Raw genomic sequence first — 71,864 nt, 5'->3', positions numbered from 1 at the left:
AAATTTGACATGCAAGCTCAAGAACAGGGTCACCTAAGCAAAAAAATTTTGCAATGAATAAAGCACTAGAACAAAAACTAATTGGACCAATGGAGGAGTCACATACCAAGGAACAATCTCCCCAAGCAGTTTTGTGAGAGGTGCTTTGAGCAAGGAGATCGAAAATGGCAGCAAAGAGGGCTGGAACTCGTGCTTGAGTTGGTTTTTCGTGTTTGTGGGAGGAAGAAGAAGAGGATGGGTGCAGGAATAAGTGGAGGAGGGCCACCGTGGGCCCACGAGGCAAGGGGGCGCGCCCTAGGGGGGTGGGCGCGCCCTCCACCCTCATGGCAAGGTGGTTGCCCCCCCTGGTGTGTTCTTTGTTCCATAAATCCTCAAATATTCTAGAAAAAAAATCATATTTAATTTTCAAGGCATTTGGAGAACTTTTATTTTCGAGGTATTTTTATATTGCACGGATAATCAGATAACAGACAAAAAATTATTTATTTTTACTTTATTTCAACTAAATAACAGAAAGTATAGAGAGGGCACAGAAGGTTGTGCTTCTAGTTTCATCCATCTCATGCTCATCAAAAGGAATCCACTAACAAGGTTGATGAAGTCTTGTTAACAAACTCATTCCGATTAACATGAAACCGAAGAAATTTTGAATAACACTAGGTTACCTCAACGGGGATATGCACATCCCCAATAATAAGTATATCATATTTCTTCTTGGCAGTAGGAAGAGGAAATTCAAAACCTCCAAATATAATCGATGGATTTTTTCTGATAGAATTGATACTATGAACTTGAGGTTGTTTCCTCGGAAAATGTACCGTATGCTCATTACCATTAACATGAAAAGTGACATTGCCTTTGTTGCAATCAATAACAGCCCCTGCAGTATTAAGAAAAGGTCTTCCAAGAATAATAGACATACTATCGTCCTCGGGAATATCAAGAATAACAAAGTCCGTTAAAATAGTAACGTTTGCAACCACAACAGGCACATCCTCACAAATACCGACATGTATAGCAGTTGATTTATCAGCCATTTGCAAAGATATTTCAGTAGGTGTCAACTTATTCAAGTCTAGTCTACGATATAAAGAGAGAGGCATAACACTAACACCGGCTCCAAGATCACATAAAGCAGTTTTAACATAGTTCCTTTTAATGGAGCATGGTATAGTGGGTACTCCTGGATCTCCAAGTTTCTTTGGTATTCCACCCTTAAAAGTATAATTAGCAAGCATGGTGGAAATTTCAGCTTCTGGTATCTTTCTTTTATTTGTAACAATATCTTTCATGTACTTAGCATAAGGATTCATTTTGAGCATATCAGTCAATCGCATACGCAAAAAGATAGGTCTAATCATTTCAGCAAAGCGCTCAAAATCTTCATCATCCTTTTTCTTGGATGGTTTGGGAGAAAAAGGCATGGGTTTCTGAACCCAAGGTTCTCTTTCTTTACCATGTTTCCTAGCAACAAAATCTTTCTTTTCATAACGTTGGTTCTTTGATTGTGGGTTATCAAGATCAACACCAGGTTCAATTTCTACATCATTATCATTACTAGGTTGAGCATCATTATGAACATCATCATTAACATTTTCATTAGGTTCATGTTCATTGCCAGATTGTGTTTCAGCATCAGACATAGAGATATCATTTGGATTATTAGGTGGTTCAGCAACAGGTTCACTAGAAGTTTGCACAGTTCTATCATTTTTCTTTTTCTTCCTATTAGAAGAACTAGGTGCATCAATATTATTTCTCTGATAATCTTGCTCAATTCTCTTTGGGTGGCCTTCAGGATACAAAGGTTCCTGAGTCATGCTACCAGTTCTAGTAGCCACTTTAACAACATAATCATTTTTCTTACTATTCATCTCATTGAGCAATTCCTTTTGAGCTTTAAGTACTTGTTCTACTTGAGTGGTAACCATAGAAGCATGTTTGCTAACAAGTTTAAGTTCACCTCTAATATTAGCCATATAATCACCCAAGTATTTAATCATATCAGCATCTTGTTTTAATTGTCTACCGAAATACGCATTGAAGTCTTCTTGCTTAAACATAAAATTATCAAACTCATCCAAGCATTGACTAGCAATTTTAGCAGGAGGGATTTCAGCTTTATCATATCTATAGAGAGAATTTACCTTTACTACATGTGTCGGTTTATCGAGGTCTAGAGGTTCTTCAATAAATAAAGGATTAAGATCATATGTTTCTTCAATAGGCGGTAAATTAAGAGCATGTATTTCTTCAATAGGAGGTAAATTCTTAACATCTTCAGCTTTAATACCTTTTTCTTTCACAGATTTCTTTGCCTCTTGCATATCTTCGGGACTGAGAAATAGAACACCTCTCTTCTTCGGAGTTGGTTTAGGAATAGGATCATTAATTGGAGCAGGAGCTGGCTCAGGAGGTGCCCAATTATTTTCATTTGTCAACATATTATTCAATAAGATTTCAGCTTCATCCGGTGTTCTTTCCCTGAAAAGAGAACCAGCACAACTATCCAGGTAATCTCTGAAAGCATCGGTTAGTCCATTGTAAAAAATATCAAGTATTTCATTTTTCTTAAGAGGATGATCAGGCAAAGCATTAAGTAACTTGAGAAGCCTCCCCCAAGCTTGTGGGAGACTCTCTTCTTTGATTTGCACAAAGTTGTATATTTCCTTTAAAGCAGCTTGTTTCTTATGAGCAGAGAAATATTTTGCAGAGAAGTAGTAAATCATATCCTGGGGACTACGCACACAACCAGGATCAAGAGAATTAAACCATATCTTAGCATCACCCTTTAATGAGAACGGAAATATTTGAAGGATATAAAAGTAGCAAGATCTCTCATCATTAGTGAACAGGGTGGCTATATCATTTAATTTAGTAAGATGTGCCATAATAGTTTCAGATTCATAGGCATGAAAAGGATCAGATTCAACCAAAGTAATCATATCAGGATCAATAGAGAATTCATAATCCTTATCAGTAACACATATAGGTGAAGTAGCAAAAGCAGGGTCAGGTTTCATCCTAGCATTTAGAGATTGCTTATTCCATTTAGCTAATAACCTTTTAAGTTCATATCTATCTTTGCAAGCTAAAATAGCTAAAGAAGCTTCTTGATCAAATAAATAACCCTCAGGAATAACAAGTGATTCTTCATCAGCACTTTCATCATCATAATCAGATTCAATATTTTCAATCTCTCTAGCCCTAGCAAGTCGTTTCTCGAGAAAATCACCAAGTGGCACAGTAGTATCAAGTATAGAAGTAGTTTCATCATAAGTATCATGTATAGAAGAAGTAGCATCATCAATAACATGCGACATATCAGAACGAATAGCAGAAGCAGGTTTAGGTGTCGCAAGCTTACTCATAACAGAAGGTGAATCAAGTGCAGAGCTAGATGACAGTTCCTTACCTCCCCTCGTAGTTGAGGGATAAATTGTTGTCTTAGCATCCTTCAAGTTCTTCATAGTGTCCAGCAGATATAAATCCCAAGTGACTCAAAGAATAGAGCTATGCTCCCCAGCAACGGCGCCAGAAATTAGTCTTGATAACCCACAAGTATAGGGGATCGCAACAACTTTCGAGGGTAGAGTATTCAACCCAAATTTATTGATTCGACACAAGGGGAGCCAAAGAATATTCTCAAGTATTAGCAGCTGAGTTGTCAATTCAACCACACCTGGAAACTTAGTATATGCAGCAAAGTGTTTAGTAGCAAAGTAATACGATAGTGGTGGTAACGGTAACAAAAGAGTAATGAAAGCAAAGTAATATTTGTGGTATTATGTAGTGATTGTAACAATAGCAACGGGAAAGTAAATAAGCGTAAACCAGTATATGGAAAGCTCATAGGCATCGGATCAGTGATGGATAATTATGCCGGATGTGGTTCATCATGTAACAGTCATAACATAGGGTGACACAGAACTAGCTCCAATTCATCAATGTAATGTAGGCATGTATTCCGAATATAGTCATACATGCTTATGGAAAAGAACTTGCATGACATCTTTTGTCCTACCCTCCCGTGGCAGCGGGGTCCTAATGAAAACTAAGGGATATTAAGGCCTCCTTTTAATAGAGAACCGGAACAAAGCATTAGCACATAGTGAATACATGAACTCCTCAAACTACGGTCATCACCGGTAAGTATCCCGATTATTGTCACTTCAGGGTTAACGGATCATAACACATAATATGTGACTATAGACTTGCAAGATAGGGTCAAGAACTCTCATATATTGATGAAAGCATAATAGGTTCAGATCTGAAATCATGGCACTCGCGCCCTAGTGACAAGCATTAAGCATAGCAAAGTCATAGCAACATCAATCTCAGAACATAGTGGATACTAGGGATCAAACCCTAACAAAACTAACTCGATTACATGATAAATCTCATCCGACCCATCACTGTCCAGCAAGCCTACGATGGAATTACTCACGCACGGCGGTGAGCATCATGAAATTGGTGATGGAGGATGGTTGATGATGACGATGGCGACGAATCCCCCTCTCTGGAGCCCCGAACGGACTCCAGATCAGCCCTTCCGAGAGGTTTTAGGGCTTGGCGGCGGCTCCATATCGTAAAACGCGATGATTTCTTCTCTCCTATTTTTTCTCCCCGAAAGCAGATATATAGAGTTGGAGTTGGAGTCGGGAGGTCTCCAGGGGGCCCACGAGGTTGGGGGGCGCGCCCTAGGGGGGAGGCGCCCTCCACCCTCATGGCAAGGGTGTGGGCCCCCTGGTCTTCATCTTTGGCGAGGATTTTTTATTATTTATTGTAAGATATTCCGTGGAGTTTCAGGTCATTCCGAGAACTTTTGTTTTCTGCACATAAACCAACATCATGGCAATTCTGCTAAAAACAATGTCAGTCCGGGTTAGTTCCATTCAAATCATAGAAGTTAGAGTCCAAAACAAGGGCAAAATTGTTTGGAAAAGTAGATACGACGGAGACGTATCAGCCGTCTGCTTAGCCCTCCAAGCCTTCCCATAAGGAATGACATAATTCCATCTGACCTTCACTGCTGTCTGGATGTGTTTTGCTTCCATATCTTTCTTCTCTACTATCTCAGTATACATGAGTTGCGCAATGAGAGTTGAAGTCAGGTTAGGATGATTCACCAACAAGTTTTTCCTCACACAATTATGTGGGACAACTTTGGTGACAACCCAATGGATGTCATACTTCGGCACGTGCCCGTGTACCTTCCCAGGACAACCTGTTTCAACACATTTAACGGTATAATTTGTTGGAGTTGACATGTGTGTGCGAAAAACCCTCTGTGTAGACATAGCCCACTTTATCATCGGATACTTCAATTTTTCTTTGTATCAAACATAGCCCCTATCTGGACTTGGTTCATATTATACTGCCATGGAGTCTCATGGCCATCGTTGACCGTAAGGCCGGTCGATATGTCCTGATCCCATGCAGAAGGAATCGGTACCTCCACTTCATCCTTCAAATTTCCTGAATCCAGATCCTCCGGCAATCCATCCTCGTCCTATTCCTCTATCACCCTCTGCATTTCATCCCCTTCCTCATCCCCATCAGCAAAACTAGAACCAGCTAATATATTGACTGGCTACTCTACCCAGTATTAGGACCACAAACATTGTGTGGCACGTAGTCTGACTCTTTCTCGGGTTGGCTAGCATCCACATCGGGTGGCTGTGACCCGGATAAATCAATCTCGTTAGCCACTTAACTGCCCTGGCCGGGTTCATTCCCCCTGTGGAGTTGTATGGTATTCTCCTCCTTCACCACATGTTGCATAAGGGCATATGGGTGGATTCTTCGGTCTCGGCAATGTCTTAACAGGGTCAACTAATGTTGGCTCCTATCTATCGGCATCAACTCCCACTTGAAATTTTTACAGGATTTGGTCCACAATGCATGAATACTGACGAAACATACTTAGGATCCAGCCCGAAACTAGTTGTCAACCAGTACTTCAACTGCCTAATGTCCAGTCTGTCCGGGTCTGCTAGTGTCATGACGCCATTTTTAAACTCGCTAAGATCAACCCCAACTCATTATATCAAACATTACCAGCGCCCTAGTAAATAGTCAAATTTACTGATTCAGACATTATCACCCGTCAGACATTGTCATCTTCTCATTAATCACAACGAACACTAATACTACCCGCTACACTAACTATGCGCTAAAATGCCTCCACAAATATATTAACACTACAATTCGCAATATGACTTATCTACACTAACTAAACTATACAATTCAGAGAAAATTTGTGAAGACATGGTTATACCTTCGAAGTGTGTGTCCCTAGCTTCTTGCTCCTCTCTTCTACTCAGTGGCACCGGCCACCTCACGGAGTACTTGCACCATCGGACAACGACAGCGCCGCCCCCTCGACAACCGGAGGTTCAACTCCGGTCACCTCCCAAGCCGCACCTCCTCCTCACCACCTCCTCCTCACAGCTGCTGCTCCTCCTCACCACCACCTCCTGCCCAGCCGCACACCCTCCTCACCACCATGTCTTCTCTTCCACACCATGGCTACTCCTCCCCAAACGCACCAAAAACTATCCCATAGCAAAAAAAACACCGTAGGCGGGCGGGGATTGCAATGATCTACCGATTCAGTGGCTTGGAAGTGAAAATGGGTGGCAAATGGAGGATATCAGCGCGGGGTGGCGAGGTACAGAGAAGAAAAGAAAGAGATAAAGGAAGAACCGAGGCGAGAGGAAGGAGACTGGTGCGTGGCTTATCCACAGCTTTTCGGTCACTGGGAGGCCGAAGAGGCTTTTCGGCCGCTGTGTGGCCGAAAACGGCCCACTTCGGTCGCCAGGTGGCCGAAGTTATGATTTTCGGCCAGCCCTCCCTCCCCACCGACGGCATGTCTTCAGTCAACCACGGGCCGAAAAGCCCTTTTCGGTCAAGGGGAGGCCGAAAACAACCTTTTCGGCCCACGCGTGGCCGACGGGGTGCTAGTTTTGATTTTTCTCCACTGCATGCTATAGTTTCCGAATTTGCTATAAAATACGTCATAGTTTTGAAAAAAATTCCTTTGCTCTTAGGATACCTTATCATTCCTCCTATGTATACTTTCCTACATGGCCATGTACATCCTTCCCTCAAGAAGAATGAAGAAGTACACATTCTATTTATTTTATTTATAAGTGTAAAATTGCTTGGTTACTTTTAGTTGGTTGGATTGAGTCGGTTTTCTGCTATCTTCGATTGATTCAACTCATATGGTCCTTTGTTACAAACATTCATGCACATGTAAATTTCTATGATTTTCTGCATGCAGTGATGTTGAGCGAGTTGCAAGTGTTTTTTGCGGGGGAAAGCATTTCATTACTTAATTGATCATAGTGTTACAATCATTCATATCGACAATGCTAATCTCCCGAGGAACATTTGCGAGCCAACAAGCCGTCCTTTGTTGTCCACGCCCTATCGCTGCCATAGCGTGTCCAACCTTGTTCTGCGCACGAGTGATCTTCCGAACTTGGGAGTGTCGCTCCTTTAGCATCTCCGTGATTTCTGAAATAAGGTACATGCTACTAGATTGATCCGCCGGTCCAGTCTTGATCATCATGGACACAAGTTCAGCACAGCCTGTTTCCACCAAGATGGGTTTCTGGGACCAATGCAGAGCTAAGTTAAGCCCTTCAACACATGCAGCAATCTCAGCCTCCAGTGGTCCAGGGCAATCATACAACCATCTATATGCCGCAAAAATTACTTGGCCCAAGTGATCCCGCAGTACCATGCCCGCTCCCGCAGACCCATCAGCGACAACGAACGAGCCATCAAAAGTCAGTTTGACATGTCCGTCCGATGGGGGTTCCCAAGCAACAAGACTGGCCAAACATTTTGTACTGCTAGTGATAGGAACAAAATTGCTTAACTCTGTCAGGACCGACAGTTTCCCTTTGATAGTATCCGCACGCTTGATTGTCAACAGGGATTGCGCATAATCACAAAGGAACCACTTGGACACCTCTACTGGAATCAATGGCTTGTCATGAGTCAACTCATTGTGTATATGCCAAGCACACCATAACACCATGAGCACAAGCATCCATTGGGTCTCAGATAATTCGTGTAAGAGCAGCAGCAACCAATCTGGTTCTCTTCTACTAATAACCTCCTCCGATGGCAGGTCCCAAACTAGCCTCATAACATTCCACAAGTTCTGAGCATGGGGGCAGCGTACGAGTGCATGATGAACTGATTCATCTTCCTGTCCACAAATGGTGCACACTCCATCAACCTCCATATGGCGTTTCATCTTGTTCAACCTAGTGGCCAGTGCTTCCCTAGCAGCTTTCCAAGCAAACACACAAACTTTGGGTGGCGCTCCACAACTCCATAGCATTTTCCACCCCGGCCTTGAGCCATCAGGCCGAGTACTACACACAGCAGTCCCCTTTCGAGCCAAGATATCATCCCTTGCAAAATTGTACGCCGACTTCACAGAGAAACGACCATGCTTGTCCGGTTGCCAAGCAATAGAATCAGCCTCCCCTCGGTGAGAGGTTTTTATTTCAGAATCTCTATAACATCAGCCGGATAGAAGTGTTGTCTGAGGAGTGAAATGTTCCAAGACCCAGCAAAATTCAGAAGGCTAGCCACCCATTTCAGTCGGCACCGTCATTTCGGCGTGATTGGCTTAAAGGGAGGCCCTCTCGGCAACCACGGGTCACGCCAGATACGTATCTCAGTACCATTCCCCACCCGCCAAACGTACCCTACTTCACTAATTGCAGGCCATGCTCAATGGCGCTCCATGTTGACGATCCATTCCCGGTATAGACAGTGTCAAGAATGGACCCATCCGGATAGTACTTGGCCCGCAGAACCTGTGCACAGAGACTTTCCGGAAACTGAATAAGATGCCAGGTGAGGGAGTCCTGGATTAGGGGGTGTTCAGATAGCCGGACTATACCTTCAGCCGGACTCCTGGACTATGAAGATACAAGATTGAAGACTTCGTCCCGTGTCCGGATAGGACTTTCCTTGGCGTGGAAGGCAAGCTTGGCGATGCGATATTCAAGATCTCCTATCATTGTAACCGACTTTGTGTAACCCTAACCCTATCCGGTGTCTATATAAACCGGAGGGTTGTAATCCGTAGGATAGAATCAACTCCATACACAATCATACCATAGGCTAGCTTCTAGGGTTTAGCCTCCTTGATCTCGTGGTAGATCTACTCTTGTACTACCCATATCATCAATATTAATCAAGCAGGAGTAGGGTTTTACCTCCATCGAGAGGGCCCGAACCTGGGTAAAACAAAGTGTCCCATGTCTCCTGTTACCATCCGGCCTAGACACACAGTTCGGGACCCCCTACCCGAGATCCGCCGGTTTTGACACCGACACCAGGCTTGCCGTGCTAAGAGGGCTTGATTGAACGTCCGCCCCATTCCACCTTTTCCTTTAGGTCTCACCATAAAATCCCAGCTGACCCAATGTGTTTTTCGTTTACCTTTTTCTGCTTCCCACCAAAAGCGACGAGTCATTCTCATGAGTTCCTCACATAGCCCCGCTGGTACCTTGAACACGCTCATAATATAAACCGGGAGGACATGAGCGATCACCTTGATCTTTATTTCTTTTCCACCCATAGAGAGATAGTTGTCCTCCCATTCCATTAAGCATTTTGCCAACCTCTCTTGTAGGCCTTTTAATTTACCCTTACTCATTCTGCCATCTGGTGTCGGGAGGCCGAGGTATTTAGCTTCAAAGGTTGCTTGCGTAATTTGCAGTGTACCCTTAATGCTCTCTTGGGTACTAGTTAGGCAGATCGAAGAGAACAAGATAGAGCACTTGTTAGGGTTGATCGCCTGGCCTGTTCCTTTAGCATATATCTCAAGCACATGTTTAACACGTTCTGCTTGTTTGTTGTCTGCCTTGAAGAACAACAAGGTATCATCCGCAAAGAGCAAATGGAAAATACCCAGGGCACGACGGCAAACCTTGATCGGCGTGATAGAGTCCTGGGATGCTTCACGATGCAACAGAGCGGAAAGGCCATCATCAACAAACAAGAACAAAAAAGGGGAAAGCGGATCACCTTGGCGAAGACCTCTGGATGGGCAGAACAAATCAAGAAGGGTTCCATTAAATTTTACCGAATAGCTCATCAATGTCACACAGGACATAATCCAATCAACCCATCGGGGAGCGAAACCCAAACTCTGCATCATTCTTCTAAGAAATTCCTAGTCAACCCTGTCGTACGCCTTTGATAAATCCAACTTATAAGTGCAATAAGAATGTTGCTCCTTTTTACAGTGCCCAATGGCATGAAAACATTCAAACGCTACCAAGGCATTATCAGTAATCATACGGCCGGGGACGAAGGCACTCTGGTTCAAAGAGATGATATCCCCAAGGAATGGACGGAGTCTGTTTACCAAGCACTTAGCCACAATCTTGTACAGAACTGAACACAAACTGATAGGCCGAAACTCTCTAATTGTCTCAGGCTGATCTGTTTTCCGTTGAGTTTATCTCTGATGGCATGTGCCCTGTGGTAAAGAACAGCCGGACGGCCGCAACAATCGTGTCCTTTTAAACCGCCCAGTTTCTTTGATAAAACCTCGCTGGGAATCCATCTGGTCCAGGGGCTTTCAGGGGACCTATTTGAAACAACGCGTCGCATATTTCTTGTTCAGTAAAATCCCTACAAAGTGAGTCATTCATTTCATCCGTTAATTTTCTATCTATCAAGCCAATTATCTCATCAACATTCAAAGAAGGATCTCTGGTGAACAATTATTAAAGAAGGAAGTGGCCATTAACTCCATGACCGAGGGTGTAGTCTGCCATACACCATCATCATCTCTTAGTTTTTTAATCTTGTTCTTCCTGGCTCGCCAAACGGAACTACTGTGGAAAAACTTCGTGTTTCGATCGCCCTCTTTGAGCGAGCTAATACGAGAACGCTGCAGCCACAAGAGTTCTTCTTTATATAGCAGTTCATTCATACTATCAGACAGTCCTTCTTATCTCTCGTGGATCTCCATTGGTCTGCACTAGGCGATCAAGTTTTTTACCCGGAAGTTAAGCGTGCTCAGACTGAAGGGGGGGGCACGCTTAACTTCCGGGTTCTATTCCCCCTCGTTTCCAAGTCTGCACTTGTTGTTTCCCTGACAATAGTAAGCTGTCAATCCTATTAACCCTCAGGAGTTTAGCTTGAGCATGAAGTCACACGTTTCACTGTTTGAGTTTGAAACTATTATTCTAAAAAACAATAATTATTTAGTAACACTAATATTTCTTGAATAAATAGTTTGACCTGATTTAACCAAAATAAAAAAAAAATGAAATTTGAGCATATCTTTTTTTCCTTAAAGAATTTGAGGATTCTAAAAATTTGCAAACAAGCCGTAGGCAGTCAAAATCGGATGCGGATTTTCGTGCTGAAAATTTTGATATATTATACGTTTTTTTCGGACATCGTATGCAAAAGTTATAGCCGTTTTACTTTTTCATAACATTTTTTTGCAAAACATATTCAAATTTAAGTTTTTTAATTTTCCTAACTAGTAGATGTAGTAATATAACTACATCTCGAAGGATTTTATTTTTTGAAGTTTCTATCATTTCCTCTTTTTTTTTAAAACTAAAATGGCGATAAGGGGGGGGGGGGGGGGTTGTTGTAGAGTTTGAGAAATGGGCCTTTAGTCCCGGTTTGAGACATGAACTGGGACTAAAGGGCATCACACCCTTTAGTGCCGGTTTGAGACATGAACCAGGACTAAAGGGTGTGATGCCCTTTAGTCCCGGTTCGTGTCTCAAACCGGGACTAAATGATCCATTTGAACTGGGACTAATGCCTTTAGCCGCTCGAATCGGGACTAATGCTCACATTAGTCCCGGTTTATAATGCAACCAGAACTAATATGTATATTGTGCTGTGACCAAAGCCCTGTTTTCTACTAGTGGCGGTAGGTGGTCCGAACATGGAGAAACCAAATGGACCACACTAACATCTGAGAAAATGTCCCTCCACCAATTGTCAGCTAGAGCACGGTCCAACCTCACTTTCACGTTTGCTCTTCCCCTCCTTCTATTATCATATGTGAAAAGGAGCTCCGGCAAACCCAAGGTCATGGAACTCACAATCTTGTACAATTTCACGGAATGCTGCCATTTGGCTAGCCGGGCGTGGGGTGGCGAACATATGTTCGCACTGCCACGTAGTTTCAGGGCTGTTTGGTTCTAGGCCTAGGAGTGCCATACTTTGTCATACAATGTTTGCCAAACTTGGTTAAGGTTAGTTTTTCAAAATAAGAGCCACAAGTTGGCAAGCCTAAGGGAATCTTGCCACACTTTTTGTGTGTATGTGATGTGGGACCATAGTGTGGCTTGCCTAAGATGTGGTTTGAACCAAACACACATCTAAGTTGGTCAAACTTGCCTAACCTTAGATGTGGCAAACTTTGGCAAACTTAGTCTCAAACCAAACAGCCCCTTCATTACAATCCCCCATGAGCATCCATGGAAAGTCGCTCGACGCTCGGATGTCAGACAAGATGGTCCACATCCCATGATGGTTTCCAGTACACGGTTCATCATACACACAAGTTAAATGCCAAAAGGGATCAGTTGAGGAAGCACGAATATGAGCGAGTTGCAGGTTCTTAAGTATAGAAACATTTCGTACCATGCCGATAGGTGTTATTTTTCTACACATGTGAAATTGTTACACCATCACAAAAAAAAGCTACATCATGCTCTTTTATCTTTTATTCTACAGGAAAAAAACATTTCATCGAAGTTAAAAAGTCACTGCAGGGGTGTCTATAATACCTAAGTAGTTAATCCCTACTAACTTTAATTCTTTGAACATGCATCGCTCTATATTGTCAAATGTGCCATGTTATCATTCGCTGAACCTATTTTGTAGCACATGCATACCTCAATTTAATTATCCCATCTTGAATAATCCAGCGTACATGCATACTCTTTATTCACACATGACTATTTTGGAAAATAATAATTTTTGATTTGATCATTTCATTTGTACAAAATTATTCAAAATTAATCTTTAAAATCCGCAGCAGCACGCGGAAGTCACCTAGTTACTATAAATTTTCATAACAACATGTTAGATATATTTTTTGCGGAAAGGATTAGTCTATTATCAAAATTTATCGGGTGTACAAAATATCTCAATATAATAAAAATTATATAAAGATTCCCACCACTGGATGATCACTACCGCCGTCGGAGCGAGCCATCGACGCGTCGATGTCCCTGCTCCCCTACCGGAGCTGACTTGACCTTGTTGATGATAGCCGTGAAGTCTTGGTGCATGTTCCCCTAAGGACCATCACCCTGGATCCTTAGTCATCGTCGTTGAATCCATGCATAGATCTGAACCATCTGAGACCAAATCTCGTCACATAACGAGAAACGCAAACCTCACCGCCTCAAGAAGACGACATGAATCTACGTCGGAGCTCCGTCGACTATGTCCAAATGGACGAACTCGAGAAGGATCAAAATCCGAAAGACAAACTCAAAGAAGTGCCCTCATCTCACTTTCTTCTCGGTTCTTGGGTTCTATTTTATAGCAGATCTGGCATTGGCTTCTACTCCATCCGTTTTATAATGTAGACGTTTTTTTTGACACTACACGAATGTCAAAAAACATCGTAGATGGAGGGAGTATTCTAGAGCAGATCTGGACCACGAAACTTTGATCGGATGGTTCACAATCACTTCCTTCGCGGTTCGAACAGTTCGCCCGAGACGAGACGGGGATGCCTCCGCGGGCACCGCCGCCGGCGGCGTTCCCGTCCCTGGACGCTTACTACCTCCACCACCTTCGCTCCTGCTCGACGCCGCGCCACGCCGCCGCCGTCCACGCCCACATCGTCCGTGCCCACCCTTTCCCGTCCCTCTTCCTCCGCAACACGCTCCTCGCCGCGTACTGCCGCCTCGGCGGCCCCGCGCGCCGCCTGCTCGACGAAATGCCCCGCGCTAACGCCGTCTCCTTTAACCTCCTCATCGACGCCTACTCCCGCGCTGGACAGACTGAGGTCTCCCTGGCGACCTTCGCGCGCGCGCGCCGTGCCCCCGGCGTCAGGGCCGACCGGTTCACGTACGCGGCCGCGCTCGCCGCGTGCTCGCGGGCCGGGCGCCTGAGGGAGGGCAAGGCCGTGCACGCGCTGGCCGTCCTCGAGGGGCTCGCCGGGGGCGTGTTCGTCTCCAACTCGCTCGTCAGCATGTATGCCAGGTGCGGCGACATGGGACAGGCGAGGCGGGTGTTTGACGCCGCCGAGGAGCGGGACGACGTCTCGTGGAACGCGCTGGTCTCTGGCTATGTGCGCACTGGTGCGCACGATGAGATGTTGAGGGTGTTTGCTCTGATGCGCCGTTCTGGGATGGGCTTGAATTCTTTTGCTCTTGGCAGTGTCATCAAGTGTTGCGCTGGCAGCGATAACTCTGTGAGGGATATTGCCGCGGCGGTTCATGGATGCGTGGTGAAGGCTGGGTCGGACTCTGACGTGTTTCTTGCGAGCGCGATGGTTGACATGTATGCGAAGAAAGGTGCATTGAGTGAAGCTGTTGCGCTCTTCAAGTCAGTGCTTGATCCCAATGTGGTTGTGTTCAATGCCATGATTGCGGGGCTGTGTCGTGATGAGGCTGCTGTCGGTATGGATGTCCTTAGAGAAGCGTTAAGTCTGTATTCAGAGGTGCAGAGTCGAGGAATGGAGCCTACCGAGTTCACATTCTCCAGTGTCATACGAGCTTGTAACTTGGCAGGTGACATTGAATTCGGAAAACAGATACATGGACAAGTACTGAAGCATTGTTTCCAGGGAGATGACTTCATTGGGAGTGCACTGATTGACTTGTACTTCAACTCTGGCTATATCGAAGATGGGTTCAGGTGTTTCAGATCTGTTCCGAAACAAGATGTCGTCACGTGGACAGCGATGATTTCAGGGTGTGTTCAAAATGAGCTTTTCGAGAGGGCACTGACCTTGTTCCATGAATTATTGGCTGCTGGACTGAAACCTGACCCTTTCACTATATCGATAGTGATGAATGCTTGTGCCAGTTTGGCTGTTGCAAGGACTGGTGAGCAGATTCAGTGCTTTGCCACAAAATCTGGTTTTGGTCGGTTCACTGCCATGGGAAATTCCTGCATACATATGTATGCTAGATCAGGGGATGTGGATGCTGCAGTCCGGAGGTTTCAGGAGATGGAATTACACGACGTTGTGTCTTGGTCTGCTGTAATATCAAGCCATGCACAGCATGGCTGTGCTAGGGAGGCTTTACGTTTTTTCAGTGAAATGGTAGATGCAAAGGTGGTGCCAAATGAGATTACCTTTCTCGGTGTCCTTACTGCATGTAGCCATGGAGGATTGGTTGATGAGGGACTCAGGTATGTCAGATCATCAATTTTCAATTATTCATACATATATCTTTATCTGAAAAAAGAACTGTATATGGTCGGAACTTTGAGGTTTTTGTGTTGCTGGAGTGTGACTTACTGTCTTATACTAGAATTATACATGTTTCTCATTTGTCCATTCCTTTCATCGTATCATGCAGGTATTATGAAATCATGAAAAATGAGTATGCATTGAGTCCAACCATAAAGCATTGCACATGTGTTGTTGATCTCCTTGGCCGAGCTGGGAGACTAGCTGATGCTGAGGCTTTTATAAGGGATTCAATCTCCCATGATGAACCTGTCATCTGGCGGTCTTTGCTAGCATCATGTCGTATCCATCGAGACATGGAGAGAGGTCAACTTGTTGCAGATAGGATAATGGAACTACAACCCGGTTCCTCAGCATCCTATGTAAATCTCTACAACATTTACCTGGATGCTGGGGAGCTCTCGTTAGCTTCAAAAATTAGAGATGTGATGAAAGAGCGAGGTGTGAAGAAAGAACCTGGTCTGAGTTGGATTGAACTAAGGTCCGGGGTTCACTCTTTTGTTGCCGGTGACAAGTGCCATCCAGAGAGCAACACAATATATGCGAAACTGGCAGAGATGCTTTCCAAGATTGATAAACCGACAGCCACTGATGCTTCTGGCACAAAGTCAGATGACATCACTAGAAACAAGCAAAGTTGGATGAATTGGCACAGTGAGAAACTAGCTGTGGCATTAGGATTGATTCATTTACCACAGTCAGCACCTATACGAGTAATGAAGAACCTGAGAGTCTGCCGTGACTGCCATTTAGCTATGAAATTGATATCGAAGAGTGAAAAGAGGGAAATAATCTTGAGAGATGCTATTCGTTTCCATCACTTCAGAGATGGCTCATGTTCTTGTGCGGATTACTGGTAGTGGCTACTTACTAGTGCAGTGGTTCCAAAGTTGAATCCTTGAAGATAAATCTGACACGTTGGCATACCTATTTAGTTACCATAGTTAGGAGTGAAAATCATTTTTCAGCAGAGGCCTAGGGAACGTAAACTCCTGAAGCTTTATAGCCAATAAGTTATTCAGGGTGTACGGCACCAGTGTGGTGTTCTGATTCTTTAAAAGACAGTTCTCTGTATTGCTTTTCTCCCATTTAGGATTAAGATCTGTAGGGGCATATTGCAGCCTTGCGATGATTTAATCCTATTACATTTCTGCCAGCAGGAAGAAAGGCGCCTTAAACTCCTAAAAAGTGGCCTCCGCCAAACTGAATGGTTGAGTACACTGAATCACCTCCAAGGCATCGTGCTGATTCTCCTATTCGCCATTGACCAGATCCATCCCCTGTTAGGCATGGTGACAGAAGACCAGGATCTCCAATTAGAAAATATTCTCTCCTTCACCACCTGTAAGGCACACGTCGCCAATGCGGTGAGTTTTGGAAATTTCGTTCTTGTATCTAAGGTATTGTAATATACTGATGAATTGCTGACACTAGTCTTGCAACTGCCACCTAGGAGGGTTTGTGGCAGCTCATCACCTCGTAGATACTCACCCGGGCCTCCTAGAAGGCGGTAAGTCAATTCAAGCTTTGTTTATTGTTTGAGTTTCCTGTATAGATCGCTTATGTGCAATCTGTCTACCTTGTCCAGAAATACAGTATGTTATACATGGTTTGAGACCACTGTACAGCAGTATAATTTACACTGGCCTTATGTGTGCCATGTATCAGGAAGCATTACCTTCAGTTATGGACAGTGTTGTCTTGACATGTTTATACTTCACTATACAATTTTGGTCATGATCATGTCATTATTGTGTTAGAGCTTATTGATAATGCCTGGACATTTGGATGGGCAAGTCCATTACCATGTGCCAGTTATCTTGGTTTATTTATGAGATATCTTTGCTAATTGTTTCACAGTTTTTTTGTGTTGGCCTATTCGGTGCTGTACTTGTGTCAGAAAGTTGCAGTTAACTTATCTTGCTTTTATTAGCAGGTCACCACCCCCAAGGAGACTGAGCAGCCCTTCGAGAAGGTCACCACCACCACCACCTCCAAGTCGTCATAGTCGCTCCCCTCCTCTTCACTCTTGCTCCAGATCAATTTCTCCATATAGGTAATGAAATTGTTGCTGCCTCTCTTCCTCGTTTTTTTTTTTGTTTTTGAACCGACTCTGCCTTGTAAATCTTCCAACAGAGTCCATCTCCTTTTGTAAATGATATACCCAATTCTCTCTGTGGTAGCAGAACCAGAGGACCTCTTACATTGAGGCTGGCGTGGAAGGCGAGATTCATCCAACTCTGCATCACCCAGTCCTCTGAGGAAGGCGAGTGCAACATGTGTAGTGGTCTGTGTAGGAAACATGACTAGTTGAATGCTTGCTGCTTGCTTGTGTTTTGTTGGCCATGCGAGGCGACCTTAGAGAGATCAAGGAGCCGCAATCCTAGAAGGTCAGTGACTTTTTCTGGGTTTCTCGTGTTTTACAAGAATAAAATAAAACACACCAATGTACTCCCTCCGTCCGGGTTTATTGGGCCTCTTCGTATTTTGTGTCAGATGTTGACCATCTATAGACTACTAAAATGTAAAGTATATGCCATAAAAAATTATACTGTTGGATTTGTATTTGAAAGAGCTTTCCGACAATATAATTCTTGTGACATATAGTTTACATTTTGTTAGTTAATTTTTTAGGTCAAACTTTGGCCCAAAATAAGAGGGGGCTTAATAAATCCGGACGAAGGACGTATGTATCTACGGATCTTGAAAGAATTGTTTTTCTTCTGAAACTAGAAGGAGCATCTCGAGCGACAGTGGGAACAGCAGCACCCGCCTTCCCGGAGGCATAGGTACTAGAAGGAAACTCGGGGCAAACTGGGGATAACCCGGGCCGAAACAGGGCAAACCAAGGGGGCGAACGATCATGGATGTGGCTGGATATGCTTGGTGGAGTCCTGGATTTCGCACCGAGAGGCTTTGACTGTGCATTGATTGAAAATCTGGACATTATTCAGTCTGTCTCATTTGAAAATCGATGAGTTTTTTTTTACTAGTTGATCGTTCGATCTGCTCGTATGTGAAGTTGATATTTTTTTTGTTCATGGATTGTTGGTGTCACATTTGGAATGCGCTTGCCGCTTGGATCTTCATGTACCAGTGTTTACTAAGCTTTGCCCAGCCTGCTCGAGAAGAGATCCATTTCGGTACCTGGGTCGTTGCCGTTGGTATGTGCCTGCCGGGCTTGTCGTTCGACACCTCCAAGTCGGAGAGTTACTTGGTGGTGAATCAATGGATGAATACCAGACTTTGTTGGACACGTGACAGATAGCCCATAGAGTGATCAAGATCTTTGTGAACTCTTCATTAGACATAGTCTCGAGCCTACGATATGGAAGAGATGGCCATTCCTTCGCGTCTGGGCAGCAAGCCAGCAACTCAGTATCAACTAAAGCCTAGATCCCCCCTCGTAACCCCCTCGTCCGCCCCCGTTGGTGGCCAGGGGGAAACCCTAGCCGCCGCCGCCGCCGGGCATCTCTCCCCTACCTCCCTCACCCTCGCCGCCACCATCAGGGCCGTCGGGCGAAGCCTGGCCGGCAAGGGCGGCGGCGGGGTATCTCTCCCCTACGCGCGATCTGGCTGGCACGGGACGGCCTGTGCATGAAGTGGCACCGGACTACCGTGGGGTTCGGCGGCGCTGCGGGCGGATCCTGGCGGCGGCATGCACGACGCGCCGATGGCTGGAGTCCACGTTTGCAGCGCGGATTGGCGTCTGCGGGAGCGCCAGGATCTGGTGGCTGCGTGAGCCGTTGCGTCCGGTTCAGATCTTTCGCGATCTGGCGCTTGGACGCCGGCGGCCAGTGCGGGGTGGTGCTACTCGTCGTTGCCCAGGTTGGACTCTCTGGATCTAGAGCTCGGACGAATCTGCACTAGAGTCGCCCCATGGTGCTTTCTTCTCTGGATGGTTTTGTTTCTCGGTTTGTGGCCAGATCCGGAGCAGACAGAGGTTGGTGGTACAGGTTGGGGACCGGAGAAAACTTTGGTCAGCTAGCTCGACCCGACATCGGCGACGGCTTTGGCGTCGTTACCCTCCTTGGAGGCGAAGCCGAGGTCCCCTCCTATCCACCTCTGACCCACTCTTGGACGAAAGTCCAAAATCCGTCTTGGATTGGGCGGCGACGGCGCCCTTAGCGTCGTGTCCTCCATGGAGGCGCCGTCTTGGGAGGCTTGGGTGTTCGGGGGAGAGGTACTGTGGGTGGTGGGCTCTACATGGCAGCTCCTGCAGCGGCGACGGTGTGGAGGTCGGTAGGTGGAGCGGCGTTGGATCTACTGCGTCGACGACGACGAGTATTGGCGGCATGGTGTAGCTGATTCTCGACGACGGATGTGTCTAGATGGACGTGCGCAGGAGGAGGAAGCCGTCTGACGTCATGGTGGCGTTGACGGCAGACAGGCCTGGCAAGTTTGGTACATCATTTTTGCTCTGAGGATGGACCGAGGGATGATGGAGGTGACGGCCCTTGCAGCGTGCGGTGGTCACTGGGAGTGTGCCAGACCGGGGTGGGATCCAATCCAGGTAGTGGCTTGGATGGGACACCCGGCTTTAGATGTTAGGCTTTGGTGCGATGTCTGTTTGGTATTAGGTCCGGATATTCGGCACACCTTTATCAAGGGAATAGGAGTAGCAACAACGTTGCCAAGATGGTGGCTTCGGACTTATTGATGTATCACCTTGTATGATTTTTATGAATAATTAATAATATGACTGCATGCATCGTCCAAATGCAGAGGGCGGAGGTACATCCTCCTTTAAAATAAAATAAAGCCTAGATGCATACCATGGTGCATTCCAACAACGGGTGGCGCCATGAATCATTCGCCACGTTAAGGATCATTCGAGCAGTGTGCCGTCTTTGTCATACTCACTTTTGATGGAACCTTTGTGTTTCAAAGGTTTACTCCAAGTCTTCTCTGACGGATTAGAGCTGCTGTTCGGCCTTTCTTCTAGCCAGACCTGAACGTCCCCAACTTTCTTGGTAGTAACTAAAATTCTGTAAGCAAGCAGATGACTTATGTCTCATACGTGCCTTTCGTACACACTTTGAACACAAGCAATATGAAGAAGCCTCTTCGGGTATGAATGTATTAAATATCTATCTATCTACTCTACTTTATTTTTATTAATAAAGAAAATAGATATTCTTGGCCCGTCATTGCTATTGTATAGAAAAAACCCTGAAGTTTTCAATAATCAATCTATATCAATCTATAGGCCAGTTTGACCAGGAGGTGCTCGCGATCCGATCTAGAGCTGCCGCCGGACCCTTCCTCCCTACCCCCGCTCCCGTGCAGCGCCGCCGCGCTGCACCGGGGCGTCGGCGCCTCCCTCCTCCGCCCCCCTCCCCCCCCCGCCACCACTCTCCTCTCCGTCGCCGTCGGTGACGCCGCCAGTGCAAAGCCCGAGCGGCTCGGCGGCGGCGGTCTTCTGCTCGCGCGTGGCGCGTCAGCTGCTCAAGATCGACGCGGCGGCTCCGATCTTGATCTTCTTGGCGGTGATGGCGGACAACGGTGGCTGGAGTGTGGCAGCGGGTCTGTAGTCGCAGCGGGTGGCGGCGACGGCGGCCATGTTGTAGTCGCTCAACCTCCGGTTCGGCTTCGGATCACGGTGGCGCTCCTGGTCTTGATCTGCATCACGCGGGCACCCGGGACGGCGACCCTGGACTTGGCGGTTGTGTTCATCTCCTACGTCAGAAGTGGTCGGCCTGAGGCTGGGTGAGCAGATCTCGAGATCTGCAATCTAGTCCCGGCTGCGAGTCGGGCAGACATAGTTGCCGGTGAAAACCGAACCGACGGCGGACGATGGCAGCGGTCTGCGACGTTACCTTGATGAAGGCATTGTCCTGTAACTACTGTCCCCCCACTCGTGCTGCTCCTAGTAAAGTCCTCTAACATAGCAGTGTCTTTAACAAACTCAGCATTGACCTGTTCCACTCCCGAGAGCATCTTTTCACTGGTTAATTTTTTCTCAAGAAGTAGCTTCCTAGTTTCCCCCTCAGCAATTAAATTTTTTTCTAACTCATATTGGCTAGATACGACCTCTTTTGCATGTGAGCTACCGCCATTTTCAGCATCAGAAGCTGTGGGAGCACCATGTTTGGGAGATTTACCACTTCCAGCATCAATCCCGGATGATTTGTCCCGAGGTCGCTTCTCATTATTGCTTGATTTTTCTACAACAGCTCTAGGATGGCTCACTAAGATACCATCCTCCATTGGACCTCCTTCTTCCACAATGTCTTCTAGGTCAAAGAAAATGTTCTATATGTACCCATCCTCATGGAGAGGCGCACTGGGTGGAATTTTCCTCTGAGTATCTCACATTGTCTGTACAGCTCCATATCCAATTCAAACACATGCCCGATTAGCGACCCAACTTCATAAAAACCCTGGTAATGATGCAATGTTTTCGGCACTCCTGATATTGTGACCCAGCATACATACAACTTGTAAGAGGCCATAGAGGAGTTCGTCCATCTGTTCACCTTCACGTTAGCTTTGCCGCCAAACATACCAAAATATTTATATGCTTTCATTTCATCTATCTTTTGGACAGAAGGGAACTTCATTAGAAAACTATCTTTGAGGTACGGCTTTGCCTGCCACTGCCATCCCCACTGAAACATCATGCTAAACGAGTTCACCAATTGTTGTGCAGTGAGCACGTCATCTTTCACAGTAATAACAACAATCACCTGCTTGGCCTTATCTGCCTCCAGCTTTCTACTAGATCGTGCAGTAAACATCTGAAGTCCATCTGCCCCTATCCCGATCAGACCAGCCACTGCTTTGGGTTGCGTCAGTAGATTGCATTTGCGGGATATATGAGCGTCTCATTTAGTGCAATTAACACAGAACAACGAAGTCTTACAGTCCTTAACACCATGTCCTGGCTGTTCACATTTATAGCAGATGAAAGATGGTCTACTAGCATCAGTAGAAGCGTTGCTATTAGCTCCATCACTAACAAAACCAGACCCAACAATTTCTTTAGCATTGTTACCAAATCCAGCCCCACAAACCCAGTCTCAGATTTTCCATTAGGGTTGCTACTACTAGCACCTGCATTTATGAAACCAATGCCAAATTTTCCTTGTTCTGTCCCCTGACCAGTTCTCTGACCATTCATCCCTGCCTGCTGAAAATTACCAAGGCTCCCCCCATTTGTATATGTTGTTTAAACCCATATCCTGACTGGTTAGAGGCTGGGGGCATACCTGAATTGCCAAAATGATTGTATCCAGGACCAAAGAACTCTCCCGTTTGCATCAGCTGAGGAACTGGCTGTCCAGCAAAGGATCCAGATCCTGGCCCAAATCCACCACCGAAATATGGATTGACCAAAGAGGGCTGTTGCTGTGGTGGTCCGCGCCACCCTGGCCAGTCGTCGCCGGCCTGGCCAGCCTGCCGCCCACACCCACCTCCAGCACCGCCTTGCCTTCCCCTTCTCCAATCTCCCCGTCCAGCCATGACCAACCATGACCGCTTGGGCAAAGGTCAGGCCTTCCGCTAGACACAGGAAGGTGGAACCTCGATCCGCCGCCAACAACAGGCCACACCGCTGCCTCAACAGCCGCTCGCCGCCTAGGGTTTGCCTCACGGCCAGGAACCTCCAGCCACCACACACGAAATTGGGCTCAATTCGGAGCCGCACAGGTCCACAACGGTTGAAGGAGAGTGTCGGTGCAAAACCGGCGGATCTCGAGTAGGGGGTCCCGAACTGTGCGTCTAAGGCGGATGGTAACAGGAGGCAGGGGACATGATGTTTTACCCAAGTTCGGGCCCTCTTGATGGAGGTAAAACCCTACGTCTTGCTTGATTTATTCTTGATAATATGAGTAGTACAAGAGTTGATCTACCACGAGATCGGAGAGGCTAAACCCTAGAAGCTAGCCTATGGTATGATTGTATGTTGTCCTACGGACTAAAACCCTCCGGTTTATATAGACACCAGAGGGGGCTAGGGTTACACAAGGTCGGTTACAAAGGAGGAGATATACATATCCGTACTGCCTAGCTTGCTTTCCACGCCAAGTAGAGTCCCATCCGGACACGGGACGAAGTCTTCAATCTTGTGTCTTCGTGGTCCAACAGTCCGGCTAAAGGATATAGTCCGGCTGTCCGGAGACCCCTAATCCAGGACTCCCTCAGTAGCCCCTGAACCAGGCTTCAAAGACGATGAGTCCGGCGCGCAGTGTTGTCTTCGGCATTGCAAGGCGGGTTCCTCCTCCGAATACACCACAGAAGAATTTGAATATAAGGATAGTGTCCGACCCTGCAAAATAAGTTCCACATACCACCGTAGAGAGAATAATACTACCACAAATCTAATCTACTGACACGTTTTGGCAGCATGACATCACGCCACGGCCCGGTAATTATTTGAACCTTTTTTTCTTTAACCAGCCCCCGCACATAACGCGAGGCGGTTTCTTGACACGTCTTGTCAAAGCAGAGATTGTGTTCCCCTTATTACGGGATTCTCATCAATACGGACGTGGGTAACCCAACCATGCCTAGGACTCCTAGATTTTAGGCAAGTTCCAAACGGCCACGAGGAGGACGCTTGATATTCACCCTCTTTATAAAGGGACAAGGCTGCTACTTTTTCCCTCCCGTGCTCAATCGAATCCCTCCCCCGCCTCGAGTTCTAACACCCAAAGCCAAGGTCAAGTGCTTCGGACCTTCAATCATGCCCGGACCCAGCCTTCAAGGCCGGTGGATGTCTTCCTCCGCCACGGAGGAGGACATCAAGAAGTTGAGGGAGGCCAGATATCTGACCGCCGAAATTTCGCATAGGCTGCCCGCCCGAGGGCAGGTCGTCCCTACTCCCGAACCCAACGAGAGCATTGTGTTCGTCTCCCACTTCCTCTGAGGGCTAGACCTCGCTCTGGATCCCTTTGTCAGGGGTCTTATGTTCTATTACGGGCTGGATTTTCATGATCTGCCCCGGACTCCCGTCTTCACATCTCGTCATTTATTGTCGTCTGTGAGATCTTCCTCTGCATTACCCCTCACTTCGGCTTGTGGCTCAAGACCTTCGATGTGAAGCCGAAGATGGTCGAGGGACAGTATGCAGCGTGCGGAGGTGCTTTAATAAGCAAAATTGCTGATGCTCCATGGCCAAAGGGTTCCTTTCCAGAGGTGTCTGGATTGTGGCAACGGGAGTGGTTTTACGTCACAGCTCCCCGAAGTGCCAAGTGGGTAGCTGCCCCCACCTTTCGCTCGGGCCCTCCACCACAATTGATGTCATGGATCAGCAGGGGACTAAGCTGGGGTCCAGCCAAGGACGTGCCAATACTGCAGAGCCGTATCCGAGATCTCTTCGAGGGAGATTTCAGTCTGGTTATGGTAATGCAAGTCATGCTGGTTCGTCGAGTCCAGCCTTGCAAACGCCGGCCCTCCGCATGTGGGAGTTCAACCCAGAAGGACCGCGCACTATTCAGAATTTCCTTGGCATGACGCACGAGGAGATGTACAAATCGTTCTTCGGACCCCAAATAGAGTGTCCGGACACTACCAAGGACGTGGGCCTGAGCAGCAACCGCACCGCCGCCCAAGTAAGTAATCCCATGGCCGAACATACCGTCCTTTTATTTATCATGACATCATTCTGAAGAATCGCTCTTTGACCAGGACTGGATAACAAAGACGAAGATGATCCGATGTTCGGCCCCCCTTCCTGAAGGCTTGGACAATCCGGTGCTGGAAAAGATGCTTGAGCCAGCACCTTGTCCGGTGCCCTCAAAGGAAGACGAAGGGGGGAATAAAGAGGGCGAAAGCGGGCCTCCATCGCTACCTATTCCAACCGAGGGAATGAGCGCCTCCTCGAGGGAGGATAACCGAGGGGAAGAATCTAACATTCTCTCTCCCTGGGGAAGGAAGATGATTACCTCCGAAGATCCGGAAATCAAGGTTTCCAAACGGGAGAAGAAATCTCCGCCAGAGGGTCCTGCCTCGGAGGGTGTTCTTGCCACACAATGTCCGCGCGGGGATCAGCCCTCTAATGAGCTGTAAGTAATCAAAGGGTATTTAATGGTGAAGATATCCTACCTTACTTCTGAGGAAAATAACCGAAGTATTTATCTTGCAGTTCAGATCTTAGCCCTTCTCAGCTGAGCTCGTCTTCGGGGGATCTTCCGGAGATGATGGAGAGCGAAACGCCTCCCCCTGCCACGCCGCCTTACGAAGCGGGCGACCCTGAGGTGTCGTCGCGGAGGGCTTCTCCTGATCCGGCAAGGCCAGAAGGTAATCCTATGGCCACCCGAAGTCCTCAGTATCCGGCTCTCGAAGAGAGCAAAAAGAGTCTGGCATCGTCTGGTGCGCGGTCGGATGTATGGAGGGATCTGCTGTAGAAGGCGGCTATCTCAGAAGAGCACCGCACATTGATGGGTACGGTGATTGAAAGGATTTCGTCCGCCGAAAGCGGGCTGCATGAAGCCTTTATGAGTCTACTGACGGGTTTTGAGGTACGTGAAATGATGTATATTTTTGAAAGTACCGCACATTTTTAGATGTGCCTTGTGTAGATAGTAGCCCCTGAGACTCTGGTTGTCGTCAAAAACGGCGGCAAACAGAGGATCATAGTCCCAGGTAATAACCAGACTGCCTTTATGTGCAGGTGATGGAGGCTCTGGTGGCTAGCCGGATTGATGGGTATGCCGAACTAAAGTGGCAGCTGGATGCGGCAGATGCCGACATCGTGCTTGTCAACGAGCGGCTTGACGAGGCACAAGGTGAGTGACCTTTCTGGCAATCGTCACATAATAAGAGCAGCATGATGCCAGTATCTTTAATATGTTGTGACTGCAGATGGAGCGGCCATCGTGGAGACCCTTTGGGCGGAGCTTGCCCGAGCCAAGGAGCAAGTAAGGAGTAGCAATGCGGCTGCTTTGCAAGCAGCCGAAGAGTTAAGGGCCGGACAGGCCACACATTGCGAGAGTAAAGAGAAAATGGCCAAGATGGCTGTAAAGTTAAAAGATACTGCCGACCGTTGCTAGCTTCTTGAAGAATAAAACTGGGCGAAGGCGACGGACCTGGAAAAGGCCACGATGGCGACCAAAGATACCCGCTCTGCGATGAGAGCGAAAAAGGAGGAGCTGCGTCAAACCGGGGATATCGCGACTGGGAAACCCTTTATGCTGTGGAGGAAGTTTGGAGATCCTCAGTATGCCCCTCTGGACCGGCTGTGGAGTTCGGCAGACGCATATCTGGACTTGGCGGCGAGTGCTGTCGATGCGGCCGAATACTTCCGAGATTAAACAGATCGGGAAGTGGACAAGTTATTTTGGTCACAATTTATCATTCCAGAGCATCCGCTTCCATTGACTGATCGGCTTGCCGAATGGGCCGAGCTGAATAGATTGTCCGGACTAGCCATGAGGTCTGTTGTGGATCATCTGTGGCCGGAAAGGCCAAAGCCGAACAACTATTTTAGTTTGGTGCAGCAATTCCTTGGTGCGGTGCCGCGCATCAATGCGATGAAGAGGTCGGCGTGCATCGAAGGCTCGCGGATGGCCCTTGACCGTGTCAAGACATACTGCGCGGAGATGGATGCCACCACTGTTGCGGCGCAGGGTTCGGCCATAGGCCGAGTGGCTGCCGAGCACTATTTTAAAGAAGTTCTTGAAGGTGCTCGTTCGATAGAGGCCCAGTGCTCGAAGAATATTATGTTTGAGTGACATGTATTCCCATTGTAAAAACAATGTTTTATTAAGTTTATCAAGGCTGTATTTATACTTTTGCCCGAAAGTATTATGACGCCTCCTGTGCGGCCGTTTATGTATATATGTATATAACCTGAAAGATTGCAATCGTCGGCTTCAACCCCCACGCATATAATGCGGGGGTGTTCGCAGAAGACGCATGTTCACACTTGACCCAATGTCTTGGTCCATTAAGGAGGTGATAGCGCAGCGAACTAGGCAACCAGACTATAATGCTTTAACACTTTCACTTAGCCAGAGGAGTTTGACAGTGGGGCTACTATATAGCCCCTTGTGGCTCCGCACTTATCCACATTCGGGGTGCGTACATGCCTGGCCGGGAAACGGCCCTTCGTTAGGGCGGAGGAATCCCGAAGATTCCGATAGGTCATCGAGTGGTTGACAAGTCTCACGCTATATCATGACAGCCAGTTTTCGGCTTTCTCTACTGAGGTGCTCGTCCGGATGAACCAGGGCACAATCGCAGTAGTTCTCCTGGTGCCGCCTTAGTCGATAGAGCGGAACGTAAGACAGCAAAACACAGGAGCCGGGCAAACCCAACATTTGACCAAAGACATGATTCGGAGCTGATGCATATAAGGCCAAACTCGCGACGCCGAACACTCCCTAAGGTATTCGGTCTTTATGGTGTAAACCGGGCCTAAACAGTGCCCTTTGTAATAAGCCCCTAGTGTCCAGGTACGTGCAATATTCTGACGTGACCACATACCAATACGTTAGCATCCTTCTCAATTGTACTGAGAATCCGAGGAATGTGTATCAACAAGAGACAGTAAAAAAGGTTTACGCAGGGTCTTAATCTAAAAAGAATCCTTGGGACGGGTCCCTACTGCACGTCTGCGCCTGTGTCTCCGTTGTGCCGTATTCTGGACGGGTGTAGCACGATAGTCATCTGAAAAAGAGAGGAACTTAATTGAAAAGTTGCCGTGCAAAAGGTAAGTTATACTAAATAAACAATATGAGTAAAGTTGAGCCTGATTGTCACTTGTGCGCGCGCGTTGAGCCCCTTGTATTGTAATAGGGGTATAGCCATCAAACCTGTATCAATTACATATAGCAGTACCGGACTCGTCAAACCGTGTCCGTGGTCTTAACGACCTGTCAGATGCTTTAGTTGGTGAGACCGTTTAGTGTGCGGCTGCCAAGGTAGCCGCACGGTCTTCCGCACGCAAGGAGCGCTCAATATTTCCATTTACTGTAATGATGCCACGTGGATCGGGCATCTTAAGCATGAGGGAAGCGTAATGCGGTATTGCGTTAAAGTGAGCGAAAGCTTCGCGTCCGAGTAGTGCTTGATGACCACTTTGGAACAGAGCGATGTGGAATGTTAAGTTTTCGCTACGGAAGTTATCGAGAAAGCCGAATATAACCTCTAGTAGCAGGGAGCCCGTGCAATGGGCCTCTGGGCCCGGCGTTACTCCTTTAAAGGTAGTATTGCTGCGGCTAATTTTTGTTGGGTCTATCCCCATTTTACGGACTGTGTCCTGATATATCAGGTTTAGACTGCTGTCACCGTCCATCGGGACTCGTGTGAAGTGATATCCGTCAATCATTGGGTCTAATACCAAGGCAGCCCATCCTGCACGCCGGATACTTGCCGAGTAATCTCGATGGTCAAAGGGGACCGGTTGGAACGACCAGTGGCAGGACTCCGCGGTGATAGGCCCTGGGGCATGTGTCTCTAGGAGTGCCGCTTTGTTTCTCCCCTTTGTCACGTGTAATACGTTTACTGTTTTGACTTCTGGTGGGAACTTCTTTTGTTCCCCAGTTCTTTGCTTGCGAGGCTCGTCCTCGTCTTCGCTTGGTGTATCCTGCCCCTTGTGTTCGGTGTTGAGCTTGCCGGACTGCTTGAAGACCCAACACTCTCTATGGGTATGATTTGCAGGTTTATCGGGGGTGCTATGGATCTGACATATTTGGTCCAGAATCTTGTTTAGGTTGGACAGTTCGTCTCTGTTGCCTTTGGGGGGCAGCTTTTGCTGACCTAGCCGAGAGCTTTTGAATCCGGCGTTTACCGCTGTGCTCTTCGGGCTGTCTTCTTTATTCCGGCGCTTGTTTTTACTGCGTCGTGATTTCCCGTTTCCGTCCCTGACTTCGGATGTACTTGGGTCGTTGATGCTGCATCGGGCTAACCAGCTGTCCTCGCCCGCGCAAAAGCGGGTCATGAGGCTTGTTAACGCTGCCATTGTTCTCGGCTTTTCTTGGCCGAGGTGTCTGGCAAGCCATTCGTCTCGAACGCTATGCTTGAAAGCTGCTAAGGCTTCGGCGTCCGGACAGTCGAATATTTGGTTCTTTTTAGTGAGGAACCTGTTCCAAAGCTTTCGGGATGACTCCCTGGGCTGTTGAGTTATATGACTTAAATCGTCTACATCCGGTGGTCGGACATAGGTCCCATGAAAATTTGCCCGAAAGGCGTCTTCGAGCTCTTCCCGGCTTCCAATGGAGTTTTCGGGGAGGCTTTTAAGCCAGTGCCGAGCTGGCCCTTTGAGCTTGAGGGATAAGTACTTGATGGCGTGGAGATCGTCTCCTCAAGCCATATGGATATGGAGGATGTAGTCCTCAATCCAGACCCCAGAGTCTGTCGTTCCATCGTACGCCTCTATGTTTACGGGTTTGAATCCCTCTAGAAATTCATGGTCCAGCACCTCATTGGTGAAACATAGCGGGTGTGCGGCACCCCTATATTTGGGTGTACCATGGTATTGGGATGTTTGTTGTGTTGCATTGCGTGCTGGAGTGCGCTTGCGTGGCCCGTAGATGGATCTGGTTGCGCCGTACTTTTGATGCGAATCCTCACGTGGATCGCATACCGGCTTATGTGCGGCGTCGTTTGCCGTTCTATGTTGGCCACGAGGTCGTCTATTCGACTGGATGGCCGTTTTGTTTTTTGATTGCGGGGGATCTAAGGCCTCCTCATCGAATTCAGGTAGCAGATTTCGCTTTGGGTAGCTCTTGATGTGGCGATTACCGCCGTACTTCGCTGCAGTGTTGAGTACTTCACTCCATTTGATTCTGAGTGTGTCTTGTGCAGCCCTGAGCCTTTACTTCTGCGTTTTCAGACTCCTCGTAGTGGCAACCAGCCTTTGATGGGCATTCTGTTGCTCCGGGTGCTTGTCCGGTGTGATGTCGTCCGGACTGTTATCTTCGACGGGGTCGGGTTATTCTGTTTGATTCTTCGTATTGCCCTGGTCGGGCGATGGTTCACCCTGCTCTATCGCTGGGTCTATATGACCGCTGTTTCTGCCGAGGCGGGATTTGGAGCGGCGCTTACGCCGCCGCTTTGACTGCTTCTCGAGGGAACAACCCTTCGCTGCGTCCTTCCGTTCCTCGTCGTCGTTTTCTTTGGGTGTGTCCACCATGTATACGTCATATGATGAAGTGGGCGTCCAGTGCCCTATGGGCAGTGGTTTCTGTTCGTCTCCTGCATCGTCGTCCATACCGTCAATGTCTTCGGAGTCGAAGTCGAGCATGTCGGTCAAATCGTCGACAGTGGCTACTAAGTGGGTGGTGGGTGGACGGAAAATTTCTTCGTCATCCGCATCCCAATCCTGCCGGACATAGTTCGGTTAGGACTCTCCTGACAAGGAGAGAGACCTTAATGAGTTCAGTATGTCGCCGAAGGGCGAGTGCTGAAAGATATCCGCGGAGGTAAACTCCATGATCGGCGCCCAGTCGGATTTGATAGGCACGGGCGCAGGCGGTTCGGAGTCCGTGGCCGGAGAAGGATCCGGCAGTTTGGCATCACGGCTCTCGTGAAGGGTAAGGTCGATATTCGGCTCGATCACCGCTGAGGATACGACCTCCGTGGCGGGGTCTATCCACCAGTCCATGGATGGCGCAACTGGCTCCGAATTGAGGGTCAGAGCGATTGCCGGCGCGATCTCCTGGACGCTGTCCGATGGCAGAGCTAAATCATGCTCATCGTGACCGTGTGGCGCACTAAGCGGTGGCTCGAATCCGTCGAAGATCAAATCTCCGCGGATATCGGCCGTGTAGTTTAAGCTTCCAAACCTGACCTGGTGGCCAGGGGCGTAACTCTCGATCTGCTCCAGATGGCCAAGCGAGTTGACCCGCAGTGCGAAGCCGCCAAATACGAAGATCTGTCCGGGGAGAAATGTCTCACCCTGGACTGCATCGCTATCGATGATCGAAGGATCCATCAAGCCTAACGGCGACGACACAGAGGAACTCTCAATGAAAGCACCAATGTCGGTGTCAAAACCGGCGGATCTCGGGTAGGGGGTCCCGAACTGTGCGTCTAAGGTGAATGGTAACAGGAGGCACAGGACACGATGTTTTACCCAGGTTCGGGCCCTCTTGATGGAGGTAAAACCCTACGTCCTGCTTGATTTATTCTTGATAATATGAGTAGTACAAGAATTGATCTACCACGAGATCGGAGAGGCTAAACCCTAGAAGCTAGCCTATGGTATGATTGTATGTTGTCCTACGACTAAAACCCTCAGGTTTATATAGACAGCAGAGGGGGCTAGGGTTACACAAGGTCGGTTACAAAGGAGGAGATATACATATCCGTACTACCTAGCTTGCCTTCCACGCCAAGTAGAGTCCCATCCGGACACGGGACGAAGTCTTCAATCTTGTGTCTTCATGGTTCAATAGTCCGGCTAAAGGATATAGTCCGGCTGTCCGAAGACCCCTAATCCAGGACTCCCCCAGAGAGGAGTTAGCGAAGGCGTCTCCTGAAAATCCGCCATCGATGTCGATCCTTTGTGTGTTTGGATGGGCGCCACGTGGGTAGTCCATCCGCCATGGATTAGGTCAGCGCAGTCAACAGCTGGAAGCGCGTTGGGGCCGCCCATGCCTTCGCTCCGGTGCTCTCGTGAGAGCAATCGATCGCCGTCAATTGCCGCAACCCAATCTACCTCCGACGCCGCGGCTCGTCGGGAACCCTGTCGAGGACGCACCCACGCATCATTGGAAGGAATTGGTGGGGACTGAAGACAGGGACGATCACATACTCCCACCCGAGTCATCGCCGGCGAAGCGAGGTCACCCGGATGCACCGAAGACCATCCATCATCATCCTTGGCATAGGAGTCAGGGCCGCGCGAGCCTTCGGCCGATAGTCCGCCATCCGGCTGTACCCGCCCCCGCAGCCCTCGCTCGGGAGCGACATCCTCTTCCCCCGATTCCCTCCCTCGGCCGTCGGCTGGGGCGGGCGATGCGCGCCGCGGGAATCGGCGCTCCACTCCAGCTTCTCCGCCGCCCTCGCCAGCTGCTTCTGCAGCTCGGCCTGCCCTCCGCCGCGGCTCCCTGAACCACGTACGCGCTCACGCGGCGACTGCTCCGCCGGAAAGATGCGAGCTCTTGTCTGTATGACTAGGCCGTATGTTTTTTTTTCGAAATGACTATGTACGTAGTGTGTATTGACCTGGACGTGTTGTGTTCCTTGGCGAAGTATTCCCTCCGTTTGAAAATACTTGTCGAAAAAATGGGTAAAAATGGATGTATCTAGAACTAAAATGCGTTTAGATACATTCATTTCTCCGACAAGTATTTCCGGACGGAGAAAGCACTATTTTGTTCATGTCGATTAATTGGTTGCAATCAACAAAAATATTGCAATCATTGATTAATTGGTTGCAATGGACTTGGTTCATGTAGCCGGAGTGTGTTTCGCTGGCCTGTTTTGTTTGGTCCGGTATATGATCCGATCTCTGGGTTCCGTATACGAGAGAGAGAGAGAGAGAGAGAGAGAGAGAGAGAGAGAGAGAGAGAGAGAGAGATCCAGAAACGGAAAACCCCGATCCACGAGCGCATATATAGAATCCAATCGATTTCCTGCTGCTCGTGCACGACGCGGAACCATCAGTCCTCGATTCATCACCATGGAAGCCGGTGGCAACGGCGGCTGCTTCCCCTGCGACGTGCTCCTTGACATCCTCCGCCGCCTCCCCGCACACGCCCTCGCCCGGTGCAGGTGCGTCTGCCGCGCGTGGCGGGCCGTCATTGACGACGCTGCCCACGACATCCTCCTCCCGTGCTACTTCCCCCGGCGAGTCTTCCCCGGCATCTTTGTTACCAAGGTCGGATGCCGGTCTGACGCCGCCTTCTTCGCCCCGCCGCGGGCCACAGGAGGACGGTGCGCCGACGACGACCGGTCTGACTTCTGGCGTCCCGTCTCCTTGCACGGCGGTGCTTCCGTGCACCACTCGTGCAACGGTCTTCTCCTCCTCGAGGACGGGTGCGGAGACTACCACGTGTGCAACCCGGCCACCACGCGGTTTACTTGCCTGCCACTCCCAAATATGCCGCCGATGTGTGAAGTCGATGTAATGTTCCTCGCCTTTGACCCGGCCGTGTCGCTGCACTATGAGGTGTTCCTTTTTCAGAAGGAGGTTCCCCCACGAGTACCGGAACCACCTACGTGGGTAGACCTAGAGCAAACATACTTGCCCAGATTGTTTGGAGAAGAGCAATTGTCCGAAGAAGAAGAGGAGGAGGAAGAAGAGGAACAAGAAGAAGAGGAAGAAGAAGACAACTTGGATGTGAAGCACATCGAGGTTTCATCACTGGATCAACTACAAAAGGACGGGGTCAAGGACCCGAAAGAAAAGGTGGTGCCTTTGACAGTGTACTCCTCGCGCACAGGGAACTGGGAGAACCGGGAGTTCACACCTGGATGTTGTGCCCCAGGGCACCTCTACGATATGGTGATGACCAATTCTCTTGACGGCTATGTAAAGACGTGGTCATCCGAGTATTGGCACGCGTCGCTCTATGTGCATTGCCACAATTGTGTCCTCATGATCTTACGACTCTCAAAGTGCACTTATGATATGGTCCGGCTTCCTGGGGAACCCTACGGTAGAAAGGGAGTTTACTCGCTGCCAGAAAGTTCTATCTTAGCAAGCTATGAAAGAGGGATTCACTATGTGGCCGTTAACCAGTGGCAGCTCCAGGTATGGACACTGAATGAATCAGCATGTGGTCAACTAGGATGGACATTGGCACACATGGCCAGTCTCAACCTACACAGTCATATAATTGACGATCTTACAACACAGCCGAGGGTGAGATGGGGGGTGGCTGAAAGTAGCGACAAACTAGTGAGCTCTTTCAAAGATAGTTACTATGGAGAAAGCATATGCAGTGAAGATATTTTTCATAATAATATGACCGAGGACGACAACTTTGAAGGTGTGAAGGAGGAGAAAGAGAGGGACGACAACTATGAAGTTGTGGGAGAGGAGGAAGGAGACGAAGTAGAAGAGGAGATGTGTGGAGGTGGCTCTCAATATTCCTGGAACTCCGATGAGGATAACTTCATCCCCGTGGATGAAAGCGCCAACCACCTCGGTCCACCGGCATGGCGTTATTGCGCAATCATGGGATTCCATCCTCACAAGAATGCGCTCATCCTCCTACTTCAATCGTCAGTGGTAGTGTATCACCTCGATACGTTGAGGATACAGTATCTAGGTGATGACTACGAGCTCGTCAAAGACAACATGCAACAAGCTTGTTGCGCCTACCGTTTCTTTCCCTACCGACCTTGCTACGTGGATGTATTGCCGGCAGAAAAATTGTCCCGGTCACCTTTTTAGAGTGTCCTGTTATATATAGCTCTTTAAAATGCACAATTGCTTGGTTATGTCGTATGCTATTACATTTAGTCTGTCAGTTGGATTGAGTATATTTTGCTATCATTACCTATTGTTGTATGTACTCGGACCCAAACTAGTCCAACGTTGCTCAGCTCAGCTCAGCTCAGAACGTATGCACGTACCCAAACTCGCGCAGGAAAATTGCAGATCGGCCGGCCGGACGTCCTCAATCCATCGCTATATTCTTATGCCGTTGGGCTCTAACTAACCCCGACTGCATGCATCCACATTAATCAGCTTGATTATGGGAGGCAGCTAGCCAGCTAGGATATTTAGAGCATCTCCAACAGGCGCCTAAAAAGAGCTCCGCGCATTAAAATTTTGTTTTTTTGGCGCCGCACAGCTTCAGCAGATAATGTAGCGCTAAAAGTTTTTGGGCGCGCGCTGAAAAACGCTATCGCACGTAACATATTTTGGGCTCCGGATTGCGCGCGCTTCACAATTTGCACTGTGTGCTTTTTATGCGCGCGTTTTTGGGCGTCTACAAAAGCGATGTTGATCCCGACGCACTAAAAATGCTAAAGTGGTGCGCTATAATTTTTAGAGAAAAGTATACTTTTCGTCCCTCAACTTTCAGTGAAGTCTAGATTTGGTCCCTCAACTCCGAAACCGGACAACTTGCACCCTCAACTAACGAAACCGGACAAGGTTCGTCCCTAGTCTTGATTTTGACCGGTTTTGGTGCTAACTGACACCGGTTTTGACCGGTGCTGACTCAAATTCGCGTTTTTTTTCAAATCGGTGTTCCTTTTCCAATCCATGAACTTTATTTGAAATTCAGATACTTGTTTCAAATTGACATAATTTTTCAACTCCACAATTTTTTTTTCTAATTTGGGTTAAAGAAATTCAAATCCGCGTACGTTTTAAGTTCACACAAAATTTTCAAAAGCCAAAAATGTACACGAATATGAATAAGTACGTCAATTTTAAAAAAATTACATGAATTTGAAAAAAACACATGAACTTTAAAAAAGTATGGGGATTTAAAAAAAGTACGTGAACTTAAAGAAAGTACTCGGATTTGGAAAAAGTATACACATTTTTAAAAAGTTCACGTATTTGAAAAAACTACCCGAATTTGAAAACATTAAGCGGAATTGGAAAAGTACGCGAATTTGAGTCAGCAGGTCAAAACCGGGGTGGGACAGCACCAAAACCGGTCAAAACCATGACCAGGGATGAATCTTGTCCGGTTTCAGTAGTTAAGGGTGCAAGTTGTTCGGTTTTGGAGTTGAGGGACCAAATGTAGACTTCACGAAGAATTGAGGGATAAAAAGTATACTTTTCTTTAACTTTTATTGGGCGCCAAATTTTTGTGCGGCCATTGAAGATGGTCTTAGTTAGACCAACTTACACATTCATTAGCGTTGAAAAATTTGTGACCAGGAAGCTGCGACCGTCGAGTCCGGAAGCTGCTGACTGCGACGAAAAAAGCTATGACCGGTGAGCTCAGAAGCTGCGACCGACACGACAATGAGCCGGGGGTGCTGCAACCAGCATGACACTGAGTCACTGACACTGAACTACAACCGTCGAGTGATTTTGTCGCAGCTAGCCCAGGTCTGGTTCACGTGTCCGCGTGCGTCTGCTAGCTGCTTGCCTGCTCGCAAGTTGGCTATTGTAGATCACTTAAGCTGCTTGCCTGCCTGTTTGCAAGTTAATTTTGTACGTAGGCGTACACTCCGGCGATTTTTGATCTAGTGCTCTAAATCCAATATAGGCGAACGCGGGCAGCGCGAGGTACCTTTTATACGCAGAGGCCATCTTAAGGGTGTTTGGGGCCGTTTTCTAAAGTCTGTAGCAGAAAGAGTTGTCCGGAGTCCGGACTCGTGTCCAAATCGTCCGGGCTTAATCCGGATGATCTGGGTGGTATTCGGATGATCCGGCTTCAAGGGGCCTGAAATCTATGGTTCTGTTAAGTTAACCGGATGATATTCTGGACGTTCGGGTCATTCATCCGGCTTAGGCCGGATGATCCGGATCCCGGCCCTGATAATCCGGCCAAATACTCTGCAGCATACTGTTTTGCCTGTAAATTTTGCATACGATCTCGGATTAAGACAATGTTTATATCAGAATCATCCGTTTCGATGAGACGAAGAACTTTGTAGTTGTAACTTTTCCCATCCGATGTCATCTTGATAGGGTTTTGTGCCATGCAAAAATCTGGTGTCAACAGTCGGCGTACACTCCGGCGATTTTTGATCTAGTGTTCTAAATCCAACACGGGCGAACGCGGGCAGCGCCGGTGGCCGGCGAGCAGAACGAGGTACCTTTTATATGCGTGTCTTCAGATTGAAGGTTCAGACCAGGGCGTCTTAATCCAACGCACGCGCGCCGAATTTGGGCCGGTCGGAGCGCTCCTAGCGTTGGCCGAAACAAAAGTGGCTAGGGTTTCACGCCGCTGCCTCTGATCCACGTTGCCACTCCACTCCGCGGCCCCTACCACATCTTCTTGCGCTTCCCAGCAGATCAACGCCGCCCAGCTTGATCGATCTCCTACCCCGTCTCGTACGATCTAGATGGGCGATGATGGAGATGCAACAAACAAGGCGTGGACAGGGGAGAAGAGGCGCCGAAAGCACCTACCCGCATCATCTTCCGATGCTCCTGCCCAAGTGCCCAGCTCCATGGAGACATGGAGGACACCATCCAAGGGGGCCAATATCAGATTTCTCATGCGACAGGCATGGTGGACGCCGTCCAAGCGGGCCAAGATCATGATCTGCTGCTGAAAACAGAGCCGGCACAAGAAGAAAGCGAGGAGCGTTTCGGGCCGCACTTCCTTCTCAGCAAGGAAGACCAGGACAAGGATTCTCAACTTTTGCTTGCCAATATTCAGAAGGAGGCCGATTATCCTACTGACCTGCCACTTTATTTGACATGGGAGGAACACGGCAAGATGAAAGCGTGCCTTGCACGCTATCACATTGCTCATTACAAGGTACCTACATGTTGTATCGATCAGTCACCGTTCATTTTAATTCATGTATGTACTAAAGATTGTACTTGTGTGCCATAGCAGCAAATCCAGTCCTCTGGTTTGGTATGTGTGGATGATTTTTATCTCATGTTTTTATCCTCCATCTGTAGGCCGTGAGACCGGAGTGTGCACGTGAGCTTAAGGAACGACCAGAAGAATACACTGATGATGAACTATGAGGAGGTCTACTTTCAGCGGTTAGAGGATGATGAAAATTTTGAGTGGTACATCCATTGTGCTGACACCCACAACGTTGAGTTGGATGACTACCTGTTGGCTTTTGATCGCTAGATCAATTCACCGGAGAGCAGCAGCACACGTAAGGTGCAAAGCTAGCAGACAGACAGCTTGATTGATCCAGTAACTAGCTAGCAGTACGTGCACTGTGGTCCAATACGTACGTACTGGTCTGCGACTTGCAGTAGCTTCTAGCACCAACAGAATCGATTCGGTCTTAGCAGACGTAGCGATTTCTCTTTGACCAGACGAACACGACGCAAATAGATGGATTGCAACAGGCTCGTCTCGAGCCTGGTTCTTTATTGCTTTGATCTGAATCGGTTGTCTATTACAGGGGCTGGTACATGTATATATGGGAGACTAGGCTTGCTATCAGCGAGTGTTGAAGCATCTGTCGGTGCTGCAACTGGCTATGGCGACGACGAGTGAGGATGCTGAGACGACGGGGGTCGCGAATGCTACAACACTCGGCCATTTTGGGTTCTTTGAAACAGCAAAACACAACACTGGTAGGCATCTGAGACAAACAAAAATGTGATATGTTTTCTTTTTCCGAAAATTGGTAGTTTTACGCTATTCACTCGGGAAGAAGACAATGACTTGACCTATATCAATTGCTGGTAAGACAATGACTTGACCACTGAATTTGACCGTGACGTTGGACCTGGTAATATCACCATATTTGGCATGTACGTACCTCATCAAGTACAATGTGGAGCTACTCATGGTAAGGCATCGCCCATCTAGATGTGCGTGGGTCACTCTAAGCAGAATTTAGCAAAAACTCTTGGGTGCCACTAACCGGCCGGAGGGCTAGGGGGCGGTCAATCACTCTTCATTACCATGGACTTTTCCATGTCCGTCTCGGCACCTCGTGAAGAGATGGAGCAAGAGGTGATACGTGATAGCTTTGTTTGATCGTCTCTCTCCTGGACTCTCGATCGAAAACCAACGCGTTTACAAATGCATGCGTTTGACGAGGTAGTACGCACGTATAGTACTTAACTACTAATGCGCTCGACGGTCGACGACTTCATCACCATCATCACCAACAACAGAAAGCATCCGCTCATTGTGTTCCAACGAGGGAAGGGTGTGTGGTCACCGGGGCCATGGACAATTATGTATGCCTACATCACTGACATCGCGTTTCTTGATGACAAACTATATGCCATCACCATGTTCGAGGACCTCATCTCCCTTGATATCGCATTGGATCGAGACGGAAGGCCCATGGTTACAATGGGAACACGTGTCATCAAGGTAATGCTCCACGATGAGGAGCACGGCGAAGATGATGACAATGACAAGAATGAAGGTGAGAAAGATGAGGAAGAGGAAGAGGAGGAAGCACACAACTGTAGTGAAGAGGAGGAAGAAGACAACAGTGGTGAAGAGGATGACGAAGATGATGAAAATAATCATAATGAAGGTGGGGAAGAGGAGGAAGAAGACAACGGTGGTGAAGAGGAGGAAGAAGATAATGACTTGACCAATATCAACTGCTCAGCTCAATATATACCAGACGCCCAGCCTCATGGTGTCACCTTAATTAGTCGGCACCTCATCGAGTCGAATGGGAAGCTACTCATGGTAAAGCATCGTCGACGCTCTTCCATCCAGACACTTTTTCGGTCACTCTACGGGTGGATGTTTTTGAAGCAGACTTCAGCACACACGCTTGGATGCCATTGACCGGAGGGCTAGGTGGTGGTTGAGCACTCTTCGTTAGCATGAAATTCTCCAAAGCTGTCCCGGCGCCTTGTGGAGAGGTGGAGGAAGATGTGATTTATTTTATGGACACGGACGATGTGTTCAACATGAAGTCCGGTAATTCTAGCCCATCAAAGTTTAGTGGGTGTTCTATGGGGGCAACATGGCTATTCCCTCCAGAGTCGGGGCTTTGATATAAGAAAGTGTTCTGCTACAATGTTGCAACATATCTAAGATTAGATGCCGGAAACAATATGTTTTCAAGTATTTTCTCTCATAACCTATCACGTGCAAAAATTGTTTTTTACATATATGTAATCTTTGTTGGTCAGACTATGATTAAAATTTAGCGAGTTTCCCTAATAAAACATTTATAGCCACCAATAATATGTGCTCAATTGTAGGTGCATCTACATGGGGACACAACCGACTAACACTGGTCACCCTTTCCCCCTGTTCTGTCATTTTCTTATTTAGCTTTCTGTTTCCTATGTAATTAGTATTTTATTTTTACTTTTTGTTTATTGTATCATTAGAAAAATCCGCCCTGTTTAGTTTTTGTTATTTCTTCCGCTCCACTCTTGTTGGTAATGATTAGATCTAATCTCATCTGCATCTTCATAGTGATTTTGAGAACTTGATTCGTAGGGCGACATTATTTTTGTTTCAACTACGTTTCCTAACAAGTCTATGAGGCGTGCAACCGAGAAGCCCAGGAAAAGGCTTAGCCCAGAGGGATGTTTTTTTCAGCAATCCACTGCCCCAGGCTCCTCTAAGAAATTCTGCTTAAGGGGACTTGATTCGTAGGGCAAATGTCCAGACCAGCATGTTCGAACACATTTTGACATCCAATGGGGACATCAAATATCCATGGACAAGTCTAGACCACAATACCCTCCTAAACTAGAACCAAACACGGGGAGTTTTGGGGCAGTCTTAACCGTCCACTTGGCCCAGAGCCAATTAGATCACATATCCTTACAACCCATGTGTTTCTTTTTTAGGTCTGCCTAGCCCACTTCTGTTATCCAGATTTGATGACTACAATTGAATGATCGACTTCTCTAACGCTGTCCACGGATACGTCGGAAGGTGTCCGCGGACATTTTCTGTGTCCCTTTTTGTGAACTGTACTGGAGTTTCCCCAAGGAGAGCTGCTGCCGCTTCTGGACTCCACATTTCAGAACTGTTAATTCAATTTTTGGAAGATGGGCATTTCAATTCAAGTTCAAAATTTAAGCAAAGGACTTATGATTTTAACAATTGAGGTGTTGTGATACCCATTCTGCCCACTAAGGAATGAGTATTCATGCAATCAAATCACACACTGACCGTGGTAATTTTTAACTCAGCTAACAATATATTTAATGTTGTCGTTATTTACTCACCAACGAGACGAAAATATTTCATCGACAGAACAGTAGCTCCTGCCGACGTGGACTGTGCGAGGAGGCGCCATTTGCGCGACTGTGAATGGGTTTAATTGGTTCATTTCATGTTCATGGGAAAAAAAATCCTATGAGACGAGTCTGTGGGCTGTGGCTGATAATACACTTCATGTTTCCGGAGAAAAAGGTTTATTATTATTATTTTTATTTTTGACGTAGAGGAAGGGGAAAATGACATGAGGTTGGCGAACAGCAGAACAGGCGGCCTCACTCCTCCTCAGCCCGCTCAAGAAGCTCTCCACCGGCGCCGGCGCCTCACCGGCGGAGTCCCCGTGCATCTCCCGGCGCGGGCTGCTACTGCCAGCGGCCAGATCTCCTGACCGTCGTCGATTCCGAGGTGAGGTGATTCCGTGGCACTCCTCAAGTCAACCGGTTTCCACCTCTCCTGCGCCTCCGCTTGTCTCATCTCACTCATCATCCCCGTAAAACACACACATACCCCGCCCACTGCCTGTTCGACGGAATGTCGGAGACGACTGTGGTGGGCGGCGAGGATTGCATCAGCGCACTCCCCCTTGACGTCCGGCTGTGCGTGCTGTCATGTCTGCCGGCGGAAGAGGCCATGCGCACCATCTTGTTCTCACGCGAGTGGCGTAGCGTCTGGAGGAAAATGCCTAGCATGCGCCTTCAAATGTTTTCAAGAGCTCCGACCCCAAGGGTTTCAACAAGTTCGTGGACCATCTACTCCTCCTCCGCATCCACCTACCTCTCGAAAAGTGCGAGATCTCGGCCTACTGTAACGTCGATGAGGTTGACCCATACCCATACGTCAATTTGTGGATCCAGTATGCTCTCATCTGCAAGGTTCAGATACTCGATGTCATCATGCATGACAACATCCGTAGTTTAGACCTCACCGTGCCTCTCGCCTCCGAGCGCCTCACTACCCTAAAGCTTTACGATGTTGACTTAGAGCTGTGCTCTGCACTTGTTGACTCCCAACCGCACCTTGATTTCTCAAGCTGTCCATTCTTGGTGGATTTAAAGATGGTTTGTTGCAATGTTGAAGTGCACAAGATCTCCTCTGAATCGCTAAAGCGGCTGCGCGCCACCAGTTGTACCTTTGTTGGTTGTGGTGCTTCCCGCACTTGCATCTGTGCACCAAGTCTTGTTTCACTACAGCTTAGTGATTTCATTTTGGACACCCCGTTGCTTCAAAGCATGCCATTGCTAGAACCAGCATTCGTTAGGCTTAATGACGATTGTGGTGATACCTGTGGTGTTACTGACCCAGGGGTGCAGAATTGTGGTAATCAAAGCAGTCTAGGTTGTTATGGTTATCCTGTTGGTGATTACCAGAGTATGCTTCTCAATGGTTTGCCAGATGCTATCCATCTAGAGTTGATAGCTGGTTCTAAAGTGGTAAGCATACTGTTACCACCATCGATCTCAACTCTTATCGTTGTTTGCTAGCAAGTGCTTCTCTTTCAGTATCAGTACCCATTTCATAGATGTGCATAAACACTTACTTAAACAAGTTCCTTAATCTCAGTACCATGCTTTAGTGGTGGTTATGATGTATCATTCTTACTATGTGGTTAACAAAATTCGATCTTTAGACCTGGAATTTAGAAATTCAACATTGTGCTATTCATGTTAATATATTTGGGACTTGAACATGTATGATCTGTAATAGATGTCCAGCTTTAGATGCCGAGGGACTTAAACATACATCATGATGTATGAACAATTCTCTTTACTTTATTCTAAGTTGAACAAGCACTTCGTGCCAGTAAACTACTCCCTCTGTAAACTAATATAAGAGCATTTAGATCACTATTTTAGTATTCTAAACGCTCTTATATTAGTTTACGGAGGGAGTACTATACTTTGTTTGATAATGCCCTTGTTCTATCAGTTTGTTGATTTCTGCACTCAAATATTTGTTTTTGTATAAGTGGGCCCTTCGATTGCTAGAATTAATAATGTATGGGCTTGATTGGAAAAATTCGAATTGACTCAGGGCACTAGATGTACCTTTCCGTTTCCTTAATTATTTTTGAAGCTAAAATATGTCCCCAAAGTTCCTATTAACTTCAGTTCTTTCATCATATAAGCTCAGCTTGGAAACAAAATTTGTGACTTTTCTTCTTTATGCAATATGTCCAGTTTATCTACAGAAGGGATTTGGCATGGCTGCCCCATATTTGGCAAATTAAAAACTCTGCTACTCAACGAGTGGCGTGCAGCTATTGACCTACGTGCATTAGTTTGCATTCTCTAGCACTCGCCTATTCTTGAGAAGCTAACACTTCAGCTTCATAAGGATAAGGTATTTGTTCTATATATGTAATGCCACTCTATTGTTGAATGTATCACGTATATTCTATTGATCTCACTAAAATATTTTGTATCCTGTAGCGGCAGCACTTCAACGCTGCAGGGGCCGACAGAAACCATGATTTTACATGTGCTCACCTTAAGGCAATTATCATTGAACGTCCTCCCAAATGGAATATAGAGATCGATGAGAGGGCTTGGGAAATTTCAGAGATCTTAATTACATGCGGCATGCACCCTGAACAGGTTACCTTCAAGCCCGCACGATCAAAAGATTACCGTGAGTTAACTATTGTGATTCTTAATTTTTATTTCTGCAGTCTTCCTACTTGTTCTAATAATAAAATGAAAGAAGCACATATAAGATGTCTGCTGTAGATCTACACATCAGTTAGATTGTATCACTCCCTTTACAAATCTGTATCTGGAACTTAATATACTTTAGCGAGTGAACTGCAAGCTGACCATTGTCAGAATAACTATAAAGTTCACCTAAATTAGTTACTCTGTAACTGCTGCTGAAATTACAATTGCTTCCACACATCATCATGGTACAAAATAACGCTGTACCCATCCATGCCAAAATCTGGGAGGGTATGATTTTCTTCTCCTTTACTGATTAATTGCTGACGAAGACAGTACGTTCTCATCTTTTTTTTTTGGATGTAAGTACGTTCTCATCTTCAAACCAGTTTATCTCCGGCTCTCCACCCTTGTACTCCACTTGCTGGTTTGATATTTCCAAGAGTCTCCTGGTATGAGTTTTTGTTTTTACTTAACCCGTCACCATTTTGCTCACATGGCTATGTTCATATGCTGGCCTCAGAAGTCTATTTACTCTGATGGCTAATCAAAACTTATGGCTTAACCAAAAAATGCTAACCCAACAATCTGACCTTCCTGTCTATAAATCAGGGCATCTCAGAACCAAACTTATAGTGCGTTCCGATGTTTGTGCAGTATTCAGCTGGGAGAGGTCGTTAGACTTAGACACCACATATTCTTCCACTCATGATGGTCCTACCCTTACATCCACTGATGACAGTTAAGATCAATGCATGTTGGCTCAAGATGATGTTGTTCAAAGCATATGCAATGTTATATGGCTCAGTCTGGGTTATCTTGACTCTTTGAGTCTGTTGCTCGGCTGGAAATATGCCCTTGTTGATTGATCATCTAGTACAACCAAGTGAGACGGTTTACCAGTTGCGGTTATGACGTTGCCAAAACATTGTTACTTATAGTATTTTTCTTATCACTGGTAATGGAAATATCTTTGGACATTAATATTTTCTTAATCTCCTGTGTGTTGCTGTTAGGCCATCAGATTAATATTCCTTTTCTTGCAGCCTATGAGTCTATGAGTATGTTTGTTCCAAGGCTGCTCCCATCAAATCCGTGGAGGCTAAGCTGGCCCCGGCCATCACATCCCATATACGAGCGTCTGCCCGTGGAAACTAGCGTCCGAACAATCCAATCTGCTGCCGATCCACACGAGGATGGACCCAGCCGGCGACGGCGACGGCATGTGCTTCCCCTACGATGTGCTCCTTGACATCCTCCGCCGCCTGCCGGGGCGCGACGTTTGCGCGTCCCAGTGCGTGTGCCGCGCATGGCGCGACATCGTCAACGACGACCATTGGCTCCCCCTTGAGCGCTACTTCCCCCGGCGCGCCTTCCCCGGCCTCTTCGTCGACAAGATGGACTGCTGCTCCGATACGTCCTTCTTCGCGCCGCCGGCCGCGTGCGGCGCGCGGGGCCCCGTCTACCCGCACCAGGCGACATTATACCAATCCTGTAATGGCCTCCTCCTCCTTGAAGAGCGCGACCACTTATACTACGTGCTCAACCCGGCTACGGCGCGGTACGCTCGTCTGCCGCGGCCGTCGACCCCGTGGTACAGGAGCTATGGCGCATCCCTGGCTTTCGACCCTGCCATGTCGCTGCACTACCATGTTTTCCTCTTTCCGAAGGATGGCCTACTCAAGGAGCCATTGTCAGCCACTAGCACGCAAGGCCAAGTTCCGCCACTCGGGGAAGCACAAGAGGAGGTCGAGGAGCCCAAGAAAATTGTGTTGCCAATGTGAATGTACTCGTCATCCACAAGGGGGTGGGAGGACCGAGAGTTCACTCCTGGGCGTTGTGCCCCGGGGTACCTCTACGACATGGTTTGCAGAATGCCTGAGACCTACGACGGTGCATTTCATTCATCTAATTACTGGAGTGGGTCTGTCTACATACATTGCCACAACAGTGTCCTCGTGATCCTGCGCCCCTTCAAGGGAACTTATGATATGGTCCAGCTTCCCGCGGAACCCTGTGGTCCAAGAAGCTGGTACTCGATGCCCACAAATTCGGTCTTAGCAAGCTATGAGAGAGGGATACATTATGTGGCGACTAACAATTCGCAGCTTCGAGTTTGGATGCTAACCGAATTGACTGATGGACGGCTAGGTTGGACACTGTCGCACGAGACCAACCTCAACCTGCATGGCCATATTATTCGCACTCTTAAAATACAACCCAAGGTGACATGGAGGATTGTTGGAAGCAGAGGTGGACTATTCAGCTTGACCGACGAAGACGCCGAGGACGACTGGGCCAGATCATATGATTCTGAAACATTCCTGGAACTCGGACGAGGACAACTTCATCGACATGATTGGAGGCGCCAACCACGACCAGTCGGTAGAACGGGGTGCCTACTGTAGTATCATGGGATTTCATCCGCACAAAAATGCACTCATCCTCATTCTCAACAGCGCGGTGGTAGTGTACCATCTCGACACGTCAAGGATGCAATATCTAGGAGATGCGGATGAGCTCGATAAAGACCACACGCAAGCAGCTTGTTGTGTCGATGATTTGTTCATTTACCGACCTTGCTATAAGGATATGCTCCCAACAGGGAAATTATGCATGCCACCTTAAAATGATATACAATCCTGTTATACATAGTGCTTGAAACGCTCCTTGCTCTTAGGCTTACCTACCTGGCTATGTGTGTCCTTCCCTGGTGATGGAGTTCTATTTGCTAGAAGAGAAGAAAAAAATGCTTGGTTGCTTTTAGTTAGTCGGATTAAGTCAGTTTTGCTATCGATTGATTATTTTACATACGTATGCACCGCTAATTGTATATTGGTTATTTGTCCTGAGAGAAGCGTTAAGTCTGGATTCAGAGGTGCAGAGTCGAGGGAGCCTATTGTGTTCAATGGATTATTTGCTGGACTGAAACCTGACTCTTTCACTATATCAAGTATTCAAGTGTCATGAATGCTTGTGCCAGTTTGGCTATTGCAAGGACAGGTGAGCAGATTCTGTGCTTTGCCAAAAAATCTGGTTTTGGTCGGTTAACTGCCACAGGAAACTCTTGCATACGAAATTATGCAAGAGGAATATGCTCTGAGCCCAACAATCAAGCATTGCACATGTCATGTCGACCTTCTTGGTCGAGCTTGGAGACTATAGTTGATGCCGAGGCTTTTATAAGGGATTCAATCTTCCATGATGAAGCGGCCTTTGCTAGCGTCATGTCGTATCTGTCGAGACATGGAGAGAGGTCAACTTGTCGCAGACATGATAGTAGATCTATAGCCCAGTTCATTAGCATCCTATGTAAATCTCTACAACATTTAGCTGGATGCCGGGGAGCTCTCCTTAGCTTAAAAAATTAGAGATGTGATGAAAGAGCAAGGCGTGAAGAAAGAACCTGGTTTAATTAAGTTGGATTGAACTAAGGTCTATGGTTCACACTCTTGTTGCCGGTGACAAGTACTCCCATCAGCTTCTAAGATTGCTAAATGGGATCGACAAATACTGATACTTCCAGCACAAAGTTAGATGACGTCACTAGAAACGGGCGAAGTTGGATGAATTGGCACAATGAGAAATTAGGTTTAGGGTTTAGGAATTAGGATTAATTCATTTATCACAGCCAGCACCTAAAGTAATGAAGAATTCGAGAGTCTATCATAACTGCCATTTAGCTATGAAATTGATATCAAAGAGTGAAAAAAGAGAAACAATCTTGAGAGATGCGACTTCCACCACTTCAGTAACAGTCCTAAATATACAATAATAAAATTAACAAACACAACAATGTACTGTATGTATCTATGGGTCTTGAAAGGGATATCCCCAGCCCCACCAGAGTTCAAGTCCTGATGCTCGTATTTATTCCTGGATTTATTTCAGCATTTCCAGCGCTGCGCATTCAGTGGGAGGAGGCGTTCCCGTTGATGACGAGGTGTCTACGGTGACTTTGTAAATTTTAATATGATATGTCTGCTCAGTCTTTCGGAGGTGCTCATAGGGGTAGAGTGTGCGTGTGTGCGTTCATAGAGGTGAGTGTATGGGCGTGTATATGAGCCCTTGCGTCTGTAGTGTGTTCAGAAAAAAAAAGGAAGGTTTATTTTCTGAAAGAAACTTGGGAAAACTGGGAATAATGACCACTGTCACGTGTTCGGCGTTCCCCTGATCCATCGGTGGGAAGGTAGCTGACCGAACCACCCGCTCAGTCTTCACTGCCGCTCCGAAGCCTGAACCCTCTCTTCTCCGGCGGCGCGCGGCACCCTCCCGGCGGGCGAGTCGCCGGAGCCCACTCCCCCTCCTCCTCCCCCGGCGCCGTCTGGATGGGTAAGCCCCCGCGCTCCTCCCACGAATCGAACCCCCACCAAAATTTCCCCTTTCTGATACGTGCAGCGTAGGATCGTGCCTGCGCGCGGCTGATTTCCGGTGCAGAGCCCAGGTAGGCGCTGTTCCCTCGACCTTATCGCCCCCCTGACTTGCCCGGCTCTCACGGCGCTCTGTCGGGCAGCTCCCCAGGCTGTTTAGACCGGCGGCCTGCGGCGGCGGCGGGGCGAGGCCGGGCGCCGGATCCAGCATGCAGAGGGCGGGGCTCCTCACGCCGTTCCCCCTGAAGGCGCGGGCCACGGCCAGTACCTGCATGGTCTCCAGGTACCCGCCCTCTCCGCATCCGCAGCTGGCGCTAATTGCTTGTGTTACTGAAGTCTGAAATCAAATCCTCTGCAGCTTCGCCACGGAGTTGCTCGAGATAAGATCCAGGGAGCCTTCGCCGTCGCTCCACGTTCTGGTCGTCCCTGGCAATCCAGGTTGGTGACCGCCGGCGCGCCATAAATTATCTCTGCTTTTTCATGTGTTGAAGTGCTGATGCGTGAAGAAGGATCCGTCAGTCAGGGGCTTGTGTTGCTCTGATGTTTCTGTGTGGCTGGCAGGTATTGTTGGATTCTACAGGGACTTTGTCGAAGCCCTGTATGAAAACCTCGGCGGGCAGGCATCTGTTACGGGTAAGCTTGCTTGATCCATGTGTATTTTCGTCAATGTATTGATGTTGTTGCTTGCTGATGAACCTTGTGCATTGTTCAGCGATAGGGCACATTTCACATGGGCAGAAGGTAATAAACAGATTTCTTCAGTGTGATTCATATCGTCATGTTGAAATCGACAAGGGACAGTCACATGTATTGTTTATATTTATGGAAGACAGTTAAAAATGGTGATGGATTGTCTGGGATTATCATAGTTTCAGAGCATTGGATGTTCTTAGTGGTTTCCCTTAGACAGATACGTAGAGGGGTTTTTCTAAAGCATCAGGTTGTTAGGAAATTTTCTAGGTTCTTAGTGGTATTCATAACTTGGTTCAGGTTATAAATTTCTATTGAGAACTGGTGTTCCACTTGTGCGCTCTATTCACTACTTGCTATGATAAAAGTTTGGCAATCCCCTGCTTCTCAATAATTTGTTCTGTTAAACAAAACAATTTCAATGTTTTGGTCATCTTGGTTTCAAAGTTGTCATCCTTATTCACTGGCATGGTTAGGAATAAATGCACAACAATAATCCTTGTCAATGCACATTCTTTTATTGCTCCTCTGGCATGATGTTTAGTTGTTTACTATGATATGGTTGTTTTTTACTGTCTGGTCAGCATATTAAGGCCGCTGCTGTATATGATTGTTACACTACCCATGACAGGATTACGAGCACGGACGATTGTTTTCATTACACGAACAGATTGAGCACAAGGTTCGTTTTGGCATGCTTTTGTCGCTTCCAACTGCAACTGCTCTTCGTAATTTTGTTTCTGCTGCAAAAAGAAACACTCTTCTGAAACTTAATAGGAACAGGCGAACACTTTCCTGTTTCATTTTTCTCTCTCATCTTTTTCTCGACTATTGAGAATAGATTACTCATATTTCTCATGTCCATGTTTGCAGATTGATTTTCTTGAGCAAGAGCTTCTACATACCGAACAGTCCATAATTGTGGTATGCTTCTGTCTTCACCAACACAAGCTTCCTTTTATTAAATCCAAGCTGTCCTATGCTAGATTACTAGGTGGACAATTTAGTTGGTTTACTCTACAATACAAGTGTTTAAAACTTCATATAGTTTAAGTATTACATTGAGCCGAATAGAGGAAAAGGAAAGTCTGAGTGAATTTTGTGGAAAGGTGCCTGCACCTCTGCTTGACTTGCTGGCCCATGATCATTTTGTTTTGGGGTAATATCTTCATAAATATATTTTCATATGTAGTTCATTTGGCTTGCGCATGAAGACATCATAGTACTGAAGCGCTTGATTTGTTTACTCTTTCTGCAGTATTGTACAAAACTGTTAGTTATGTACAATTTGATCCAGCTGTTAATATGTTTTTTACTGAAGAGTATGTGATTCGCTTGTACATGAAACAAAGCATCTAAGCTTAGTTCTGTATCAAATGTAGGTGGGTCATTCTATTGGCGCGTACATAGGTCTGGAAATATGCAAAAGATTTCAGAAGAAGGTATGAGTATTTATCCAAGTCTAGCACTCCTTTCAAAGTCCTTTCCTTAAGTCTGTACTTGCTGTTTCATTTTTGTTTTTGACACTCCTGGACAGGTAATTTTTTTTGTGGGGCTTTATCCATTTTTGACATTGAACAAGAATGCTATGAAGCAATCAGCAATTGGATATGTTGCAAGGTAGTAAATTCTTTAGAGTTTGGTTGCTTTTTTATGTATATTTATCAACACAACAATACCGGTTTGCTACTCCACAAAACTTGGATAATTCAAACAAGGCGATGTGATAGCATGAGCCGTGATAGGGGAAAAAAATCTAAAATTGTTGTTCTATTGAACAAGCAACACAACACATACAGGTTGCTAGATAGTAGGCAACTAGGAAGACAACCAACATATATAGCTGTCTATAGCTATTCTTAGTCCTAATTATCATCTTATAGGAGGTTATTCAGTACCTTAATTTTGAGTTTCAAAGTTGAAATGATCATCATGCCTATTCCCAAATGAATATTATTGTTTCTCTGAACTTGATCTTCTCAAATGAACGTGTCAGGTCATCTCTCCTTAGTAAAGGGGTTAGTTTGTTAGTGTCTTTCATCGGCTCACTCCAGGCTTCAGTTACGAGGAGCATTGTGAAAAGGTTCCTTGGATCTTCTTGGTCTACAGCAGCCATTGATGCTGGATGTAGCCATCTCTTGCAGGTGCTCTGAGCTTCTTCCTATTTAGTTGGCCATCTGTTTTGTATTTTTCTCTTATCTGAAAACATGTCGAGACATGTGCTCATTTTCTGCAAACCGTGCAGTACCATACGATGCGCAATGTGCTTTTCATGGCAAAGACAGAGTTCGAAAAGGTAAATGTTGATAATGCTACATCCAGCTGCATTATGGGTCACAAGAGTATTATAGGAGTATTATAATGCTACATTCAGCTGCATTACATGGCAAAGACGATTGCATTACTTGCAGTACTATACTAGAGTTTCTTACTATTTTCTACTTGCAAACCAGTTAGTTCTTGACCATGTTACTATGCACTTCAGCTTCACGAAGAGCCGGACTGGAATTTCATCAGAGCAAAACAGGACCAAATTGCTTTTCTGTTCGGTGTGGATGATCACTGGGGTCCACTAACTCACTTGGAAGAGGTGAATAGATCACATTCATTATTTCAACGGCATTATTCTGATCATGCGAGTTGTTATGTTGTATCATGGATAGCTTTGCTCATGTTAATTTGTCTGGGAGTGTTAAAATACAGATCTCAAGGCATGCTCCAGGGGTTGCCTTGTCGGTCGAGAAAGAAGGTCATACACACGGCTACTGCTGCACGGAGGCTGGATCCTTCTGGGTTGCTGACTACGTCGCAAACTTGATTAAAAACCAAATGCTCGTCGGAGATAGCTGATGGCAGACAATTATCTTCTTTTGATGAAGTAATATAGAAGTGTGATGCTGGATTCCAAATACTAGTGCCTATTTTGCATATGCTAATCCAGGATGACAGATCTCAAAAGTCACATGCTGAATACTGCTATCTAACTTGGCCTTCATGCAATATGTTTTCGTCCTCCTTTCGCTGATGAACCTGACAAGCAACAACTGCGTCATTATTCTTACTGCATAAATCGTATGTGTGTTGATTGACTAGTTTTCGGAGATGCTTCTATATTGATTGACTCATTTTGTAGAAATAGTGCAGTGTACGTAAAGAACAATTCTTGGGATGATAAGAATCACATCTTTAGAATCATAGCAACATTACATATTACATTTATGTTTTCCTTAGCTATAGTTTTTACTTTTTGTACATAATTTTTCCCATTCAGTGTATGTTGATGTATTGGGGATGATAACTATTGCCATGATCTTGATTTAGAATCTAGATGAATGCTGGCAACAATCAAATCCAAAAACACATAGTTATATCAAAATTCCATAGGCCCATTCCCTAGAAACAATTTCATAGGTGCAAACACGATGTCAAATCGACATCTTACAAATATGATAGTTAGAATCATAGCAACATTACATATTACATTTGTTATGGCGCTGCTAGAAGGAGGGCGCGAGAGGGCCGGCCGGGGGCCTTTTTGCCCACGGCCGGGCAAGAGGGAAGGGATTTCCTTCTTAATTCTTGCTTGATTAGATTGATACATCTCCTCTCTTTATATAGAGAGGTTTACTTGACTCCCAAGCAAGGCTTACTTGACCCTTAAGCAAGCGACCCTTATCTCTAATTAACCCTAAGACTAATGGGCCCATTAGACCCATTATGTACTCTTAACACTACACCCCACCTGGACATGCAGCTTGTCCTCGAGCTGCAGCCTAACCAACTTATAACCATGACTCGACGCAACAAAAACCTAACACCTAAAAACAAGCCTTTTACATCTCGGCTTGTTTTATTATTCTCAACCTGAAATGGACTGGGACGCTTTATTTTGGACCCCTTAACAAAAAGTAGACACCATCCGCACGTCGGACGTGCACGTGTACAGCCACCTGGATCCCATGGACACCACCTGGACAAAAGGAGTGCATGTGTATGACCACCTGGAAGTGGTCGCAAGAGTGACCAGGAGAGGCGCCCTCGCGGCGGCCGGTGGCGGAATGCAGTGGTGCTACGCGGTGCGCTGCTGTCGGTGACACCATGCCTTCTCCCTGCCGGACGGCTGTTGGTTTGCACCGCACAGGGAAGAGTGGAGGGCTTGCGATGGAGAATGACGAGGAGGGGTGCGCCCCCAACCGCCGATGTCGCAGACTTTGAGGTCGTTGCCCGCGGGGAAAACAGCATGCCCGCCGCCCGTGGGGGAAACCGCATGCCCAAGATCCCCGACACAGCGGATGAGATCGAGGTCCTTTGGGCAGCGAAGGGCAACTTGGAGGAGCGGCAGCTGCAGACCACGCATCTCCCGCACACGCCGACGCGCTAGGAGGCCGCACGCAGCGGCCTGCAGCCTCACCGCCGCCGACACGTGGCGGGTCGCGATCCAAGAAGAAAACGGTGACGGCGACGGCGGGGACTGGACTTGGTGAAGTGGGACTCCTGCCGGTGCGGTCGATGCGGGACCGGAGCTGACCGGCGGTGGCTGCTGCGGTGGCGCACCGGGCAGCGGCAGCGGCTGCTGCGACGGAGCGCCAGGCGTGGCGGAGGCCGCCAGGAGCGGCGGCTGCCACTGCAGCCAGGGTTGGGCGGTGGTGGCGATGGATGGCAGCTGCAGCGGCTGCTGCAATGGCCCGGCGAGCGCGGCGAAGGCCGCTTGGTGCGGCGGCTGCCACGGCAGCCACAACGGCGCGGGGGCGGCGATGGGCGCTGGAGGCGCGGCAGGAGCCGGCGCTGACACGTGGGGCGGGGGCGGCAGCTGCAGCTGGGGCTGCAGCGTCCCAGTGAACGCCGCGGAGGCCCCTGGATGCGGCGAGTACCACAGCAGGGCCGGCGGCCCGGTGACGGCGGTCGGCGGCAGGGGAGGCGGCGGCCCATAGGGGCTGATCAGGTACAGCCGGATCCCCTGAACGGCTGTGATGAGGTTGTTGAGGACCCAGGTGATCTCCTCCGGGGTGTAGGCGGTGGCCGGTGGTGAAGGAAATATGCCCTAGAGGCAATAATAAAGTTATTATTTATTTACTTATATCATGATAAATGTTTATTATTCATGCTAGAATTGTATTAACCGGAAACATAATACATGTGTGAATACATAGACAAACAGAGTGTCACTAGTATGCCTCTACTTGACTAACTCGTTAATCAAACATGGTTATGTTTCCTAACTATGGACAAAGAGTTGTTATTTGATTAACAAGATCACATCATTAGTTGAATGATCTGATTGACATGACCCATTTCATTAGTTTAGCACCCGATCGTTTAGTATGTTGCTATTGCTTTCTTCATGACTTATACATGTTCCTATGACTATGAGATTATGCAACTCCCGTTTACCGGAGGAACACTTTGTGTGCTACCAAACGTCACAACATAACTGGGTGATTATAAAGGAGCTCTACAGGTGTCTCCAAAGGTACATGTTGGGTTGGCGTATTTCGAGATTAGGATTTGTCACTTCAATTGTCGGAGAGGTATCTCTGGGCCCTCTCGGTAATGCACATCACATAAGCCTTGCAAGCATTGCAACTAATAAGTTAGTTGTGAGATGATGTATTACGGAACGAGTAAAGAGACTTGCCGATAACGAGATTGAACTAGGTATTGGATACCGACGATCGAATCTCGGGCAAGTAACATACTGATGACAAAGGGAACAACGTATGTTGTTATGCGGTCTGACCGATAAAGATCTTCGTAGAATATGTAGGAGCCAATATGGGCATCCAGGTCCCGCTATTGGTTATTAACCGGAGACGTGTCTCGGTCATGTCTACATTGTTCTCGAACCGTAGGGTCCGCACGCTTAACGTTACGATGACAGTTATTATGAGTTTATGTATTTTGATGTACCGAAGGTTGTTCGGAGTCCCGGAAGTGATCACGGACATGACGAGGAGTCTCGAAATGGTCGAGACATAAAGATCGATATATTGGAAGCCTATATTTGGACATCGGAATTATTCCGGGTGAAATCGGGATTTTACCGGAGTACCGGGGGGTTACCGGAACCCCCCCGGGGGTTATTGGGCCTACATGGGCCATAAGGGAGAAGAGGAGGGCCGGCCAGGGCAGGCCGCGTGCCCCCTCCCCCCTAGTCCGAATAGGACAAGGAAGGGGGGGCGGCGGCGCCCCTCCTTTCCTCTTCCCCTTCCCCCTTTCCTTCTCCAACAAGGCAAGAGGGGGGGGGGAGTCCTACTCCCGGTGGGAGTAGGACTCCTCCAGGCGCACCCCAAGGGGGCCGGCCGCACCTCCCCCTCCCTCCTTTATATACAGGGGCAGGGGGCACCCTAGAACACACAAGTTGATCTTCGTGATCGTTCCTTAGCCGTGTGCGGTGCCCCCCTCCACGATATTACACCTCGGTCATATTGTAGCGGTGCTTAGGCGAAGCCCTGCGACGGTTGAACATCAAGATCGTCACCACGCCGTCGTGCTGACGGAACTCCTCCCCGAAGCTTTGCTGGATCGGAGCCCGGGGAGCGTCATCGAGCTGAACGTGTGCCAAGAACTCGGAGGTGCCGGAGTAACGGTGCTTGGATCGGTTGGACCGGGAAGACGTACGACTACTTCCTCTACGTTGCGTCAACGCTTCCGCTTCGGTCTACGAGGGTACGTAGACAACACTCTCCCCTCTCGTTGCTATGCATCACCATGATCTTGCGTGTGCGTAGGAATTTTTTTGAAATTACTACGTTCCCCAACAGTGGCATCCGAGCCTAGGTTTTATGGTTTGATGTTATATGCACGAGTAGAACACAAGTGAATTGTGGGCGATATAAGTCATACTGCTTACCAGCATGTCATACTTTGGTTCGGCGGTATTGTTGGATGAAGCGGCCCGGACCGACATTACGCGTACGCTTACGCGAGACTGGTTCTACCGCCGTGCTTTGCACACAGGTGGCTGGTGGGTGTCAGTTTCTCCAACTTTAGTTGAACCGAGTGTGGCTATGCCCGGTCCTTGCGAAGATTAAAACAGCACTAACTTGACAAACTATCGTTGTGGTTTTGATGCGTAGGTAAGATTTGTTCTTGCTAAGCCCGTAGCAGCCATGTAAAATTTGCGACAACAAAGTAGAGGACGTCTAACTTGTTTTTGCAGGGCATGTTGTGATGTGATATGGTCAAGACATGATGCTAAATTTTATTGTATGAGATGATCATGTTTTGTAACCGAGTTATCGGCAACTGGCAGGAGCCATATGGTTGTCGCTTTATTGTATGCAATGCAATCGCCCTGTAATGCTTTACTTTATCACTAAGCGGTAGCGATAGTCGTAGAGGCATAAGATTGGCGAGACGACAACAATGCTACGATGGAGATCAAGGTGTCGCGCCGGTGACGATGGTGATCATGACGGTGCTTCGAAGATGGAGATCACAAGCACAAGATGATGATGGCCATATCATATCACTTATATTGATTGCATGTGATGTTTATCTTTTATGCATCTTATCTTGCTTTCATTGATGGTAGCATTTTAAAGATGATCTCTCACTAATTATCAAGAAGTGTTCTCCCTGAGTATGCACCGTTGCGAAAGTTCTTCGTGCCGAGACACCACGTGATGATCGGGTGTGATAGGCTCTACGTTCAAATACAACGGGTGCAAAACAGTTGCACACGCGGAATACTCAGGTTATACTTGACGAGCCAAGCATATACAGATATGGCCTCGGAACACGGAGACCGAAAGGTCGAGCGTGAATCATATAGTAGATATGATCAACATAGTGATGTTCACCATTGAAACTACTCCATCTCACGTGATGATCGGACATGGTTTAGTTGATATGGATCACGTGATCACTTAGAAGATTAGAGGGATGTCTATCTAAGTGGGAGTTGTTAAGTAATATGATTAATTGAACTTAAATTTATCATGAACTTAGTCCCTGATAGTATCTTGCTTGTTTATGTTTGATTGTAGATAGATGGCCCGTGCTGTTGTTCCGTTGAATTTTAATGCGTTCCTTGAGAAAGCAAAGTTGAAAGATGATGGTAGCAATTACACGGACTGGGTCCGTAACTTGAGGATTATCCTCATTGCTGCACAGAAGAGTTACGTCCTGGAAGCACCGCTGGGTGCCAGGCCTGCTGCTGATGCAACTGACGACGTTAAGAACGTTTGGCAAAGCAAAGCTGATGACTACTCGATAGTTCAATGTGCCATGCTTTACGGCTTAGAACCGGGACTTCAACGACGTTTTGAACGTCATGGAGCATATGAGATGTTCCAGGAGTTGAAGTTAATATTCCAGCAGAATGCCCGGATTGAGAGATATGAAGTCTCCAATAAATTCTATAGCTGCAAGATGGAGGAGAATAGTTCTGTCAGTGAGCATATACTCAAGATGTCTGGGTATTGTAATCACTTGATTCAACTGGGAGTTAATCTTCCGGATGATAGCGTCATTAACAGAATTCTCCAATCACTTCCACCGAGCTATAAGAGCTTCGTGATGAACTATAATATGCAAGGGATGGATAAGATAATTCCCGAGCTCTTCGCAATGCTAAAGGTAGCGGAGGTAGAAATCAAGAAAGAGCATCAAGTGTTGATGGTCAATAAGACCACTAGTTTCAAGAAAAAGGGCAAAGGGAACTTCAAGAAGAACAGCAAGCAAGTTGCTGCTCAAGAGAAGAAACCCAAGTCTGGACCTAAGCCTGAAACTGAGTGCTTCTACTGCAAGCAGACTGGTCACTGGAAGCGGAACTGCCCCAAGTATTTGGCGGATAAGAAGGATGGAAGGTGAACAAAGGTATATGTTATTGATGTGTACCTTACTAATGCTCGCAGTAGCACCTGGGTATTTGATACTGGTTCTGTTGCTAATTTGCAACTCGAAACAGGGACTACGGATTAAGCAAAGATTGGCTAAGGACGAGGTGACGATGCGCATGGGAAATGGTTCCAAAGTCGATGTGATCGCGGTCGGCACGCTACCTCTACATCTACCTTCGGGATTAGTTTTAGACCTAAATAATTGTTATTTGGTGCCAGCGTTGAGCATGAACATTATATCTGGATCTTGTTTGATGCGAGACGGTTATTCATTTAAATCAGAGAATAATGGTTGTTCTATTTATATGAGTAATATCTTTTATGGTCATGCACCCTTAAAGAATGGTCTATTCTTATTGAATCTCGATAGTAGTGACACACATATTCATAATGTTGAAGCCAAAAGATGCAGAGTTGATAATGATAGTGCAACTTATTTGTGGCACTGCCGTTTAGGTCATATCGGTGTAAAGCGCATGAAGAAACTCCATACTGATGGACTTGTGGAACCACTTGATTATGAATCACTTGGTACTTGCGAACCGTGCCTCATGGGAAAGATGACTAAAACGCCGTTCTCCGGTACTATGGAGAGAGCAACAGATTTGTTGGAAATCATACATACAGATGTATGTGGTCCGATGAATGTTGAGGCTCGTGGCAGATATCGTTATTTTCTCACCTTCACAGATGATTTAAGCAGATATGGGTCTATCTACTTAATGAAACACAAGTCTGAAACATTTGAAAAGTTCAAAGAATTTCAGAGTGAAGTGGAAAATCATCGTAACAAGAAAATAAAGTTTCTACGATCTGATCGTGGAGGAGAATATTTGAGTTACGAGTTTGGTGTACATTTGAAACAATGCGGAATAGTTTCGCAGCTCACGCCACCCGGAACACCACAACGTAATGGTGTGTCCGAACGTCGTAATCGTACTTTACTTGATATGGTGCGATCTATGATGTCTCTTACAGATTTACCGCTATCATTTTGGGGTTATGCTTTAGAGACGGCCGCATTCACGTTAAATAGGGCACCATCGAAATCCGTTGAGACGACGCCTTATGAACTATGGTTTGGCAAGAAACCAAAGTTGTCGTTTCTAAAAGTTTGGGGCTGCGATGCTTATGTGAAAAAGCTTCAACCTGATAAGCTCAAACCCAAATCGGAGAAATGTGTCTTCATAGGATATCCAAAGGAAACTATTGGATACACCTTCTATCACAAATCCGAAGGCAAGACTTTTGTTGCTAAATTCGGAAACTTTCTAGAGAAGGAGTTTCTCTCGAAAGAAGTGAGTGGGAGGAAAGTAGAACTTGATGAGGTAACTGTACCTGCTACCTTATTGGAAAGTAGTTCATCACAGAAACCGGTTTCTGCGACACCTATACCAATTAGTGAGGAAGTTGATGATGATGATCATGAAACTTCAGATCAAGTTACTACTGAGCCTCGTAGATCAACCAGAGTAAGATCCGCACCAGAGTGGTACGGTAATCCTGTTCTGGAAGTCATGCTACTAGATCATGATGAACCTACGAACTATGAAGAAGCGATGGTGAGCCCAGATTCCGCAAAATGGCTTGAAGCCATGAAATCTGAGATGGGATCCATGTATGAGAACAAAGTGTGGACTTTGGTTGACTTGCCCGATGATCGGCAAGCAATTGAGAATAAATGGATCTTCAAGAAGAAGACTGACGCTGACGGTAATGTTACTGCCTACAAAGCTCGACTTGTCGCAAAAGGTTTTCGACAAGTTCAAGGGATTGACTACGATGAGACCTTCTCACCCATAGCGATGCTTAAGTCTGTCCGAATCATGTTAGCAATTGCCGCATTTTATGATTATGAAATTTGGCAGATGGATGTCAAAACTGCATTCCTGAATGGATTTCTGGAAGAAGAGTTGTATATGATGCAACCAGAAGGTTTTGTCGATCCAAAGGGAGCTAACAAAGTGTGCAAGCTCCAGCGATCCATTTATGGACTGGTGCAAGCCTCTCGGAGTTGGAATAAACACTTTGATAGTGTGATCAAAGCATTTGGGTTTGTACAGATTTTTGGAGAAGCCTGTATTTACAAGAAAGTGAGTGGGAGCTCTGTAGCATTTCTGATATTATATGTGGATGACATATTACTAATCGGAAATGATATAGAATTTCTGGATAGCATAAAGGGATACTTGAATAAGAGTTTTTCAATGAAAGACCTCGGTGAAGCTGCTTACATATTGGGCATTAAGATCTATAGAGATAGATCAAGACGCTTAATTGGACTTTCACAAAGCACATACCTTGACAAAATTTTGAAGAAGTTCAAAATGGATCAAGCAAAGAAAGGGTTCTTGCCTGTGTTACAAGGTGTGAAGTTGAGTAAGACTCAATGCCTGACCACTCCAGAAGATAGAGAGAAAATGAAAGATGTTCCCTATGCTTCAGCCATAGGCTCTATCATGTATGCAATGCTGTGTACCAGACCTGATGTGTGCCTTGCTATAAGTCTAGTAGGGAGGTACCAAAGTAATCCAGGAGTGGATCACTGGACAGCGGTCAAGAACATCCTGAAGTACCTGAAAAGGACTAAGGATATGTTTCTCGTATATGGAGGTGACAAAGAGCTCATCGTAAACGGTTACGTTGATGCAAGCTTTGACACTGATCCGGACGACTCTAAATCGCAAACCGGATACGCGTTTACATTAAACGGTGGAGCTGTCGGTTGGTGCAGTTCTAAATAAAGCGTCGTGGCGGGATCTACATGTGAAGCGGAGTACATAGCTGCTCCGGAAGCAGCAAACGAAGGAGTCTGGATGAAGGAGTTCATATCCGATCTAGGTGTCATACCTAGTGCATCGGGTCCAATGAAAATCTTTTGTGACAATACTGGTGCAATTGCCTTGGCAAAGGAATCCAGATTTCATAAGAGAACCAAGCACATCAAGAGACACTTCAATTCCATCCGGGATCTAGTCCAGGTGGGAGACATAGAGATTTGCAAGATACATACGGATCTGAATGTAGCAGACCCGTTGACTAAGCCTCTTCCACGAGCAAAACATGATCAGCACCAAGACTCCATGGGTGTTAGAATCATTACTGTGTAATCTAGATTATTGACTCTAGTGCAAGTGGGAGACTGAAGGAAATATGCCCTAGAGGCAATAATAAAGTTATTATTTATTTCCATATATCATGATAAATGTTTATTATTCATGCTAGAATTGTATTAACCGGAAACATAATACATGTGTGAATACATAGACAAACAGAGTGTCACTAGTATGCCTCTACTTGACTAGCTCGTTAATCAAAGATGGTTATGTTTCCTAACCATGGACAAAGAGTTGTTATTTGATTAACGAGATCACATCATTAGTTGAATGATCTGATTGACATGACCCATTCCATTAGCTTAGCACCCGATCGTTTAGTATGTTGCTATTGCTTTCTTCATGACTTATACATGTTCCTATGACTATGAGATTATGCAACTCCCGTTTACTGGAGGAACACTTTATGTGCTACCAAACGTCACAACGTAACTGGGTGATTATAAAGGAGCTCTACAGGTGTCTCCAAAGGTACATGTTGGGTTGGCGTATTTCGAGATTAGGATTTGTCACTCCAATTGTCGGAGAGGTATCTCTAGGCCCTCTCGGTAATGCACATCACATAAGCCTTGCAAGCATTGCAACTAATGAGTTAGTTCTGAGATGATGTATTACGGAACGAGTAAAGAGACTTGCCGATAACGAGATTGAACTAGGTATTGGATACCGACGATCGAATCTCGGGCAAGTAACATACCGATGACAAAGGGAACAACGTATGTTGTTATGCGGTCTGACTGATAAAGATCTTCGTAGAATATGTAGGAGCCAATATGGCATCCAGGTCCCGCTATTGGTTATTAACCGGAGACGTGTCTCGGTCATGTCTACATTGTTCTCGAACCGTAGGGTCCGCACGCTTAACGTTACGATGACAGTTATTATGAGTTTATGTATTTTGATGTACCGAAGGTTGTTCGGAGTCCCGGATGTGATCACGGACATGATGAGGAGTCTCAAAATGGTCGAGACATAAAGATCGATATATTGGAAGCCTATATTTGGACATAGGAATCATTCCGGGTGAAATCGGGATTTTGCCGGAGTACCGGGGGGTTACCGGAACCCCCCCGGGGGTTATTGGGCCTACATGGGCCATAAGGGAGAAGAGGAGGGCCGGCCAGGGCAGGCCGCGTGCCCCCTCCCCCCTAGTCCGAATAGGACAAGGAAGGGGGGGGGGGCGGCGCCCCCCTTTCCTCTTCCCCTTCCCCCTTTCCTTCTCCAACAAGGCAAGAGGGGGGGAGTCCTACTCCCGGTGGGAGTAGGACTCCTCCAGGCGCACCCCAAGGGGGCCGGCCGCACCTCCCCCTCCCTCCTTTATATACGGGGGCAGGGGGGCACCCTAGAACACACAAGTTGATCTTCGTGATCGTTCCTTAGCCGTGTGCGGTGCCCCCCTCCACGATATTACACCTCGGTCATATTGTAGCGGTGCTTAGGCGAAGCCCTGCGACGGTTGAACATCAAGATCGTCACCACGCCGTCATGTTGACGGAACTCCTCCCCGAAGCTTTGCTGGATCGGAGCCCGGGGAGCGTCATCGAGCTGAACGTGTGCCAAGAACTCGGAGGTGCCGGAGTAACGGTGCTTGGATCGGTTGGACCGGGAAGACGTACGACTACTTCCTCTACGTTGCGTCAACGCTTCCGCTTCGGTCTACGAGGGTACGTAGACAACACTCTCCCCTCTCGTTGCTATGCATCACCATGATCTTGCGTGTGCGTAGGAATTTTTTTGAAATTACTACGTTCCCCAACAGGTGGTGCGGTGGAGGGCGCTGGCATCTGGGCGGTGGCGGCGCCGGAGGATGCGACCAGCGGCGCGGACGGGGAGGGGAGCGGCGCGGTGTAGATGGCCAGCGGTATGGTGGTGACGGTCGGCAGTGGAAGCGACGGGGTGGGCGGCGGCGAAGACATGATCGGAACTGAGCTACCTGATACCAAATTGTTATGGCGCTGCTAGAAGGAGGGCGCGAGAGGGCCGGCCGGGGGCCTTTTTGCCCACGGCCGGGCAAGAGGGAAGGGATTTCCTTCTTAATTCTTGCTTGATTAGATTGATACATCTCCTCTTTATATAGAGAGGTTTACTTGACTCCCAAACAAGGCTTACTTGACCCCTAAGCAAGCGACTCTTATCTCTAATTAACCCTAAGACTAATGGGCCCATTAGGCCCATTACGTACTCTAACAACATTTATGTTTTCCTTAGCTATAGTTTTTACTTTTTGTACATAATTTTTCCCATTCAGTGTATGTTGATGTATTGGGGACGATAACTATTGCCATGATCTTGATTTAGAATCTAGATGAATGCTGGCAATAATCAAATCCACAAACACATAGTTATATCAAAATTCCATAGGTCCATTCCCTAGAAACAATTTCATAGGTGCAAACACGATGTCAAATTGACATCTTACAAATATGATAGTGAAGTGTACCATGTTCCAAGTAGAAGCATGTCAAAGCCAGAACTTTGGATGTTTGTCAGTTTTCCTTTTTCTGTGTGAAAAGGACATGGATATATTGTAAAATATCATCATAAGTACAAACATTCAATGCATAACAAAAATTACATTCAGGTCTCTAGACCATCGAATGACAACTATTGCCCTCGGAATGAACCATTGATGTGATGTTTTCGTTGCTCCCCTATCAGAGCAGGACTAACCTTTTAGATGACAGCCTACCCTATCAGAGCAGGACTAACCTTGTACTCCCTTCATAAAGAAATATAAGAGTGTTTAGATCTCTAAAGTAGTGATCTAAATGCTCTTATATATTTTGTACAGAGGGAGTAGATGATAGCCGAGAAGTCTTTGTGAAAAACCAGCGCCTTGGAGTTGAATTCATTGCATTTGAACTCTTGAATCGATCTAAAGCGTTTGACACCAAATCTTACCATTGCACATGACCCCCAACCTCACGGACCGAAGGAGATGATAGGAACCTACACTGGAGCTTCGTCGACTTCGTTCAAGCGGATGAACTCGGGGAGGATCGGAGCCTGAAACACAAACACAAAAAAGTCCACCATCTGTCCGTGCCGCTCCTACAAGGACCAAAAACCCTCAGGCGTCAAAGCGGCAGTCAGATGGGAGGCGAACCCACAGGCTAGCCAGCACGGGAATAGTTTGTCCTAGCTGGCTCTTACAAGAAGGAAACTGAGATATTTATATGTATGCCCTTTAGAGACGCTTTAAACTAGAAATTTCTATTTGTTACCTCACCATCCTGCGACATATTACAAAGTTTTAATTCGAACAATACCCAAATATGTTATTTCCTCTGGTCCATTTTACTTTTTTAGAAACAAAGAGTAACTGAGCAGCATTACTCTAGGGGGGGGGGGGGGTTACATTCACCATTAACCAGCGAACGCATGCAATCTAGCACGTCAGCTATCCTAATAAAGTTGCCTAACCTTCTCGCAACCGCAGCAGCTTCATGTGCCAAAGCATTGCATCTCCTGCCCACATTGGCTATTCTGGACGACTCAAAACCAGTTAGAGCCTCTTTAATATCCATCACTTGTCCAAACTGGGGTGATCTCCCTGGTGCATCAGGTTGGGGCTCCCTCCCAATCGCGAGGCAATCCAACTCCAGGATGATGGGTCCTCTGAACAGTTTCGACAGGGACTTCAGCCCCATCAGTGCGGCCTTTGCTTCTGCTTCCTCCATTGACCTGCTGTCAGACAGTTGTCTTCCCTCGGAGAAGAGCACTAATCCTCTCTGATCTCTGGCGACTGCGCCTGCCCAAGATTGGCGTGTCTCGGCGATAAATAACGCATCAGAGTTTATTTTAACCACTCCAATCTCCGGGCTTGACCACTTCATGGCCTTGGGAACCCTCATGTCGTCGACTTTCTCTCCGCCCATATTACTTTCCTAGTTTAGTACAAATATGGATTGAGGGAGTACATCTTTTTTGAACGCAAAAAATCAAAATAATTAGAATTGAACACGACTACAATAACTCACTGATTTAACTACTAGGATATATTTCCATATTACACCAACTGTTAACAATATGTGCGAACATTGATAACCCCATCAACTGGAGCTAACAAGACCCGAGTACTAGCAGTAGAATCACCTATTGCTCTTTTACCACTAGAATGACCGAAGGCTAACTAATCACAAATACCTACTGATATACCACTAGAGTGGTCTAGCCTTTCAATGAGATAGATACCTTCGATTTGTGGAGGTGATCATTACGATCCAGGCTACTTTCCAAGAGGACTAATTAGCCAAGCAACCGTTGAACCAACCCCTGAGATGTTATCAGCCTTTTCCCAAAGCCATGATGGCCTAACTATTAGAGTATGTTCATGCAAGAGATGGAAGAACCCAGCAGAACAAGGTAACAAGCAATCTCAGAATTGCATACATATAGATGTAGGATTGTCTAGGGTTATAAGTAGAGCTTAATCTGCTGGTCTAGCCAGCTGAAAAGAAGATAAATGCACTAGTTTCACAAGCAACACTAAATTGAACTAAAAATAACTAAGTCTTACATATGGAGCCCCCTACTTTTATAGCCAAAATGTCCTATGCTACATTGTATGTAATTACACTACAACTGACAATGACTAGTCCGCTACTTTCAAATGGATCCTATTTAATTAATCTGGCTCTAGCTTACTACTGTCGGCTACCTATGAACAACCAGTAAGATTACAAAATATTAGTTCAAAATATATTCATGTCGTACACCTTTGTTTCTTATTAAAATCACACGATATACTCATCAGATGTAAACCTAAAAAATTTGGCTTTGCTTCACATGGTGGCGATGCTGCAGATAATGACGTAGTTTGATTTTTTTTTGGCAGAAACAATGCTCTTATCGTCTACTGTCATTGCATCGGTAAAGATCGATCAAGACCGGTTTAGTAGATCAGTGGGCCCTAAACAAAGTGAGTTACAAATGAATATTTATTTATACTAATTTCTTTTACTTATTTTAAATTACAAATTATCTTTTTAAACTATTACCTTAACCAATATGTATTTCTATTTTACTTAAACACTATGTAATGCTAGTTAAATATTAAGGTATCATAATTTAACATGGGTTGTGACGAATTAAATTTCACTAAATTTGAGCACATTACAAGGAATTTGACAAAAAAATCATTTAAACCTTTTTTGTTTCACAACGTTATTTTAGATGAGAAAAATATACGAAAACCTATCACATGTCTTCAAAGATTAATATGTGTTGTATGATGAATTGCAAATGTATGTTGGGTTTATGTCTATCTTAGTTTCCTTAAATATCATGGTTGAGAGCTACAAAGTTGACAGAGAGTCCTAAAATGCAAGCATGTCTATTTTATGTGCAAGTAAATAAAATGGTAAATTATATTTGTACACAATTGAAATTCCTAGAACATTAGAAATATCTGTGATCGGTTTATACTAGAACTATTGCATTGCTTGTTTAATGGTTCTTCTTCCATGGTCCTTGACCAAAAGAGAAGAGTGTGCCTTCAGGTCTGCACCATTAATTGTTGACTCTTGGGCTAGAAAACTTGATCACATTTTAATTTATTCTAATATGAAAAAAAATTAAATCATTATCTTATTCATCAACACATGAGTCCAAAATATGAGACATGTCTGGTACGTATATTGGGTCGAACCTAGGAAATACAATAAGGCTGGATTAAGAATAACAGTTCCACGGCTCCTGGTCTACCTCGTAGGCGATGTAGAGGAGGATGGGGAAGCATCTGGTCACCACTCTTCTCGAGTGGTGGATCTGATTTTGTCCTGGTGTTATACATGTGGTATTCGAAGGTGTCTTCTAGTGGAGTGGACAATGACACTTCGAGTCTTGGTCTTTTCGCTCCTTCACCGACTGTGACCTTATGTAGATTTGGCGTCGTCGAGGAGCTTGTGACGTTATGTCTCCCCAGACTTGTCTAGCCAGATCCGGGGAGGTCATCCAATATTATTCATAGCCTTCTTCTCCAGGATGATGATTTGTTTCCTAGATCATTGTCGTTGGCGTCTTCTGGCTTCGACTGATGACTTCTCGGCTGTCGCTTCAACAATGTTTCTTTGGTTCTATGGTGCTTCGGAGGTCTAGAGGTGGCATTGAGCTTCTCTCACGGGGTGCACCAGCGAGTGCAGGAGGAAGACGGCGTCGATTTTCCCAAGGACCGTTGTATAATTTCTAATTTCAACAAAGTGGGCCTTGTAAGTGTTGGTCGACTTTAATATATGACCTTTGAACTTTTCGCAAAAATAAAACTGGAAACTCACATTAGTGGGGCCCAAATTTTTCTACATTGAAGGTATTCAAATATATTATAGTAGAGCCAACAAATATAGAAATGCCATGTATCATAAACCTAAACCCTAAACTACCGTCAAAGAAAGAAATCATAAACCCTAAACTCTAGCCCCCACTAGTGCAAAACTGGGCAATAGCACCGGTTCGTAAGGCCCTTTAGTGCCGGTTACATAACCGGCACTAAAGTGTGGTCACTAAAGCCCCCCCCCCCTTTAGTACCGGTTCAGCACGAACCGGTGCTAAAGGGCAACCACGTGGCACGAGCCAGCTCCGGGGGCCGGGAGCCCTTTAGTACCGGTTGGTAACACCAACCGGTACTAAATGTTTTTGTTTTATTTTTTATTTTTCAATTAAATTTGTGTTATCAATTTAATTTAGGATTGTTTTACGTTATAATGAGTTGTAGTCGTCATCATCATCATCATCATCATCATCACATATTAATAAATAAATGAACTCTAGCTAGCTAAAAATCATCGTAGTCGTCTAATTATATATACCACACTATTTAATCATCATAGTCATTACCGCTAGCTATCTAATCATCACCAACACTGGCTAGCTTAAAGAGGAAACATTCACTTTGTAACAGAAGCAAATATATCATCAAGTTCAACATAATCATCACCAACATCGAAGTTCAGGACACGGACATGAGACAAGTACTAATTAATTAATTAAGAGCATGAACTAGTAGCTAGCTACTCCTGCTGCTCCCTCTCAGGTAGAATAGCATAGAACATGTATAGCTCTCCTGATTCATCATACTGGAGCATGCAGATGAATCTGTCTCCTAATCTTGGGTTGCGCTTCTCCTTGCTGCCTCTTAGTACTTCTCTGCGATCATTAACAATTTTGCTCCAATCTTCCACTATCAAGCATTCTTCGCTTTCAGAAATCCTGAATGCACTCATGTGCAATGTAGGATATCTTGGCCGTAAGCTAACCATTGACATGTGACCTTTAGTCTCGATCCACTGAGGCACAACTGTCATCGGAAGTCCCTGTTGAAGAACATCGTATAGTAATTAATATACTAAGCAATGAAAGTTTAGCTTCCAAAAATAATGTATGCAAAAGATGCACTAATTAAGGACAAATAGTTAAAATCTTACCATCTTTCGATTATAGATGTGACCGTAGTTCAATAAGATCACCATTGGTCGCACGTTTTGAGTACTAACATTTCTAAGTTCAGGAAAAAAATTTGTCTTGACGTTATTAAGATCCTCAAGCCATGAAACATAATGACTTATCTCCTCGCAGTTTAATTGAGCCCCGGGGCAGTAGTAGGTCCTGTCTACCAAGCGCCGGACATGTTTGCTTGAACCGAAATAAGCTGACAATACAAATTAGTTGTCAACTATTTTTGAATAAACTGTATCAAAGACATAAACATATGCATGCATGGTTGAGAAAAACTCACATAATGGTAGAACTGGAGGCGTTTGCACATCGACCCAGATGTCTATATTACCTTCAATATCATCTTCCGGACGAATATCAAAGGTGATAACCATATCAGGCTCAAATGCATAAGCCTTGCATAGTGCTTGCCAAGTTTTGCATTCAAAATGGGTGTATGTGTCTCCATTATATAATTTGACGTTGAAAGTATACCCATGCTCCGTCTTCAAGTAAACTCTCTTTACCTCCATATCATCTATAGCACTAAAACCTGTCTTATCCAAGACAAAAATTCTTGCATGGCGGGGGATGCGCTAGTAGAATAGTGAAAAATTAAAATTATAAGTTGAAGCAAATGAAGCATAAGTTTTGCATTCAAATAATAATTGCCAAAGTGACTTACTGTATCAACTTCGAATGTCTCATCCAGCTTGATGCTGAAGCGCCTACCATCAACAAGGAAATTTTTGTCGCACAGGCCGCGCTGGTCTTCACAGTGTTCGCACATAATGAAATCCTTTTCATCGTCAGATGACATTTCCTATGTTCATATAGGTGAAACATTAAACACCTATTACTATCTAACATTAATTAATATCTAGCCAAATATATATTCATCTAACATTTGACATTAATATATCTAACTAAACCCATATTAAAATTCTATCATATGAACGAAACATCGTTTGAAAAAGACGACTAAACAAGTTTGCTTAAAACTTATTTATTCTTAAATTTCCACCCTCAACGGAGGGGCTCTTGTACAAAATAGACTTACTAAGTAATAACCCCATAGAATCTATCTATATAAAGATAAAGAGGCAATCGTGTCAGGAAGCGGGTTTTTCTTAAATAAACAGAAAAACGCATTAACAAATAATATTTTACTTAGATCATCAAATCTCAGATACCTAAATTTTCTTACTAAAAATAGACTAGTTATATTAATTATTGAACTAGTTCAAATCTCATATACCTAAATAAACTAGTTCGACAATTTTCTTACTAAAAATAAACTAGTTATATTAATTATTCAACCAGTTCAAATCTCTAGTTCGACAATTTTCTATCTAGCTAATTCATCTAACATTCGATCATCTAATTAACTTTTCTAAAAAACAGAAAAAAGTAAAAAAATGTGTGTCTGTGTGTATGTGTATGTGTGCATGTACGTGTACGTATATATGTGTGTGTATATGCATGTGTGTGTGTCCCCGTACGCCGCCGCCCCGTATGTACGAGCGGGGGCGCCGACGTACGGGGCGGGGGCGGCGTACGTCCGGGGCGGCGGCGTACGTGTGCGACGACGACGGACGGCGGCGGGGAGAGCGAGAGACGTACCGCGGCGGAACGACGACGGACGGCGGCGACGACGGGCGGCGGCGGGGACGACGACGACGACGGACGACGGGCGGCGGCTGCGACGACGGGCGACGGGCGCGCGCGAGAGGTTGTTGAGACGAAAGAAGTGGAGATCTAACTGAATTTTCGCAAGTGTTGTATATATAGGAGAGGCCTTTAGTACCGGTTGGAGTCATCAAACGGTACTAAAGGCCAACTTTGGCCAGGCAGGAGGCGGGAAGAGCAGGCCTTTAGTACCGGTTGGTGGCTCCAACCGGTACTAAAGGGTGGTCTTTAGTACCGGTTGGAGCCACCAACCGGTACTAAAGGCCTCGCGCTGCCACCCCAAAGTTTAGTCCCACCTCGCCGGGCGAAGGGAAGCCGCACTGGTTTATAAACCCAGCCACGGCTACCTCTTCGAACTCCTCTATATAGCAGGCTTGTGGGCCTAAATTCTGCGCGCTGCCCTGTGAGTCTGCTGGGCCTTAAGGCCTGTAATTGCACGCCCGTGTCCTAGCAGGCCCACAAGGCAGCGTCCCAATTTTTTATAGTTTTTTTCTTTTCTGCTTTATTTTCTTTTATTTATTTCTGCGTAGTTTTTTGTATAGTTTTTTCTTTTCTGTTATATTTATTTTCTTCTATTTATTTGTGAGTAGTTTTTCATCTAGTTTGCCAAAATTCAACATTTTCAGAGTTCATTTTGTAGTGATTTTCAATTTCACGGTCATTTTGTAAACGATTGAAAAATAGCAAATATAATTTTCTTTTGTGCTATATTTATTTTGTTCTATTTATTTCTGAGTAGTTTTTTTATATAGTTTTTTTATTTTCAGCTATAGTTTTTTTTTCTTTTTTGCTATTTTTTTCTGCAAAACTTGATGGTCAAAGTCTGGAGTTATAACCAAAGTTTAAAAAAAATGCCGACGTGCATATAGTTTTTGCCATAACAGAAGAAGTCCGGAGTTGTAATAAGTTATTAAAAATAAAAAAGAGGTGCAATGCTCGTTAGTTTGCTTCAAGCCTTTCGGAATAGTATAAACTGCACTGCGCATAGCTCCGTGCAATCTACCATATTCCTGAAGGCTTGCAGCTAAGCAACGTGAGCATTTAGCCTCTTCTTTCATCGTCTCTGCACTCAGGGCTTATAAACCGCTCCTAGTCCCTCTCTCTTGGCGAGGTGGGACTAAAAAACAGCTTACTAAGCAACTGTAGTACCGGTTGGTGGCTCCAACCGGTACTAAAGGTGGTGCGCTGCCTGCACAAAATTTAGTGTCATTTAGCTCAAAACAAATCATTAAATGCATGAAAAATAGCAAATGAAGGCATAAATGGTTGAAAGTTGATGGCGTCGCTTTGAATGGTGCATACTGAACGCAAAAATATAAGAGCATTTAGATCATGATCTTATATTTCTTTTTTTGCATGGTAATACGTGTCATTTATATCATAAGGATCATAGTACAAGTCACGTACATACCGACCTGACAAAACTGAAAAGACAGCAGAACGCTAGCCTTTGCACACAGGAACACCAGCCAAGAAGTAAAATTACAAACAAGACTGAAGAATCCTCTAAGGTTGACACCAATGACCGTCACCTTCCTCTGGCACCACCATAGCAGCCACCAAAAGAGAAAATGACGGGTCAGCTCCACACCCGAGCTCGACGCGGCTCCATTGCTGATATGTAGCTTTGCGGACCTCCAAGGTGGCTCGCCAATAAAGGCGAAACCATTGCCGTTGAACGAATCAGACCGGGGCAACACCCCGGACACGCCATCGAACTCCAGATCTGGCACCCCCCAACTAAGAAGTTGGAGGAGGAAACCATACCTGCCTACCACGAACCACGAACCCAGATCCACCATCTTCCAGATGTCGTCGATGTAGACCACAATCTGCATCCGCTCCTGGACTACCTCCCAAGCTCCACGCCGGCGCTGGAGCAAACGTCGTCGCAACAGCGGAGCCCGAGGACACAGGTCCACCACGAGGATGCCGCCGCTGCCG

General features: G+C 46.3%; 2 protein-coding genes, 1 non-coding gene and 4 pseudogenes across 6 annotated transcripts; 5 read left to right on the top strand and 2 right to left on the bottom strand.

Annotated features, from left to right (window-relative positions):
- The first annotated feature begins 13,690 nt into the window (after positions 1 to 13,690).
- LOC147982041 (pentatricopeptide repeat-containing protein At3g13880-like) lies at positions 13,691 to 16,654 on the top strand. Its single transcript, XM_087514203.1, has 2 exons — positions 13,691 to 15,399; positions 15,570 to 16,654. The coding sequence occupies exons 1-2, from the start codon at positions 13,766 to 13,768 to the stop codon at positions 16,318 to 16,320; spliced, it is 2,385 nt and encodes a 794-aa protein (XP_087370329.1). The 5' UTR covers positions 13,691 to 13,765; the 3' UTR covers positions 16,321 to 16,654.
- A 296-nt stretch (positions 16,655 to 16,950) lies between these two features.
- Positions 16,951 to 18,590, top strand: LOC125546167 (uncharacterized). The gene is made up of 4 exons (XR_015599097.1): positions 16,951 to 16,970; positions 17,397 to 17,516; positions 17,647 to 17,850; positions 18,194 to 18,590. It is a non-coding gene; the product is annotated as an uncharacterized LOC125546167 (transcript).
- Positions 18,591 to 20,900: 2,310 nt separating this feature from the next.
- On the bottom strand, positions 20,901 to 22,583 carry LOC147982040 (uncharacterized; annotated as a pseudogene).
- A 19,078-nt stretch (positions 22,584 to 41,661) lies between these two features.
- Positions 41,662 to 43,659, top strand: LOC147982039 (F-box/LRR-repeat protein At3g26922-like; annotated as a pseudogene).
- Positions 43,660 to 44,977: 1,318 nt separating this feature from the next.
- LOC147982038 (uncharacterized) lies at positions 44,978 to 46,436 on the top strand (annotated as a pseudogene).
- A 1,505-nt stretch (positions 46,437 to 47,941) lies between these two features.
- LOC125546166 (alpha/beta-Hydrolases superfamily protein) lies at positions 47,942 to 51,866 on the top strand. Of its 4 annotated transcripts, none has more exons than XM_048710334.2 (14): positions 47,955 to 48,113; positions 48,185 to 48,225; positions 48,295 to 48,434; positions 48,510 to 48,589; positions 48,713 to 48,784; positions 48,864 to 48,892; positions 49,473 to 49,523; positions 49,715 to 49,765; positions 50,224 to 50,283; positions 50,379 to 50,461; positions 50,838 to 50,985; positions 51,087 to 51,137; positions 51,327 to 51,431; positions 51,545 to 51,866. In XM_048710334.2, exons 1-14 carry the CDS (start codon positions 48,110 to 48,112, stop codon positions 51,689 to 51,691), a joined length of 1,062 nt encoding a protein of 353 aa, XP_048566291.2. In that variant the 5' UTR covers positions 47,955 to 48,109; the 3' UTR covers positions 51,692 to 51,866. The 4 variants fall into 4 exon arrangements, with proteins under 4 accessions (XP_048566292.2, XP_048566291.2, XP_048566293.2 ...); XM_048710337.2 differs by having other exon boundaries at positions 47,957 to 48,113; positions 48,180 to 48,225; XM_048710335.2 differs by having other exon boundaries at positions 47,942 to 48,113; positions 48,219 to 48,434.
- A 340-nt stretch (positions 51,867 to 52,206) lies between these two features.
- Positions 52,207 to 62,716, bottom strand: LOC147982037 (uncharacterized; annotated as a pseudogene).
- Positions 62,717 to 71,864: the final 9,148 nt, after the last annotated feature.

The sequence above is a fragment of the Triticum urartu genome, chromosome 3A (assembly GCF_056163025.1).
Source record: "Triticum urartu cultivar PI428250 chromosome 3A, HENAU_Tu73, whole genome shotgun sequence".
In the NCBI taxonomy this organism is placed as follows: Eukaryota; Viridiplantae; Streptophyta; class Magnoliopsida; order Poales; family Poaceae; genus Triticum; species Triticum urartu.
The sequence above is the reverse complement of the archived record's forward strand: the minus strand, read 5'-3'. Positions and strand labels throughout refer to the sequence as shown.

Coding starts and splice junctions, on each gene's coding strand:
- LOC147982041 (XM_087514203.1), top strand. CDS start 13,766: ATGCCTCCGCGGGCACCGCCGCCGGCGGCGTTCCCGTCCCTGGACGCT. Junction 15,400..15,569: donor TTGGTTGATGAGGGACTCAG/GTATGTCAGATC, acceptor CGTATCATGCAG/GTATTATGAAATCATGAAAA.
- LOC125546166 (XM_048710334.2), top strand. Junction 48,893..49,472: donor ACATTTCACATGGGCAGAAG/GTAATAAACAGA, acceptor TACCCATGACAG/GATTACGAGCACGGACGATT. Junction 49,766..50,223: donor CCGAACAGTCCATAATTGTG/GTATGCTTCTGT, acceptor TATCAAATGTAG/GTGGGTCATTCTATTGGCGC.